This window comes from Dufourea novaeangliae, unplaced genomic scaffold (genome assembly GCF_001272555.1).
Source record: "Dufourea novaeangliae isolate 0120121106 unplaced genomic scaffold, ASM127255v1 scaffold133, whole genome shotgun sequence".
Taxonomy (NCBI): domain Eukaryota; kingdom Metazoa; phylum Arthropoda; class Insecta; order Hymenoptera; family Halictidae; genus Dufourea; species Dufourea novaeangliae.
In genome coordinates, this window is record NW_015374011.1 from 1,605,637 (window position 1) to 1,677,725 (window position 72,089).

Below are 72,089 nucleotides of genomic sequence, written 5' to 3' on the forward strand. Positions count from 1 at the left end.
TTATAACATGTAAAAAGTCTGTAGTATTATCCTTACGAAAAAAATTAGTTTCCTACGGTTGTGGTAACAACATTATTTCTATGTTTTTCGTCATGCAACATAATAGAACATTACTAAAAGCAAAATCATGCGACTCACCGTTCGTTGAATTTGCGTTCTCCTTTGCAGGAATTCTTTCGTGTTGTATCTTCGTATTTTATGGGTCGGTTCCACAAAATCGTGACTGGTTCTTGATCTGTGAACACGAAATCAAATACTTGTTAGATTACACGTTATTTGAACGGATAGAAAAGTGAAAATTATCAGAGAAATTTGTTCAAGGTCATTGGCTTAACGGTCTCGTAAAACTTATATGCCTACAACTTCATATTTAGAACTTAATATGTTAAAAAACTTACCATAATCAGTTCCCATGGGCTAATTACATCTATTATTCAATCACACGGCATCACAGAATGTTAATTCTTGGAATATTTCATTAAATTGTCACAATCGACGAAGGAGAGACGCGCACGTTTAAGACCGTTAGGACGAATGAAGACCTATGGGTCATGTGACTATGTACTCCGTAGGACGTTTGAAAAAGGTTAGTCAAAATGGGGCGCCAAAAATAGAATTATCAATTAAAAAGTGGAAAATACAGAAGAAAGAAGTGGCAAAAAAAAGAAAAATACATCAAAGTAAAATTTATTGCATTCAGGTAATATTCAAATTTCAAACAGAAAGGATTTATGGGTTTATTGTATACCACATTGTCGCCGGAGGTGGCGCGATCTTTTAGACTAACGTAGTATGCGTCATTAGTCGGTATCCGGCAGTGCCAGTGGTTACATGAAGTTGAGACTGATTGAGACAATTCGGATGTTTTGGAAGCAATCGACAGAAAAGGACTTCTACTACTAAATAAGTGAGTTAATTAGAATTCCGTAATGTACACGAATATTCGATGAATAGTTTTTTAAAGAAACAATTGAGATATCAAACAAAAATACAATATATTGGGAACATGATTGTGCGCGCGATCTCGAAGTTGTGTTACGACGCGTCTATAACGGTTTTCTAGTTGAAGTATGGTTTATTCGACAGATATGTGTATCATTAGTGTAATTGAAGTCTCGAAGTATATCTTACAAGTCAAATTATGGTTCATAGCCGTTTAATGTCATCTACGAACGCGTAGTAAACGTTCGTTTGTACGAATTCAGTTTCAATATCATACGAATATTGACTGTTCTTTTCTTTGCTTTCTATACCTTGACGTTGATGGCGTACATTTTCATCTCGTTAAAATCGAGGCAGTCATTTTTATAGAAACGAGTATGAATCAGTAGAAGCTTTCAAAAGATCGCAAACTCAAAGCATAGGTCTATAAAATAGATGAGACTACAAGAAAAATTCGTTCTTATATTTCAATAATTACTTTTATTTGTCAGTTTTCATAATGAGACGAATGAACGAGGGATGTCAATTATACGATGCACACTGTACAATAAGCATTCAAGAATATTTACAAATGCCAGACATATTTCAGAAATGTAGATCGGGTTTTCAGTTATCGATTGTGTCCGCTATTTATTATTTTTCTGTGTTGCTAAAAAGTATAATACGCACATTAATGTAACACGGCATTTCTTTGAAATAATCGACGAAAAAGTTTATACAATAGGCACAAGGTAAAAACTAAAATTTCAGCCGCGAAAGCATTGTTTAACAGACTTCTGCACGTTTAAGCAACTACATTCGTTCTCGAAGATACTTTCAAGATCTCGTTACTCGTAGACTGTGCAATTATAAATATATTCTATTATTTTAGAATTATAGCTTTCTTTTCTGTATTTATACATTATAAATGTTTTTCAACTGATACAAAAGAACTCAATTCTCTCGAAGACATTCATACTTTATTACGACTAGAATAAATAAAACGTTGAAAAATATTGTAATGTAGCACATGATTGGAAATGTTTTATACCTCGGTCAGGAAACGTTTCACAGGGCAGGGGTATTGTTGTTGCGTCGCGAACGCTCTGTTATGAAATTCGATACTCTCTCGAAACGCAAACACTGGAGACCGGTTACGGAGATAACGCACTTTTAGCTTGTTTCACCATGGTATTTTTAAGGACAGTGAAAAAAATAAATCTTTATTTTAAGGCCGTTGCTTTGAAGTCTAGCTAGTACGATTAAAAAATTTGTGATAAAAAATTTAATTAAGTTTAGCTAAGTTTTGTTGTAATTTGGTATATAACTTTGCACCTTGATGTAAACTTATCAACTAGCAATAAGTTCATACAGGGAAAAATGCGATATGTACCTACAAGTACACGTAGATACATGCATTGATGGTTTACGGCATTATCGTATTTAACGCGAGTAACAATCTTTTATTCCCGTTTCGATTCTAAGTTCAGTGTCGAATTAATACACTGATTGTGTGTGACAATTGTATCTGTCTTAAAATTCCTTTCGAGTTTGTTATTTTTGAGCGTACTCGAGTACGCGTCACGAAATAATTGTATTTTGTGCTTATTGACATTCTCTCTGCATACAGTAACATGACGAATTACATTTCCTTTGTAATCGTTCGAAGAGTGTAAAAAGTAGTAGAGTACGTGAATTAGGTTAGACAACGTTACAATATGTTTAGCTTGAACGATAAGGTGAGGAGCATAGAAACAGTATAACAAAATATATGAAATATTTATAAAACAGCTGCTTTCATTGACATTTGTGAAATCACGATGTTACCGTAACTAGAATCATTTTCATTCTCGATCGTCTGAATTGATTTTTCTACGATTACTGTTCTTCGTTTAAATAATAAAATTCATCGAATCTCACAATTGTCTGAAGGAGACTGATTGATATTGACCAAAGTTTTCGCGTTTTTTTTACATCCGCCAACGCGTGTACCCTCGTTACCGGAAGAGATTTTCACAAATGACGATGAAAGGTGAAGAAATACTATTGTTGTGCATGGCCAAAGCCGTGCCTTATCACATATTTTCGATAGAGACATATGTATGTATACTATTTACATTAAATCCGTTGAAGAATTACTTACAATTGGATATACACTCGCCTCATACGTCTTGATATGGTACATTAACTTCTCAACTGATCGGTTAATCTGTATATGTACGACATTATCTTGGTATCTACCTTGAAAGAAACAATGTCGAATGCAACAGCTACTTTACAGTATCTATGTATTATGTATTCTAATTTGGACGTCGGCGTATACATCGAAATTTCTTGTGCACATTATTGCTACGCTAAAGTCGAAAGTTTCTGCCCTTCGGTACTTTTAAAGTCTTCCCATTTTAAAGAAGACTGCGATATGAAACGTTGCACGTTTTTCATTTCTTCCTTTTTATTTGCAAGACCAGTGCGGCACGGTCTCGAACGCACTTAGCGAATTTATTTACATCGAATCTCACGCAAAAGAGCAAGTTTAATTGTAAGTTTGGAAAACACATTGCGACCACTCGAATGAAATACATAGTTTCGCAAACTAGATTAATCAATCACAGCAACACGTACATACATGGAATGGTTGAAGCGAAATTCTTTCGAAGAAAAATAGGTTTCCAATACGTATTTACATTGATACTCGATTTTCGAAGATTCACGTCAGCAGACTCGATTAAAAAATAGGTCTCATATAAAAACTTCTTTTTTCGATCGTTTCAAGTATGTGAAATCAGTTAGTTATGAAAAATGCACGAACAATATATGTATCACGATTACTTTTAAATTCAAATTCATGATTGTACACGTGCTTGAGTATAGAGGTTCAAATGTACACCTTCAAACGGCTAAAATGAGCAGGGGCATTGTTGCCGTTCAAATTAATTAATTTTGAATTTCACGAGTGTTGCGTAAAGTAATGAAAAGGATTTGTAGGTACTATTTTCAATGACTGCTGTCCGAAGAAGTAGTTTCGATCACAACTGTCTCTAATTCGCGCGCCTAGAGAATTTATAGATTTTCAAAATTCCACGAGGTTGGCGTTAATTCTGTTGCTTGTTGCTTCTCCCCAGCCGTTTACATTATCATTTCGTTTTAATTCGCATCTTTCTATGAATGTTATGTTGCTCCGTTAACCCTCTGTTGTGTCTGAAGGTGTTCAATCATCGAACGGATCGAATTTCAATGATCGTGATTCTGGTAGTCGGCGTACAGTACTCAATGCTTGGTATAAAGCCTCGTTGTCAGCATCGCCGGCACTAAACCTGTGAGATTTGTTTTCCGGATCCCACGTAGAATTTGTCGATCTATATAAACGAGGAGGGATGTGTTGTTCTCCATGACCATTTCCGAAGAGGAAGTTATCATTTCCTAGAACAGTAACTCGTTAATGTTATAACACATATGTGTGTCTATGCATGTAGGTTCGATCGTAATTGGAATTTAATATTTCACGATTTGTATAAATCTATTTAACGCTCAGTGGCAATTACCTCGCAATGGGATTGGCGATTGTGGCGGTGTGCCAGCAACAGGCGATAGGGGTTCGTACGGTGGCGGTGGGGGTGAAGATGGGGATGGTGTGGGGGAAGGAGGTTGTCTTCGAAGAACGTCTGGATCGAGTTCGAGAATCCTCAGAACTCGATGAGGATTCGCTCGAACCCAAGATTCAAACACGTCTACGGGCCAGTCGGTTTGCGACGATGCATCGCACATCCCCGTAGGAGGATCCCAACATATAGCATCCGGTGGATGGGACGAACTTCTAGCTAAAGCTCCGCTACCACGGTTCGCGGGTGTTGGCAAGTTTGGATTACTTTGTGGCATAAATGCCAGACTTTGTAAAGCTTGAATCGCGTTTCTCATCTAGACATTTTTATCAGATTGATTATAAAATAAATAATTGAACACCTCGCGACGCTAGTTTCAATAGTCTTTTTTCAACGAACGCACCTCGTAACTGAGCATAGCGACGTCTTGATGCAGAGCAGAATGCTCTTCCATGGATTCTTGAGCCATTATTTGGGCTGCCCTTCCTCTTACCAGAACACCCCTGCCTTGTCTTCTTGCTTCCCTATACTCCTCTCTATCGCAGTATACATGTAGATAGATAGAAAGTAAGTAGCAGTAGGAAAAATCGTGACAAACATACCTGAATTTAGTGTGTCGTGGACTCGACGTGTGCAAGGGCGACTTGTTTGGTGGCGATAAGGGCGAAGTTTCCCCCTCGTCGGGAATATTTTCATCGTCTTCGCTGATCGATGGCAGGGTTAACGATGGTCCGTTCATGTCCGACTCTTGCTAAAAGTTTGTGCAGGGAAATGTTGTCAGAGGAATATCATCCCTCTATGTTTTTCGTTGCGGCATCGACTTACCTCAGCTTCGTAACCCTCTCGTATATTGTACGTAAGATCGTGTTGTATGTCGTGCGCAAATTGGTGTTGGTACTCCGGGTACAGACGAAGAACTTCGACTAGTCCTTGCATGTGTATGCATTTCAGATCGCAATAGGTTAGCGCTTTAACGTCGCAGCTCGATTTCACTACGATGTCTGCAGATCCTGAACCACCTGTACCACCCCCATTACAGCCTTGTTGTAAATGTACGTTTATATCGCATCCCACCATGTCACCTTTCCCTTTAAGTGAAATCATTCGTTGTACAATACGTCGAGTCAGGCCCGACCAACGAAAATATCTGGATCATGTAAATTGTACTACCTAAAATCGCGACGACCATATCGTTTTGTACGACTTCCATGGAACCATTGCATAAATAATAGATGTACGAAAGTGCGTCCCCTTTGTGAGTAAGATATTCGCCGGGAGCACAGAAGTTATTTCGGATTCGTAGGGAAAGTAGTTTGAGACAGCCCTGAGAAGCAGTGTCAAATATCGGTAAACTGAGAATTTCGCGATGTAAATGCATCGAAACATCGCCCCTGAGTTCCTCGGGAAATTGCTCGAGAGTCTGAAAGGATTAATACGATTTCGTCTCATTATTCTGCGCATTAATCAGGCACAGGGACGATTCGAATTACGATTGGCTTAGGATTGTCGCAACGCGTGGCATAATTATTGTACGCGTGTACATATGTATAATGTAGGTAGGTATACCTCGTGTATATCGATACCATGATTCAGGGACCACATGGTCTGGAAATAGTCTTGCATTCGCTGTTTCAGTTCGTCAGGGATCTGATGCAATACGAAAAAATCCTTGAGATCCCGTAATTTAGTCTGATAGAGTGATCTTCTAGAGTAAATTCTTTGAATAATCGCCGTCACGTTACCGAACACCACAGCATGCATCAGAGCTGTAGCATACACGACATGTACAGTGTGGAAATATTCCCTACTGTAAATTTATATCAACTGTATTCCGTACTAATTAACATCGTTCGCTTCTAGTACACGTAAGGTATGCATATGCGAGTTCTTAGCGAGCAAGCAAACAAGCTTATAGCAATCGATGCACGATTATACAATAATCAATTTATAATCCTTGTGGATTAACACGTGTACTATATTGATCGATGATGATTACTAACCGCCAATAAGCATCGCGCAAATGGAGAATAACTTTTCGGCGAATGTGTTTGCCGACACGTTGCCAAATCCTACCGACGTTAAGCTGCTACATGTGAAATACAATGCTGTGATATAACTTTCCGCGTGTGTTACGTTCTGCACGGAGATCTTTAATCTCTCCGCCAGCGTGTGAATCCAACCTGAAAAATTCATTCGATTAGAGTTCAATCCTCCATTAGCATTTGACTGATTGTCGAATATTAAAAGATGGTACTGTCATCGTAGAGTTTCCACTGCGATCGGATTTTTGTGCGGTATGGCACGCTTTAAAATATGATGCGAATGTCGGTCACAAGTGTGCCGAAGCCGATAAAATCTATTCAATCGCGTCGTCGAAGTAGGATGCACGAACGTGCATTTTTAAGGTGGATAACAGATTGAATCTCTGCAGAGCTTGCTGGGAGGTTTGCCGGAGCAACCGTGCTGTATACTTATGTACATAGATGCTTAGATAGAATCAGCGGTATATTCCTTCTTATGTTAGAACTATTCGGCAAGACGTAATTAATTTACACGGGTAGATTTCGCGAGAAATGCTGGTGGATACGTGCCTGCCTCGAGGAAAATGTTCTCGGTGAAATTACGGGATACAATTTCTCTCTAACGTGAGAGAAAAGTTTCGCGGAATGACGCGAATATACGTTTGACTTTTCCGAGCACCAGTTTCCATGTGTCGCCTAAACCTCTCCGAGGAAAAGTTCCTCGAAAGAGTACACGCGAGACCAATCTGTAGGTACATATGTAGATACATACGTATGCACATCTAAGCATGTACGTATTTATACATAGAGGATGGATTTCTGTACACGCTCGAACAATCCCAGAAAACCTGGGAGAGCTACGTTACCTTATAAAAATCATCGACTTACCGAGATCCCAATCACTGTCGTTTTTTAGCCGTTCCTTTTCCGCGATAACGAACCAAACGCAGGCCATCCAATGAGCCAACAGGATAAAAAGTAGCATTAACATTGTCAAAATTACGGCACTATACTGCGCATATCTATCCATCTTTTGAAGTAATCGCGCGAGCCTTAGCAATCTTGTTAACTTTACTAAATGTATGTTACCATGTCCTGATTCCTGTGACAAAAATCTGCTGTTAATTATGTGATTACTTCGTCACATTTATCGTGCCGATTCACACGGTAATTATCGGTTCCAGATAATTCGGAAGGAACGCGACCGATAAGAATTTTCGCGTTGAATACTCGGAATACCTCGGGGTTGTAATTTTGATCGAGGTTAGTTACGAATTTCTTGTGTATCTGGAACTTACGACGACTGGATGATTGTACCATTCATCGTCCAGATACTTATCCATACGGCGCTCGGTACACGTTGCAATGTATTCGTCGTTTAACGTAATAATACATCGTCCTTCGATAAATGAACTCTATTCACAACTCGATTCTTAATATATATCGCGTAGACAGCATTCTGTGCGTATATTTTCTTTCCTTAGATTTTACGATAATATCGAAATTTTGTTAAATTTTTGAAACAAAGTGATTTGTAATCCCGATGAAAATTTCGTAATCGTCAGTTGGAGTAAAATTTGAAAATTCGCGGCTCAAAAATCGATTACCTAGAGTATAAAATTCGAGATTCAAAGGCAACTTTTTCACGGGAATATGGAATTTAGTTTTGCAGCGTATTCAACGCGCAGTCGAAATTTCGAGTGCTTTTCGTGATAATGATTGAATACTTACCTCACCGCTGTAAACGTCCGAGGCGTAAAGGAAATCAAAAGGCAAAGCTGCGACTAGATCGACGACAAACCAGCTCTTTACATAGTTGACGGCAATGCTTTTGCTGTTGCTGACTACCTCGCCCTTTTTGCTCACGTATGTTGTTCGAAAGTTCAGAACAATATCTGCAGAAAAGCGGAAACGCGTTCGATCATTTCTCTGTTTTCGACTGTTCCCGATAATTGCCACGGCGATCGCGCGCCGGTTAGAAATGAAAATGGCCACGATAAATGGGAAACAGTGGGTGTATGATGTTCGACCGACTCGGTCAAAGTGGCAAACTAACTATACTCTTATATGTGCCTATTTAGTTGCTTGTCCTTCGAGTTTCGCGGCACGGAAATGTATCGCGTAAACTGCATTTAATCCCGTTTGCAAACCAGATTTCCCCCACGGAATTCTGACTCACGTTGCATTCACTTACGCAGTGGACAACTCGAGTAGTTTCGTGCTGGAAGTTATGGCGGCGACGACGAGTGCCTGGATGTCGAGTGGAAACGAATTTAGCGACAGACAGGGTTGAGGAAAGGAATCTTGGTACGGTTCTTCTTCCATTTCACCCACGAATCGGATTCCACGATTTTTTTTTTCTCAAAGAGACAGGAACTCGTCGAACACCCGGGAAGAGTCCCTCCACGGAAGATCGTTATTCGATATTCAACGCGATAAGTTAACCAAGTATTTGTAGAACGAATCTATCGGTTGCCGAGGGTGGATTCGAGGGTGATTCGAGGGGTTTGTTTCGTGACGGAAGCTGGGTTAGAATTAATACGATCGACACCGGGATACGTTTGTGTTTTCCCGTCTCGTTTCCACATCGAGAAATAAATAAATGTGTCGACGTTAAAGTAAGCTTGGCTGTGTTCGCGCCTGGGGAAAAGTAGTGTCTCGTCGGCATGGCAGTGGTTCGACGATGGCAACGAGAAGGTGGTGGTTGGCAACCGGGAACGGGAGAATCGTTGCTTTCGGACTTAACGAGCTCCTCGAATCACCAATTGGATAAAAAGAGCACACTTCTAGGTCCTTCTCGGTCCTCGTCGGTCCTTCACGTCTGAATTATTTTAAAAGCGTACCAATCGATATATCGAGAATTCTAGATTTAATTTATTTTCGGTTCGTTTCAATCACTCGAAGGAAACAAATTGGGGATCGTATAACTAAGTTTGGACTATGCATGACTACCCACCGATTATAAAGAGAGCCTCGACGACAACGTCGCTGACCATCGTTGGTCTATCGGTATTAATGAAGCTCGCGTTGAAAGGGACAACGATTGCCACGTAAAACGTCGCAATTAGTATTAACCAGTCCCAGCAAGACTTGAAGCCGCCGTAGTGACTTAAGACGAATTGAGATTTTTTGATTCCCGTTGTTTTATACTCCGGCAGGGGTGCTGCGGTGGAGTGCAGAAGATTCTAGAATAATACATACACGATAGTCTTACGAAACGATCGGGTCACCGATGGAATACTATAAGTTTCCGTCTATGTATTCGTTTTTTTCTATTCAACGGGGAAAAATGTATCGGTGCGTAACAATACGGGATCGAATCACTTACATTGTTCAACTTAATTTTATGCTTATTGTCCTGTTTGTAATGGCCTGATAGTTGATAAAGGACGGCGCGACTCCTTCTCCTCCCACAATTAGCTGGCGGTGCCTCCGGATCGAGACCACCATTTGCATCTGAAATGCAATTGCACCATTGCAGCGCACATTTCTTGCATCGTACACTTTGAAAATTAGTTCGCGTGCTACTAACGAACTTCATTGCAATATAGGTGCCTATATTTTTCTACAATTAATAATTACAAGCAAGCATAGTCGACTCGACACGCCTCGTTCCGTCGTGCGTTGTTCGAATTGCATTTTCGTAGTTGCAAACCGCGTGTCGGAAATATCTTCGAATCGAGTGAAATATTCGCGTGGCTTCTCTAGGCTGATCTTGTAAGAAACGTAACACGTGCAACGACGGCGTAATGTATAAATTCTACAAGAAAAGCAAACTATTCGAAACTGTTGACTGGTTTGATTTGTGCTCTTCGGTGTTTCGCTTTGAAGAATAGCGTTGCATTGCGTATTACGTGTATATGTATCACGTGCAGCGTGTACATTGCGTGAATCGCGGTGTAGAAAGTACGAAACGTTAGGGTACCGTCGAAAAATTATAATATATGTATGTACTTTAGGAACGTTTAATCCCATACTCGATGCACGGGTGTCCGTGATCTCGGATACTTTGGAATGCAATTCATCAGTCACGTCGATCGAACCGCATTCCAGGGAAAATCGTTTCGTCGGGTTGAATTCGGCGGCGAAGCATAGCTAAAACTCACCACTGTCGTGTAACTCACAGAGCTGAGAGTCCTTCGTGTTGGTGATGTCTTTGTGCGATGCCAAAAACAGAACAACGTCGCCCTTCTCGTTTTTGATCGGTACTATGTCGAGCAAGCAATTGAATGGATTCCCTGTGAATTAAAGTCAATCAATAAATCTCGTTACGTTTCACGGTGAAAAAGCAAAAATTAATCGCTCGGCGAACGAACGATGGTGGCTTCATAAATGTCATGTTGCACGGATATGCCCTGCAAGCGGTTATTTTTCCAGAAGATAGGTAACAGTATATTTCGAAAATCTGGAGTGGTGGCCATGCACAAATATTGTAGAACTCGACCGGATCGATTACTTGGATTAAACGTATGTTATTGCATCTGTGCTCTGGGAGCACGTGTTTGCGTGAAACCGCTCAGATTAATTCCACTATAGGTACATACGTGCAATATAAACTCTATCGTTTCCGGTACCGTAAACCCGTAACATTATTTCGTGCGGTAAAACGAACGTCTTTGGGGAAACACGTTTATTAAGACCGCCGTTATACATATTCCGTAGTTTATCTTTACAGACAAACCACACATGACAGCGTTAACGGTCGAACTTGAGGTTGCTAGATGGGAATGAATTAAAGATCGATACGTTCCAATGTCTGTAATTGACTTCCTTCTGGCTCGCAGCGTTGCCTCCAGGATACGAGCCCCCGGTGTGTATCTCTTTTTAATCGAGCGTACTCAGAAATAAGGGAAACTTTTCAGTACGCTTTACTTTTCGCAGTTGAAATACAATGTCGTAGCTTACTGTTCTTCTTATAAAACACCACCTCCATCTTCAGTTCCGTCTTGCTCTCGAGGCTCTTGTCGATCATCGCTCTTTCCTCTTCTTTCGTTTCCGCGCCGTAAAGAAACTTGCAAGCGCAACCCTTCTGCATGATTTGCGCTCGCGCGAATCCTGTCAGCTCGCAGAAACCGTCGGAGCAATAAACGATCGGGTAGAGCGACGGAACCTGCGCATTTCCCAGCACAAAGTTGCTGTCTGCAAACGAAACAAAGGGATATACCATTAAAGGGAAGAACGTGTGCCAACGTGGTTATTGTTTCAGTCGAAAACCATTGGCTCCTAACTAGTTCCCGGTAAAATGTTCTATCTTACTTTTCGATCGTGTTATCGCGTATTTTACAAAATATCTATTTTCCCATGGATTCAATTAGACGCGAATTAAATTCCAACTTGGCTATTTCGAAATGGGGATTCAATCGGACCAACGACATCGTACATAGAGCAACTGAAATAGGAACGAAGCACGATGCTCCGTTTGTAAACTTTTCTGTTTGTCACCGACTGCACAGCAATTTCCACTCGAATCAAAACCGAGACGGATAAATAATATTTTGATAATTACATGCGTGAGGTGCGTGATGCAAGAAGATGTTGCATGATTGCACCGCGTGGTACAGTTCAATGGTTGATAGCTTTGTCAACGTCTCTGACGTCACGCGTAATCAGTTTCAGGGTAACGACGGTACTATTTTTAATCCCACGCTTACCCCTCGCACACTTTCATCTTTTCTCAGCCTTGCGCAATCTCAGCTCCCTACGCTTCCTGTTCTTTGACAGAAACTCGATGATTCCGATTATCAAGGAGACTTCGTTGAACATTAGCTTTTCCGTGGTGTACCTTTCCTTCCATCGGAGTCGGGATTCTGATTGGGTTGAAAGTGTGCCCCCTACCCCCCCCCTTCTCTAACTTTTTCTACGAAACAAATACGCAAAGGACGCTTTGTTTTCGGTGGATGAACATATCTAAACAATGTCGCGTAACTTTTTTGTGTCACGGTGACGTAGTACGAGGTCACCCTTTTGTGCCGCGTGGAAAATAATGAGTTCGGTTGCGAAGGGTCTCAAGATAAAAATATAATTTAAAGGTATCGTTCGAACATTATTTCACGTGTTTTACATAGTAGAAATGGATCGAGGTGATTTCAATGCAAATAGAATTAATTGGCTTTTCAAAAATCGATTATGAAGTTAGTACTGGTAGAATTCGGAGGGATTACAATTAGTCATTTATTACCGAGTTACCGAGATTCAGTTATTGAATTTCATTTGAATACTTTCGAACACAGAAAAATGACGGTCTGCTATAACACCCGAACGATTTCAGATAAAGGGCGCACACAGGAAGTGTAACAACTTGTTCCCTTTTTAATTAAAGCTACTACGCTTTACGTTTCTTTTTTTCGTTTCAGTACATATTTTCGTGGACTTCTATACGTTCCTAGCGACCGTGTGAAATCATCGTTCGTCGAGTCCAAATACCCTCATGCTGATATATGTATGTACACCCACGAGCAAACTCAGCTTCCATTAGGGGAAAAAGTGGCGTAAGAAAAGGGATTTCTATTACTTGATAAAATTTATTTCAAGTACTGAAATAAATGTTAAACCGAGTTTTAATTTTGCATAAATTTCAATAATTCCCGATACCAAGTGGTAAAAGGCACTTCCCCTACGCCAATTTTTCCCTTAGTGAAAGTCTAATTTGCTCCTGGTTGTACATGCACGTATGCATAGTAGCATGTTTAAGCTCGTGGTCACGACAACGACAGCGTTTACGATCATCGCATCAGCCGCTAAAAGCAGTGTAAACGCTACAGTTTCAATCGAGTCTGAGCAAAGACCAGTGAAGCCGATTGTGTCGTACACTCTACGTGTATATCACGAGACGTGTACGCGGTGAACGCAATCTACCACCGGAAAATTTCGTTACCGACAAAGCTGTTGATTCATCCTGCAAGAATTTTCATTCTTGAAAATCAGGAGAGAGAGAGGTGAACCTTAAAGCGTTGGTGGATTTGGTGGGTACGATGCAGGAATACTCGAATAGACTCCGCTTGAAATCTTCTAAATTTATGCGAGGATAACTGGTAATCGGATATGCACGCGAAACATCGTAAATAATTAAACGAACCGTTAAAGATTGATGTAGTTCGCAAAAAGCGAGTTTTAAACAAATACATATACGTTTAATGACGTCGTAGCTGTGCGCTGTAGAAAATACGCGGTGAGAACAAACCAAGAAAAGAAAGCTTGATTTCTTGTTTGAGTAGAGAACCGCGTTTCAGTTCTTTACCTCGTGGATACGGGAACCTTTTTTTCCCTCCAGCAGCTCAACTCTGATTAAAGCTTGAATATAAATTCGACTTGGTATGAAATTGAACAAAACCATCGGTGTATTCTTTGTGGAATATTTCATAAGTTCGTCCGAGCCGCGGCGTTATCTACCGTTCAGTGGTATCGTAAGGATTTAAATAATTCGTTTTACCTATAAATTACTGCTCGCCTCGGTTCTCGAGCGCGTGTAAATCCGGTTTCGAAATTAGTCGATAAAATTCAACGGGCAAGTTGGTCGTATGCAATCGCATCGAATATTTTCGGAACAGAAACCGTATTCAGAACGGGCAAACACGTATTCGCGTTTTCACGTTTTCCGTTGGTTAATTGAAAAGCGATAACTACGTCATAAGTTCCTAGTCATATTTCACTGTAACCGCAAAATAATTAAGTGGATATAACCGTGTGTTGCTCTAGCTATTGTGGTTAACCCGGCCGCATTTATGTCCCGATAGATACGTTGGATAACAATATTTACGAGATACGATCTATATGCTTCCTATGCACCTATAAAAGATGCGGTCCCGAATTTAGTTGCTTTATTTTTCAATTATGAAATAAATGCCTAGTTTTATATATCGTTGTTACAGCGATGTTTCAGAGGATTAACGAAACGTGATACTTGATAATTTACGAACGTGTGGAAAGTGTTGCGAAACGCGTGGTAATGAAAACCATGGGTTTGCATTTAACGATGGTAATATCAATGTAGTTAATACGGATGTAAAGTTGGTATTACCCATACATGTCGACCTTGCGCTTTTCATCACGTATCGTGGACTTCGGTAAAGTCTTTGCAAATAAAGGGAACGTTCGTGCCTTGACAGTATTTCTCTCGTTGCATTCTCTATCGTTCGTTTGCGTGAAAATTTTCTTCTAAACACAGCTCCTTCGACACCACGGCTCTGACCAAACGCTTAATGGATGAACCCGATGCAATTTCTATCGGACTGTAACAATTGTTGGAGATACAGGAAATTGGCTTAATCGTGCTTGAAATTGCCACGAAGATGGGGTAAATTATATCAGCCTGACGTTGATGAGAGTATATTCAATATGCTGCAATATGTATATTTAAATGAATTTACATTATTTATATTTACTGTTCTCTATTTCCATCCAAGGAATTAATAACACTTGGAAATTGTAATCCATTTCTTTTTGCGTATTGTCGTAGACGTAATATTCTTGAAAGGTTTGCGTGTACCCGTAGAGGGTTGACCTCCGTTGCTTCTTTTAACACTCCGTAACCGAAAATATTCTCGTTCCGCGAAGAAACTTTTATCCCGTTCGAGCACTTAGCGAGAATGTTCGTGTCATCGCGTTTCTTTTTCATCCGGGGCCATACCTTTTCATTCCGGATTATTCGAATGTCGGAAATCCTATAATAAGTATCAGTTGTTCTAATATTCCTTATCAAGACCGAAAGTCTGGAAACAAATTGTTGCACGATACCGTTGCGACGAGTAGAAACGATATTTCTTATTTAAAATGTTCGTTCTTCGACACAATTTAAGGAGGAAGACCGAGAGAGACTCATTACCAGCGAAACTTTATCAGTCAGTGATTGAGGTTGGTGACGATTATAACCTAGCAATTTCCACTAGGGTACGTGGTACACCGTTTCTCTTAATCAGATTTCTGGAAAATTTCGAGTACGTGGAATTACGAGGCAAATGGAACAGGTCAGCCTTGCTTTCCGTGCTTTGAATTGGCTCATTTCACGAAAGTCTCTGGAAGTACGCGACTTCTCTCCGTCACTGCGAATATACAAAGCCTCGATATTCCGCAAACTGATCGTTGATAGAACGGCGCAACAAATGAGGCCATTTACCGAATCTTTTCCAATGCTTGTGTCATATGTCTCTCGTAAGAATGACGATTGAACAGGAAACAAGGTACATTTACCTCAAAATTGAGTAAACTGATTTCATTCTATGTTCGATCCTATCGTGCTTTAGATATTCTTCCTCTTATTGTCGCACGGGAACAAGTGCGCCAAAACAAGAAATGTGAATTTTCATTTGAAAAACGTGCCTGAAATAAAAGACTCGCTCCGCTTTGTTCATTCGGATCTTCTTCCTATTTCATCTCATAAGTTGTTGAACCACTTTTCGTTTTAGAATGCCTTTCTCGGGCCGGAATATGAAGAGATTAAGCTTGGCGGTATTACAAGTCCGTTTTCTAAGGGAATCCATACCGATTTCCCTCTTATAATTAGTGCCATATGTATTGCAATGTAACGCAGGTATTCGAGATGTTCAAACATTTTCATCGTCGTTCTATTATTTTATGGAACCAATATGGTCGGATTTTCGTTATTTGAACAACTACGTACAAGCAGGAAAGCTTAACTTGAACCGAGAAAAATTGTCGACTAACTTTTTGTTTCATTTTGCATAATACAAACATTACATTGCAGTAGAAGATAAAAATAGTTTACTACCGCGTATAGTAGTTTATACGACTGTGTGTATTTTCAGGATACGCAAAAGAACAGGAATTTCGAGTTTATGGCTATAAATTGATTATTATATGTATGCATTTTGGATGGGAAGAGAAACTACGTCATTATCTTCCGTTACAATGTCGATTGTCATGATAAGATAAGTGTCATCGATATCCGACAATCATTAGGCTCTGTCCTACCGATCAATAACAAAATCCTCGACAAACTGAATGCATTTTTTGCAGGATCTTGCAATAAATAATTTTCAGTTCTTGATATTGATTAATATCTCCGTTACGTTTTCACGCGATGCTATCCATCTATCTAGTTTGTTTTCGTTGATGAATACATATTGAGATAGGCTGATTGTAATTTATCTCAATCAAAACTTTGGACGTAATTTCTGAACAAAGTTAGGCGTCTGTTTAATTTACCATCGCGAAATTAATGTTGAATCGGTAAAGAAATAACACGAATACCGTCACCCCTTGTGTACATTTCTACTCGAAGTTGCAGTTCTCACGTTGCCCTTGTGGCAACTTTTCATATTGATAATACAGTGTCCAAATAAGACGTTCGAGCGGCGTAATTAAAGGTATTCACGTTTGTAATTGTTGCGACCTAACGCAGGTAGGCGATGGTCGCAGCGGTCCTCGCGTACCGTCAACGAATCGTCATAAATGGGGATTTTTTGACAGATTCAGACAATTTTTTTTATTCTTTTTCGGCGCTGAGTTCCAGGAATCCCAGAAACAATAATAAACCCCAGATGTTCCACCTCATACCACCATTTCTTTCACAATTTACACCAACCAAAATCCTATATTTTCCACCAATCACAAGTCCGATTCATGGCAACAAGCGTCTATACATTCAATCATCCGACAGAACACATTCAACCGTCAACAAGAACACATCTCCCATTCAGAACAAACACAACTCGTACACGCATACACATACAGTATATTGTTATAATTTATGTTTGTGCTACGGTTTAACTGTGTTACAAGATCCTGTCAAATCGTCGTATTAATTTACCAACGAGCAGTGGCAAATAGTGAGTTTATCGTGAGTGTGCTGCATCAGTAGTAGTATTATTGGATTTCTTGCCGTAAATATTGCGGTCAAGACAAAAGCCTGCTGCGGATGTTTCTCGTTGCGACATTTATTTGCAACAAGCGTTTCTATTAGTGGAAGTTTTGAGGCCGTGTGTAGTCTGTGATATATAGCTTTGAATTCGCTGGAAGTGCATCGGGGTTGTATCGCCGTTAAATATACGTGTAAACGTCGTGACAGGTATAGCGATTCAGAGTATACGAACCGAGACACGGCGTTCAAATGGAAGTTTGAAACTGTCAGGGGTATCGAGTTCTGCTTTGCTTCCAATTTCTTCGTATTTTAGTTCGTTCCTCTTTTGAACCATTCGCTTTACCTTACGGAGAACACATTTAGTCTGTTACCCTGATGTATTTTCTGATAGACGAATAGGCGAAGAAATATTTAACCAGTGATGTATCCAGCGCATCGTGCGTTTCGATTTCTCGTCTGACGTTTGCTTGATCGTTACTACTCGAAAGGGAAATCGTGTGTCAGCCGTGTCGAATATTCGTGTTTAAAAAAAAAATTTTCCAAAGAATGCTTTATTCTCTGTTATTTTTTAGAGACAGTTACCTCGGGGTAATCGAGTACCTGCATAACAGCGTTTTTTCCCCCTAAATATTTTGCTTTCTGTCGGCCTGTTCAATTTCGTATGTCACGATAATTATCGATTTTTCCCAGAAATATGAAGTCGAACGAATAGTAGCAGATAACCGTGAAGAATAAATAGGTCATACAACGTGTCTGTATGTGTGTGTGTGTGTGTGTGGGCAAAGAGATTTCTTGACCTCTCTTGTTCTCCACTCTTAGTTGCCACTCAACAGCCACTGTTACATGGTTGCTTTCAATGGACTATATACGTACTATTTTGTGAAATAAAGTACCATCTCCTTAAAAGTTGTGCAAGACTTCACACAAGACCATTGAATACTTTCTAATTGGACGTTCACAAATTTCGAAATACTCCAAGTACTAATTGTTAAAGAAATCTGAACCGTGTGAATGGCTATTCCGATTTTTCGCACCTACAAAACTTCCTCGCATCGTCTTCGCTCAGATGCAAACGAAACCATGCTATCTCCACCGCATTCAATCCCATGGTACGTTCCGACAACAGGAAATCGTGATAAATCTCGGATTACCGAGTTTAATAGAGAGACGAACGGGGAATTAATCATAGACTGCGATAGGACACGATCTATGGTTTAGCAAAATTCTTCGTGACGTGTACAGCTGTAGATACATTCGATCTCTGTATTTACCTTTCTAGATGATATTCAGCAAAACGATATCTATCTACCCTTTGTCATTCGCTAGAATTACGTGTAATCTTCGCTCGAAACAGGGGTGGCGGTGTATGAATACATTCAGGCGTGACGCTGAAGGAGAATAATTACAGAAGAGTGCTTCGATCGATCATTAAGAAGAAATTAATGATCTTCAATTAAGGTCACGAAACAGGACGCATAGTTGTGTGTGTTTCGTTGGTGTTACAACGTCACACCTTTTGCGTGATTTCATTGTGTTCTTTTAATAAATGAACACTCGTCGAACTGGCAGATAAAAAATAAAATGCAAGGAGTATGAAATTTGAATATCGATTGCGAAAATTTGCATAGTTTAATATTCGGTATTTTTTTGTTCATTAATTAAATGCGGATAAACCGAGCTTACTAAATTATTAATATTTCGTGGACATTTTGCATCGAAACACATATACACTAATCTATGAAAAGATATCACGATGGAGCGTATCGTGATCGGTTCGCAAATACATATGCAGTTCGAGTAAGGTCGATTTTCGTGGCGTCGATGTTAGATTAATATTCCATGCTTCGTCTAGGGTCGACGGACTCGATGATAAAACTAGGGGGCATATTACTCAGAATTCATACGCCACAGTCGAGGGGTTCGTGCAGCCCTCTCTTCAGCCATCCCTGTTGAAATACACGTTGTCGCGACAGTTTTTTTTCATGCGGATAAGAAATCCATGTTTCGCATTCGAGCTGTACGATTTAATAAAAAAAAAAATTGCACCACAGGATGCTTTGTTATCTCCGAATAAATAAAAACTACATCTTTACAATGTCAACAAACAAACCGGAATGATGCTGTATAAATTTAACCGTTCCGCAAAAATGTGCCTACGTCGTTGCGTGTTTCGGAATCGATAAAAAAAACCGCAGATAGTCGCGTGAAACTCTGCTAAAACGAATATTCCAATTGGTCCTCCATGAGTCTTGGTCAGCAAAGACAAACGAGTGTTTGAACAGTCGTCAACCATCCTTTAGCCCAGTTGGCGATCCGCCAAACACGCTCGGCGAAAGAAAGAGAGTGCCAAAAATATCCTCGGATAGGCACTTCGGGCATCGTTAACGAGCAATTATTTCCCTTTTCTCCCGCGAAAATCAGGATTTTGCACAATGGTGGGAAGGTCGCGAATCAGCATCCGCGCGCGTATTTGCTTTTCCATTGATACTATAATCATGTCCCGCGACACCACGCTCGAGAATATTTCCGACTGGGGTAAGAATTAATTATGCATTCGCATAAATATACGGATTTTCTTGTTGCGCAAGACCCCGTATCGCCCATCGCTGTGTCAGCAAATACCAATATACCGTGAACTGTTCGTTCCCCTTGCTTATTTCATGACCCGACAGAGAGTAAATGATCTTTATATTTTCCGGAGACCGATGGAGTTTGCAGAGAAACTGCTCGAGAGTATTTGATGGAACACCAGGATCGAACGTAATAGCGTGATTCTAGGGTCGTCGTATCCTCTCGGATCGTTGAGACATCGTAGTATTATAACGACACGATCACCTCGCAAGTGTGGTGAACAGGGCAAGTACTCGATCACTACTCTAAGTTACTTGAACTAACGCAAACACGGGTTTGCATTCGATCAGGCTAATCGAGTTTGGAGGTGTAGTCTGATAAAGCGAGGGATTAGTTCGGGAACGTTGGTAAATTTCGTTGGTTTCGCGACGAACAGCAAAGAAAAAATACGAACCCACCGATCGAAACTAATACTTCCTTCCGTTCACCGTGTATAGATTATATCGAGTTAATATTTTAATCGTCTTAATATCGTGGACCAGATGCTCCAACAGTATTAATTCTTAGATGGATAATAACACAACGTTACGAAACAAGTGTACTTCTTGCGTAACACAAGAGAGGTGTTAAATGCGTACTTGTAAATTAGCTTGTTAAACTTAAATAGTCCCGACTCGAATCTCGCAATTATATCGAAATGTACTGCCCGAGATTATAGTTAAGCCGGCAGTAATGCAATTTTGTCAGCATCTCGAAATAGGGTAAAAAAAAAAAGCAATTCCATTACTTTCCAAGGACGTAACGTTCTTGTAAAATTCTCTTGCGAAAACGATGACGATCATAGCGACCATGACGACGATGACACCGAATCGTAGCCTTTTCCTCGTAATTAGTTTTTCTCATTTTGCGAGCCTAAAGTTTATATTGGTATCGGTGGATTCTTAGCTTTCTTTACGACGCTTAAGTCGTACATACGAAAGAGCTTCCGAAGGATCTAAAAGGATAAGGTTAAGCGTAAAGCTTGTCCGAAAAACGTTGCTCGGTGTCGTTGATCAAATACGAGGACGAGGGTTGAATTGAATCGACGCGAAAAAGTCTCGGTTCGTCAAACGTTCACGTTTTCCGACAATGCCCACGTTTCTATGCAGTCGTTTGATATCCGCAGTTTCATTTCACGTAGCATTTTTATTGCGAATCAACGGCAAGAAGCAACAGTTCAGATTGCTTTTCATCTTTTACTGCTAACCCTGGAAAATACGTTTTCACGAAAGTATAGATATAAACGTTGGGGGTCGTCGTTGATGTTAACGGAAAGATGATACCGTTTAATCGTTCTTTCCATCGTTTCGCAGAAATATCAAGTCGATCTGCATAACTGTATGACCGTAAATTCACTTATACTGTTACAGTCCTGAGACAATTTCAGTTCGTTCATTGTTAACGTTGCGTCCCATAATACTGGTATAGGAATTAGCAAGGCAACGTCAACAGAGGCGGCACAAGTATTGAGAGACGCTTCGGTATTAATTTGCAGCTTGATCGAGCGATTGGTAAATACCGACATGTGCTACGCTGTAAATCGTGTTAGACATTGTGTCCCGGAAGCGGCAAAGCGAAACCGAACGTAGTACATTAAATCAATGAAATTTGATGTGCATATCGATACATGAAGGTCCGTGAGGTTCACAAATCCCCTTTAAAGACAGTAGAATCAGACTGTGCTTCCCCCGTTGCAGGGTTGTTTTGATCCGAACCGCGAAGCGAGCAAGCACAGATCAATAATCGATCGTGAAACCTGTTTTTTTTTTTCGTGAATTACGAGCTTTACCGGAGACTTTTTTGTATATTAATAAATCGCCTCTTTCTAGGCTGACTACGCGCAAACGAGGGTCGTCGTCGAATGTTGGGATTGAGGCTAATCGAAGGACTCAACGCTACGATTCGTTCTTTTACACCCTTGGAAAGTTTACGGGAATAGCTTCACCGTTTCTGTGGCGTGACCAGAATTTTATCGGTCTTACTTTGTTTTATTTATGCCCAGCACACGATTTCATCGAGTAGAAAAAGTTTATTTCTCGATTAGCTTTCGTTCGTACTCTCGATGTGAATTACATGGTTACAAGCTGAATAGCTATGGGTGGAGCGAATTAGTCGACTATTAAATGCCATTTCCGACCCTCTTTTTCAATTTAAAGTACTAATTGAATGGATTTCGTCGATATACTTACGGGTTCCATCGAAGCGAGTGGCGATAGTATCTAAGAAAGTATTTTGTGGGGCGAGGAGGCCCTTCCTGACCGGCATTGGGGCCGCCCCGCCGCGCTGTCAGGCGCTGGAATCTGGAAAAACCGAAAAGAAGCTTCTTTTGAGTAAACCCCGCATGCATTAATTAATATGTTTCATACATAAAGCGAACAACGACGGTGTGCGTGTGATCAGAAACGAAATGTTCGCTTCGCGAAGCATGCTTTAAATCTGCGAATTTATGTACCAAGAAACTGGCTGACAATGAGTTCTCCGATAGGTAGGTCAGTGGTCCAATGAAAATAAAGGATTGCGTGCAGAATACAGTAGTTGCGGTGATAGATGATTGCAGACTAAGCAACACCGTATCTTACTATTTTTAGACAGGAGTTTTAATTTAACATTCCCGTCAAATAATCGAGACGTAAGTTTTCGATACGGTTCTTTCGTGCAATTTTTAGAATAGGCACAGGAATGCATTTACACGCGTGCACAGGAGTCTCGTTGAGAAAACTGCTAGCCGGCGATATTCATAGCTTTTCATTACTGGGCCATTGTTACTCTCGTTGTTCCGTGGTATGTATTCATCATTTATAGAATTAATCGAACCAAACTTATACTTTTCTCTCCTTCGAGGTATCCAAAAAAAAATCGTTGTTGCACATTATAATAAATAGCGTTGATTTAATTTTAAAATATGTTACTTAATTGTAATAATGTTTCGGCAAACGATACCTACGTCGTGTGTTTAAATATTATTAACTGTATTCGACGCAAATTTCATTATGTCATTCAGCTCAAACATTCGACTACTTTTGATAACACAAAATGATACATAAATTGTATAGGTAACTGGTTTGATCGAATAATATAATCATAAATCGTCGGTCTATCTATAAAACGTGTTTGCAGAAGAAATAAAATAGTGAATCAGGAAAAGCTACTTGGAACGTAATAAATCGAGGACCGTGCAATTAAATGTTCATGTCTACTTTTCAGGTTTTTCGCGTTATCCACTTTGAAACTGTTCATTTTGAACCGTGCATCGGTAAACGCAATTAACTCGCGTGGTTTTATGAAAGGCTCATTCCACTACCAACGCGTTATTTCATACTTGTTACTTGATTCTATCAGAAAATTGTGGAATTTATTCCTTCGTTACGAAACGAGAGAATTATTGTGGTGCATTTGTCTTTCTCGATCGTAAGATGAATCTGTATCACTATATAGAGATTGCAGCAATGTAACAGGTGTGAAGAGAGGATACCATATAGGATACGGGCACATTATGTCCTTATCCTTTGCGAAACGTTCTCTTCTTCCGAATTCAAGCCAAGAAAATGAATTGCAATGTTTGAAACGTGTTCTTTATTTTCTGTTTTAAACATTTATTGTCAACAAATTACTTTTTTCTTGATTTTCCATGGTTACTCATAATAATGTGTATCGTTGCAACAAGTGGAATGTTAAAAATAAACTTACGGTCGTTTCAGTGTTTTTTTTAAAAGCAGCCACTAGTCGGATAGAGGATCTATAAAGCAGTCGATCTAGTATGACAGGCAAACTATGCTTCTAGCGGTAGATAACAATCGACGCAATTTTTTATGCAAATGTTCGTACACTAAAAATCAACGGTACACTCAGTCATCGTTACAGACCTTATCGAGAAAAGAGTTGCAGCTCAGAAGCTGAGCATCTTAGGCATAATCGGGAACATTATTCCTGTTTTCGTATCCGTGTGGATTTCGATGGTTCACTATTTTCGCACTGAACACGTCGTGGGAAGGGAAGAAAAATCATGTGTTCGTTCCGGTTCCGATAGAATCGAGGGATTATCGCGACATTACCGAGGGAAACGGGAGACACGCGGAACGCTCGCTGGTACTCGCGTAACTGACCGAGCCGAGGGGAGAGATTCTCTCTATCCTGATGGCCCGGGCTCCTGGCTGACTTGCGCTCCGCGCACCAAGGCGCAACATGTGGTAAACCGTTGAAGGTATACGCTAACACACCCACGCTTTTCTGTACATGCAAGCACATACGCGGGTCGTACGCCGATAAGTACACGAGCGCAAAACTGTGTAACCTGCATACGCACGCGCGCTGATTATTCCCAAACGCGTGTGTACCGCCAGCTATAAAACAGGGTCAAGACTCTGAGCGAGGATCAAACGAGCCGAGACACTAATCAAGTCTTTCGCCGGTGTTTTAAGAAATATATTGTAATTGACAGGAACGTCCGTCCCTCTACCAAAAATCATTAAAGGAATAGGACAGATCGTATTGTATCTGATTATAGGTGATACCAGAAGTCACAGAGCCGTTTGATCGTTTCATCATTTACCGTTTCCGATCCATCGATCAGGAAAGTAAACGATATCCATTGGCTTAGTCTTGCTACTGCTTGCAATGATGTCAATTATAGATTCATATAGATAAATCTTGTTCAATTTTCGGATGCCGAGTTCAAAGACATTCGGGTATTTATAAAGTACAGTGATGTTTCGATGAGTGCGATGTAATCGAGTCTGCTTCGGAGCTTTCGTGGCAAGACGGACAGGTTTTCAGCCCCTCATACATTTGTTTTTTATCCGAAGCTGAGCCTCTGCTTAGCTTCTGTTTACTCTGTTTTGATTGATTCGAGAGGGAGACCTCCCCCCAGTGTGGGAATAACGCAGTTGTTCGTGTCGCATTCATCGAGGGATCACTGTATTTATTCCTATGTTATTGTTTGAATCGTAAAAGAAACATATGTAAAATGTAATATACATGCGTACGTAACGCAAGCTTCTAGAGAGAGAAAGAAGGCTTCCATAAAAGATTATCGTAGACATTAAGTTCATATCGCTTTATGGACACGGGGATAGAAAATCCTCGACGAACCACTTTAGAGGTACTTCAAAGACCCGTAACGCTTTAGAACCGTTTCGTTTATTTCTATGGGATGGATACTATTTTCATCTATACGAGGGGATCAGGATACTCCAGTAGAACTTGTATGGTCGGTAACGAAAGTAAGCAAAATTTCGTTTAGTCTCATTAACGTTCACCGCGATGAAATCAACAATAGGATAATATCCAGCGTGTCATGTATCTCACATTCCAAATGCTATGAATGTGGCGATATGCAAGGATATTTGATATCCACGTTCACGGGGCTGATATGCAAAGGTATACTGTCGTATATTGCTTGTATACGGGAATTCATTGTTCCTTTGGAACGTGCGAGTCGAAAGACTACGTGAATTTGCTTCTATTCCGTGTATACCGAGAAATTTCAACGATTTCCCGCTGTGCAGGGATTCAACTCCGTGTAAGCAGCTTTCGTGCCAAAATCGTATCAGTAAAAACTGGTGGTAAAGCTTTATGAGCAACAAAATAGAGGAATTAATCAATCGGTCCGCGTAAAACGATAAATGGATTGCAAGTGCCGTAATAAGTGGAATACGATTGCGGATAGAAATTGCGCGAAGTTAGCACCGCGGGTCAGTTCGTGTGCCGTTTCATCGACTTTTTTTTTTCATATCTGAATACATAACACATACACGCATGCAGACACACGTACCGTGTGTATATGTATATTGAATGAAACGTTAACTCAGGTCAGTTTCGTAGTATTGTATAATGCGACCGCGCCAAAGGGGGTCGATGACTGTATTCGCGTGTTAGTTCCTCGTGAACAGGGCATGCAATCTGTAGGCGTTCCCGATATAGATCGTTGTAGAAAAATCTTTATAGGCTGTTCGGTTCTAAGGTTGTGTGTTTAACGATACATAGCGAACGGCAAGGGTTAGGTGCAACGTCGCGATGGTCGCGACAAGAATCAAGGGATCCGGGTTAATGAAAATCGATGGTGATGTGTGACTAGTTTTCCTTCGAAAATTGATGTTTATGGTTTGAGACTTTCCGTAGGACGCGTATTACGCCACTGTTTTATTCTATGTGGATATGACTGTCTTCGAAGCCTGATTTGTTACGATTAAAATCATATTTGGGGGAAAAACATCGTGGTATTTTTAGAACTGTGAAGGTGAAAGAAAATATAATTTGAAGCAAATCTCACGATTGAAAATATACAGGCGGAAAATTTGTCTACGTTGTATCTCGCAGAAAAGAAGTATCTTTTTGACGGGGTGAAAAGTTAGCTTCTTTACAGGTGACGCACGTGAAAGCCAGATCCGACACACCGTCCTATTTTTCAAGCACGAATCAAGCGGCCGCGGCAATGTGCTCGGTAGAGCAGATCTGCGCTTAGACGTAATATCCGAAGCTTTTGTCGGTCGTCTCCCATTTTCCAGAAAAGATTCGAAAGCATCGATCGACTGTACGAATATTCTCGTGGTCGTAGGTCCATTTCGATTTCTGCCCTCTTTCTCTTTCATTTCTCGCTTCTTCCCCTCGAGCGACTTGTCCGAAACTCATTTCTTCAAACGACTTTTCCCGCTCAACCATATTCGAGATATGTATGTAGCCTTCAGGCTTGCTGCGAAAACTGACTATGACGGATCCATACGCGACAGTGTATGATGCGAGTTTACGCATCTCTGAATGTTCGAAAACGATATGAATTTGTCATGTCTGTTAACCGTTGACGGAATTGTTTCTAAATTGCGAACGATAGAGCGTCGAGTGGCAGCAGCGAGAAATGTATCTGCAAGAAGCGCGATGTCGACGAGCTGAGGAAAATATAATCGATAACAAAAACCAAAAAAAAAATGTCTGTGTTGCACGAATATTGTCAGTGTCAGTGGGTTATCCGGGCAGCACGGCGTACAGACGGCGCGTGGTCACGAAGCAGGGTCCATATAATCGATACTCCACTACTTCGAGTACCTGACTCCGTAGGGAGGGATGGAGAAAAGGAGACGGATTGAGATAAAAAAGAAGCAGAAAGTCTCGGAGGGTAGGTACCTACCGCTTTTACCCTCCTGTTTCGTTGCCGAGTTTCCATGCTCGGTTCTTCGCTTCTCCTAGAAAAAGGATATGTCACATTTGCAATTTTTTTTGCCAGACACGCATTTTCATCCCGCATAAAGGGTTTACGATGCGTGAAACATAGTTGTCCCGGAAAAACGAACAGAACAGAAAAAGCATAATGAAATTGTAGGTAGAGGCCGGTTTTCTTGGATGTATGCACATATTACACTCTTTTCAAGCTATTATTTCGTCAAAGTCATATAGTCGCGCGAGCTACTGTCTGTTTAATTAAAACATTGAAGCGGCGCTTAAATACTCTGGTTGTCTTAATTATCCGTGTCTCGTCGCGTTTCGTACTTTTCTGCCGGCGTAATAATAACAACGTAGTATTGAAAGTATTAGTAAGTGATTCGTTAGAATTTTTGACAATGTTCGCGACTCAAGACATGTGTTTCATTCGTATTTTTATTCTACCGTGAAATGAAACACGTCTACGTGTGCGCCGATTTATGGTAACCTTATACATTATTCAGGTACATGCAAAGCGCGCGGATTTATGTTTGAAGGAAAAATTGATTCATCATCCCGTAAAATGTAAACGAAATTCTAGATGTATAACGGTCCACTGTCTGTTAAATCGTACACACATCGAATTCAATGGCGTATTGTAACGTCATTAAAACAATTGTATCGTTCGTGACTGAAATGAACGCGGGGAATACGGTAAACATCATTTCGTACTTGCAAACGCTTATTTTTAGCTGGAACATTGAATACGCCACCGTGTCAGCCTTTTGGCTGCACTTCTGGGTCGTCGGTGAAATTACTTTTAGGTTGAAGCTCTTCAGAGACTAAAGAACGTATTACATCTTTGTGCAAACATCCCACGATCTTTCTAGAGAAGAATTTCCTCTTACCGAGATAAGTGGAACATTGAAAAATTTCCAATAATTCCCTTCGAACCGGTAAGCTGTTGCGACCGGTTCGAAATAATATAGAATCGATCGAATGTACCGATCATCGGTTTATCGGTAATATGTGTCCGAGGATTAACCTTAAGTATCTTCGTTAAGAGTTTCAAGGGGATCGAGTTAGCATCGACCGGATGTCTGTATCGTCGGGAAATGTGGGGGTTGAGATCGCCGCTGTGGCAAATGGCCCGTGACATCTAACGTCTATAATTCCGTATTAGATACCGAACGGCCCAGTCACTGTTCCCCAGTGGTGCCAGGTGCGATGGCCGAACGGTAAGGTATAACGACGCGAACGGCTGCCGCATTGCCGATGTCGTGCCAGCCGTAACTACGGTACGTGGGGTACGTGTACCCTCGTGCACCCACGCCGACCTCTGACTCTCTCAAGAGGTGGACGACTTATCGACCTGGTACAAGTCAGGCCTACCACCTTTATCTCATCGGTACTCGAACCGCGAAATCTGCTGCGCGTGTACTCGATCCTCGCCATTTTCCTTCGAGCGTATTACTCCAAGATCGATTTTCCAAGAACGGAATACATATCCAGAGTCTCGTACCACGCGATACCACGATGGCATTGCGTCGATAGAGACATCCTTGAAAATTATAATGAATTTTCCATGCTTTTGCAGTCGCGGTGAATCGCGAGACACACACCATTCGATGTGGGAAACAAGGGAATACCTTGGCAGACCACATTTTCCCGATTATCCAAAAGCTTGAAACGTGTATTCTACTTTTTAGTCTGCCCTCTCTCACTCATCTGAGAACGAGAGAGAGAAAGAGAGAGAGGAAAGTACCTTCGTAGTGTTTCAGGAGAGGCCCTTGTCCCTTCTAGGTCGTCTCTTAGAGTGTTTGCGAATCAGGCCGCGACCCCGTCGTCACCTTCGCGAACCACGGCTATGTGCTCTGGTGGTTGCGCCGGGAAATTAGAACGTTGCATTCGTGAGGGTCGTCGCTGTCTCGCCCCTGTGCTGGGCCATCAATAGGAATAATACGAGCAACTATGCAATGCAGCACGGGCATAGGTAGACGCGAGTGTAACGACCTTACACCCCCGTAGGTAGAGGGATCGATGGGCTCCAACTCCGGGCAACCTCTCATCTACAGTCCCTATCGTGTTGTGGGTCGACTGCCTGCACCCGTGTTGCCTTGTTGGGCTGGCTTGTCCCACTTTTCTATCATGTTTTACCACTACCAAGTACACCCCGGTATATACCCCTTTGGTTTTGCGCCTTGTGACTGCCACTCGCAGATTCGATGACACCAAACTCGAGGTCTTGCATAAATACAATAGCTTTGTTTCTGGATGTTTCGATGCGCTCAACAAATCGCTACGGAATCGCTTTAACGGTAGCAAGTATTTAGAAAATCTTCCGAGGATTAGAAAATTTCATAATTTGAGGATAAGGATTCATCGAATAAACTAACGGAGGACCATTTAAACATGATGTTTTTGTAGTTTATTGTTCTTTTTCTTCGGTATGAAATGCGCTAGTACAGCTTCGCGTGCACATTGATATGACACACACCTCGTTAAAAAACTAAGTGCGCATGTACTTGAAAACAAGGACGTGTCGTTTAACAATCATGAATGAAAATATAACAGGTCCGCTTACTGTAACGATGCGTTTATTAAATGCACTGCATGTATATATGTATATGTGTATAATAACACGACAGTCTAAAAAATGTCTGTAAAAATTCATTTTTAAGAATTTTATTCTTGTATAGAGTAAAACGCATGTTGTCGAATATTTTCCGCGTTTCATTAATCGTGTATTGCGATACGTTGCCGACGATTTCTCTGAGAATGATTATAGTATAATCGATTCTTCTCATTTTCCGATAAGAAGTATCCGACATTCGAAATAGATCATACGCGAAATGTTTAATACGAGGGATTCTGTCGAATCAATTATGTTTCTCGCATAAACTTAGTTGATTACGCACAATATTAATAAATAGAGAAGATAAAATATAATGGAATAATAGGATCGATATCTCTGGATAATCAAACGAAAATATTATCGCTAAATACACTAATCAGAACTCATTTCTCTTCAATCCTACGTCTTTCCTAAAAATTCACGAATGTACAATTTCATTGATTTACGATAATTTCCGTGACTGGAATTGTATCATGCAGACATTTCTCTTTTTAGTGCTCCCACTGCTTAATCGCTAAAAAATTATCACATAATTCTAAACAAGTTCTACGATCTCTTTTCCCCTTTTTAGTAGTTAGCCTTTCGAGTTACGTTGCGACAACAGTTTCTATTTTAACGGATCGTCGATCCTCGCATGGCTTTAAAAGTTATCACATACGTGTGTCTCGATGAATCGTCAAGATTTACATATCGAGATCGAATATTAAATCATTTTTAAATTCCGCCTTGACCGTGTATTTCGTATCACTGATCGGACTATCTGCAGAATTTTCGTTAATCGTTTCTTCCTGGACGCTGGATTCCCGATTAGGCATCGAACGGTTATTACCGTTACCCCCTTTCTTGATTTCGATATTGGCAGTTATCTGTTGCGTCGATTGCTTATCGCGATTAAGGATAGGTTTCACAGTCTCGGAAGAATCCGTGGTTTTTGGACTCGCCTTGTATTTATCCCGTTCCTCCGTTTCGGAGTTTTCGCTCTCGCTCATCCGGCGTTCGTACGCGCGTTTTTTGTTTCGTAGCTTGCGCTGATTTTTCTTTCGTTGACCAAGAATACTAGAATTAGACCTACGGAAATGAAGTAAAATAAAGTATCGTGCAAGCTGGTGGTGTTGTCAATGTTGACGGTTGTGAGCGAAACAATACCTAAATAATTGTCGCGACACCACATCGTTGAATCGTACTGTTTTCTTTAAACTGGAACAATCCGATTCGGAATTGATATCTTGCACCGAATCGTACTGACAATCTATGGACGAGATGGGCATTCCGCTTTCGTCGGCGCTCGATTCGGATACTGAACGTGAAAAATCGTGAGTCCGACGTGACTTTAATATACCTTTCGCGAATGTACCTGCAGTATTTGTTACACTATTATTTGATAATTCATCTCCGCTGCTCTCTGAAACAGATCTAGTTTTTGTCATGGCGTATCGTCGACTCTGTCGGCGTTGTATAGACTTTGTACGTTGTTGACCCTCTTCGTCGTCGGAATCTAATTGTTTCGATCTAATACTTATAACGACACCGTCATCTTCTGCTTGTACATCAATCATCCTGTCTTTTTCCTGTCCACTGTCTTCCATCGTCTGAAATCAATACGGTCGAATGTAGAATGAGCTTTAATAGTTGCAAGTACTCTTAACTTACCGTCAATGCTTTCAATTGACGCCTGAAAGATGCGGCGGTAGGAAGTTCCCTTTCTTCCATGAATTCATCCCGCACACCGAAGTAGTATCGCGCTAAATTTTCAGTATTGTTTAACATTACGCTAAACACGACGTTGTTATCCCACGGTTCGATTGTGAGGGATTCTGGATACACAGAATCCGCGTATAGTTTTAAACAAAGCGAGTAGTGCTGTGGAAAAAATCCTGCGCCTACAGACGTTAACGTAACGTGTATCCCTAAATTATTTTGTAAAATTCTACGACGAATGGAATTCGGATCCACGTTCTTTACATTTATAGTGACGGCTAATTGATTATCGTATATATTACATGTAAACGGTGGCAGTAAATACTTAATGCTAGGATCTAAAAAGGTATCAGTGTTTTCTATAGGACTAGTCCGTAGTGCTGTATCACCACACTCCTCCTCCTCCTCTTCCTCATAATGTTTACTTTTCTTATCTATTTCCGCGACTGCAAGCACTGTTTCGCATTCTTCGACCAATTTCCGCGGGGGATCACTCGAACTACTTTGACCAGGAGCATCCTCTGAGGAATCTTCACGGAACAGTGGCAGTGGACTCCCGTGATCGCTGTCGACACCACTGTCTTCTCTGGTGTCCAACAAAGATACCACTGGTGGAATGACTGGCAAAGTTACCACAAGCTTTTTGTGCTTTGCATCAAATTTCGCGTTGCCGTGGTCTGCGTCCACATTGTAGGGCAGGGGTAACTCCAGCAAATACTTTGCTGGTTTTTCGCTTTTCACGCACAAAAAACGTTCCTGTACATCCAAAGATGCATCATTGGCAGTTTTCAGTAAAGGCAGATCTATAGAAATAATTAATCTTTTAGGTACGGTAGCATTCATTTTTGCATTTCTACTGTTACTAAAGTCCTCCAGCTCCAAATCAGACTGATGTTTAATAAAGAACTTGGGTGTTGCATATTTGTTGTTTGTAAATGGATCCGTAACAGGTTTGTCATTATAGTAGGTGGTAGGTGGAGATACACGCTTTGGCTTCTCTTCTAACCACTTTGTACGCTGTTCTCTTTTCTGATCGTAGTCTGCCATCAGCTTTTGGTAGATCTCTGGCTCTATGTCCAGCTGTTCATTTGGTGGCTCCTTGGAGGGTTTTCTGATCACTGTAGGCTGACATACACCTTTGTAGTTGATTTTTGGAAATTTGAGATTCTTTCTGTCCAGTTTCACCTGATGAAATACATAAGAAATGCAAAGTTATAGAGGTCCAGACAGGGCAAAGAACGAATCTGCTTCGTGGTACTTACCTTGAAGTTACTCTCCACGCCATCCATGGCAGTGTTGTTGACAATGTCACGAAATCGTGCATTCTTTGACGCCAGATAGATCGTGTCGGGGTGAAAGACGATGTCGAAGACCATGCAACGGACATTCTTCTTGTCAAGGTCGTCGCGAGGCGGTACAAGAGTATAGGGGATAGACCATTGCAAACCTCGATGACCTTGTTCGTAAGAAGGTTCACTGCTTGGTCGTGCCACGATGTCGCTCTTGCTGATGTTTAAGAAACATTTCCTGTCTCCATTCACGCTGGTTTTTATGACGTAACCAGCTTCCGGGTTAACGAATGTAACGTCGACGCCCCGTTCTTTTTCCAACTGCGTGATCTCCTTCTCGTACAGCTTCTTATTTTCTGGATCAGTCACCGTCTCCGCGTACTCGATCAGATATTTCCGGAATTCCTCCTTCTTCAAACACTCTGTCAATCTTGTCAGTTCTTCCTTGGTCACCTCCAAATCTTCCCACTCGTTCCTATGTGTTTCGTACGCGTCCATCTTATGAAATGATGTCGCGTGTTTACAAATAAACACGTATTGGTAGAAGGATCGCGAAGCTCCTATACCACGTGGATGGCTGCGCCACTACGCCGGCCGGTCGAACGACGGTCGGACGCGGAACTTCTAAACATGAAATGGCGCGCGCGCCATTTTTCCCTTATCGGATGATTCCTTTTATTTAAAATGTCAGCGAAATTTCGAACGATATCCCCCAAAAATGTTCAGTAATTGTTTCCCTTTGCCTCTCTCTCAGAAAAGAATATACACTTCAGGCCCGAGCAAACACCTGCACATTCATTCCATTGTATTTCAACATCCTCTTCAACAGACATGAATTACTGCCATTCATGCAATACCTATGTATTGAACCAACATCAGCAGAGTCGCGAAGGTCGATAAAGTCCATAGGTTTGCAGAGAGGAATCATCGTTTTTTGCTTAGAGTCGAGCTTCCTTTCACCATACTCGGTTCTGCAATGTATGAATCACGCTTTCGTCTGTCGATAGACCGCTAATAAAGTCGATAAACTTGTAGCGGTAATTAACTAATGAAAGTTGGAGGTGCAGGTAAACTGGTTACGGGTTCGGCGTTGCCTAAAGCAATGACTTTACATTTTAAATATGGACCAGAAATAATTCGCATGACCAGCTGGAAACCATTTCTCATTCATGTCGAGTAAATGTACGGGGAAAAGCTGAGTTTCCCTTTTCGCGAGATCTACAGTTGGTGGGGGAGTCGAGGTGAAGATGTGGGGATCAAGCGGTACGAAGTCTCTGACCCACTGACATTCTCCTCAGTTTCTTAGAAGGCACAAACGCCGGTAATTCGTGACTGGTAACATCGATGTCAGTGATTAGGATTATCGGTAAAATATTTCTGAAGAGTGTCTGAGACAGTCACTGTCGCGTAATCAACCGAGACTCGCATTGTCATGCGTATAAACCGAACATTTCTGTCCAGTGTCGTTGTTTGCTCGACAATTCTGTTCGTTGTTCTCAGGTCAAAATCGACAGTAGAATTCGCAGACAAGTCGAGGAACGACATAGAAAAACGTTACGCGACGGAACAACAAATCAGTAATGGCCAGCAGGTGAATTGTAATCATTTCATTTTTCAATCGTGGTCGAACTCAGGGCATGTTTAAATGTTTAAGAGTCAAAAACAGACAAAGAAGATCGATTAGATATTGTTTGTACTATCTGTGAACATTTCCGAAGGGTATCGTATTTTCCAATGCTCTGAACCAGTGAACTTTAAATAGTTCACTGGCCGAGTTTGGAAGGCATCCGATACAGTGAAAGTATGCACGTCAGCGGAGGATGTAATACTGGAAAGCGATCTTTTCCTTCTGCGATTTGAAAATCAATTTATCGGAAATCGCGCCTAATATCGGACTCAAACTGTCGTTAGGCTGAAGTATTTCCGCATAATTTTAATGATTATCTCTAGTGTTATTTGTTGCGCAGACATACCGATACGTTACGCCTTCTCTTGCGGAACTGGGTGCTCGTAGAAGTTTGCCTAAAATGAACAAACATATCTTGATGTTGACGCGCATACCCAATGCTGGAGGTGAACTCCTGGTCCTGATTTTGCAGCGTTTACAGGGGTACAATGCTTTTAAACATATACGTTTGCCACCTGGTGATCATGGACTTTTGTCATCTTTGCAAGAGGTAAATCTCATCCTCTCGATGCTTACTCAAAATCTTCGAGTGGCATGAAATTTCGTTGATCTGTAATGCAGAATGTAGAACTGTTCAAATTATTGTCCGTCGTGGTAGGGACTTTTTGAACACCACGATATAGTGGCGGCGCCAGTTTATCGTGGCATCGATTGAATGGTGAACGATAACGCGAGAAACGTGAATCAGCAGCTGATTCATTGATCGCATAAATCTGCGGGTAAATTTAATCACATTGTGGTCGTGGCACTTTGCGTTCACGCGTCGGACTCGGTTTTCGGTGTTGCAATCTAGGTTGTACCACTTTGGTCTTAGCGTGAATGCGGCAGACCCAAGAACTCATATTTGGAGCACGACTATAGTGGATGTTGCGAAGTGAGAGTACGGTTCCCGCGAAATGCGACATAAAAGTCAATGAATATTAAAAGATTCAATGTATTTGGAGCACGGTAATCAATCATCCTGACACTTCTTCCTACCCTGTATGGGTATTCTCGGCTGCCTCGTTACATTGCACTTTCATATACCTATCGCGGGAAACACATTTCTGTGCAATCGATAAAATTAATATCGATGCCAATTGTGTACTTGGTACTTTGCTGTCGAACTTTTACCGACAAGTAGACTCCGTTTGAGCATTTTTTTTCTCTTAGGACAACTTTATGCATTATTTCGCAGGAATTGCTAGTGGAGGAAATTACGAATATCATCAGACAAGAAGCGATACCATTAACATTTGACGGAGATGTTAGGTTTTTAAATTTTTCCAAGTTCGGCCGACAGCCACCATCGTTTATTTCTCTAGTGAGAAATCCTCTGCACGTTCAAAATGTACAGAGGTAAAGGATGTCACGATATGATCGATAGCGCCTGATAGTAACGAGCCAAACAGATCATCGCGTATAGATCGGTGTTTGTTCAATTGTGTGCTTTTTGATTTCCAGGTACCATGAAAAACTGAAAACTGATGTCGAAGGTAGAGCCATACCTACATTTTGCGGACAAGATCCACGGTGTACGTGAGTACTTATTAGATCCACCGGGTCATACATTTAAATGGAGTCTTTATCCTTTTATTTCTCTATATCGCGTAATCTGTAATTTATAGAGAGATAAATAATAAATGGGCACTGCAACGGGCTAAAGCAAATATTGTTGAAGAGTATCCTGTTGTGGGTATTCTAGATTGCATGGAGCAATCGATGAACGTGTTGGAACATAAATTCCCATATTTTTTCCGCGGTGCTAGAGACATTTATAAAAAGATTCGTAAGTAAATAGGAAATAGTTCAGTTAGTTTAGAGTATAAGAAAGTTTAGTTTAGTTTAATTTAATTAGTTCGTATTGTTTAGGGCCGAAAAAAGAGTACGTTTCTGATATGTCGCTTGCACTAGAACCACACGATAAAGATATTCTTCTGAAACTCTTTGAAGATGAGGTAGAATTGTATTACTGGCTAAAATCTCGACTTTTCAACGAAACAGTGAACAACCTTACGTAAAACTAACATTTATCAAATATGAAAGCTTGCCATGATGCCCCCTTTGATGTCTAGTTAGAAATTACACCAAAGATAATTTTTTCTACTAACTCTACTGCGTTAAATTTTTTTTATGGAAGAGAAGACGGTTTTACATCGTGTATATTACATCGAATTGAATAAAAGAAATATTTTTCAAGGAGTATAGAATTATCAGAAAATATTGTGACACCTTGCCGCCGTCGTTGCAGCATTTTTAAATGATTGCATCTTACGAGCATGTCTTCTTGCGCGACAGACAGTACGTGGTGCCATCTTTGAGTAAGCGATGGCAGGTAGGTAACACGTTCTTTGGATTTGCTATGCTATGGAATAAATATGGAAAACAGATAGGAATAATATTTGAGAACATCTATACTTAGTAAAAGCCTAAACACTAAGACTAGTAAGTCTCTTTGCGTTTCTCGTTGTTTTCACTGATTGTCCGGAGTTACAAAAACAGAACGATGAGTTATTTTATAAAGCCACTATTATTTATTTACACCTAGTAAGTCTGAAGCGTAACATTTTTCAATCGGGATCGTTGTGTAACATAAAGTAAAGTTGCAATTACTTTAGCAATAGTTACTGGTATAGATACGATAAAAGACTGCAATAAACTATTTTGATCGTGTAGAGAAAGGCCTCTCGCGTTAATTGTGTAGCAAAACATGTAAAAATTTACACGATCGTCGAGGATTTGCTGTAAAACTGTTCTTATCGTGATCAATACAGTGGGAGCTTATCGGTTTGCTGATAATGGAAGGAAACACGTTAAGGGGTATTGGCAAACGACATTAGTCGTTTCACTCGCATGTCGCGTGTGCAGCAAAACATGAGTATCATGTTGACGTATAAATGCACGAGCAACAACACGAGCAACGCGTGCCATCACTTTTTCTTCGCGTCTTTCAATCCAGCACCAGCATTGAACTTGAAGAAAATGATGTCTCCGTCTTCGACGACATAATTGCGTCCCTGCTGTCTATACTTTCCAGCAGCCTGTATCAAAACGGAAGCAAAAATCAAAACAAAGAAAATACGATTAATTATTATCCTCTGGATACCACCCACTATCGTATGATTTCTTACCTTCACAGCAGCTTCTGATCCTTCATTCTTGAAGTCATCGTACTTCATAACTTCAGCCATAATGAATCCCTTTTCGAAGTCTGTGTGAATCCTTCCAGCTGCCTGAGGCGCCTTTGTACCTTTCTAAAATTGTTCAAGATACGATCAGTGAAGAAACGACAGAACCTCGAAAATCACTACAATTTCTCTTTACCTGAATCGTCCATGCCTTGACTTCATCGTGTCCTGCTGTGAAGAAGTATTGCAGCTGCAATGCTTTGTATCCCTGAACGATGATCTTGTCAAGTGCGCTAAAAATGATTTGTGTGGTTAAAAGTGTGCGAAAAAAATACATACACGAGTGCAATGTGAAACTTTAATCGAAGAATTTCGAACTGTATATACGTAGGTGAGACGACGACGAAGATATATAGAATATGCTGTGTCCAATATGAAAATCAACGAATCAGGAATTCTGTGATGCGTTGTATTAAAAAGAAAAACGTGAATTCCTTGTTCATGGAAGGGGTGGTCAAGAGAAACAGGACTGTGGAATATGATTGTCTCGAACCGAATATCGTCTAATGACAGGGTACGGGAAGGGAGGCCATCCTGTTCCGTGGGCCCCTCTCGAACTCCCGAGACTTCACAGAATACACATAAAGCTGAACGACTTAATACCGCAATTTTATCACTCTGACTCTGTCTGAGACCAACTTCGGCGCCTAAGTCATCTGTGGTCTCGAAATAAAATCGCGGTATCCAGAAATCTTCCGTTTGTCCCCTGTGATTATCGAGTGAGACCATCTTATACGATCGTTCCGAGGGATCGACAGAACTCGTTGAAGAATTTCGATTTGTAGTTGGTCATTGAGGAGCACGATTTAATACTTCCTATATTAGCCACGATCACGGCGGACCCCGAAAATACTTTCACGTCCGTGAACAGTGAACACGTGGAGGACGGTGGATGAGATAGTTTTTGTTCGCGAATGACCTACTAGCCCACCGAACCGGTCGATTTTCGTTCCACCTCATCCCCTGGTTATACCGATATGTGCCCGGGAGGGTAGGAGGAGCTTTTTATGCAATTTCACAAGAATTTGAATAGCCCGGTTCGTAAAAATATAATGCGCCACGGCTGCTAAAGATGCCGCAGTTTTTATTAGTCGTCCTACACGAGAGAGGGTCGTGTCTAGACGCTTGGACCGATCCCTACATTATCATTACCGCCAGTAGACAACTCGGTGCATAGTTAAATGTGGGAACCGAACTTTCTACGGGTTACAGTCTTTTCGTTGCAACTTTTTTGTATCCAGTATTCTATAATTAGCAATGTACATGACTCTTCTAACTCTTGGAAGTCTGGTATTTTCTAGTAGAACGCGTTTCACGCTTCCGTGACTCTTTTATGCGAAAGTATAACGAATGATCGCGTGTAACGAAATCGTATTGTTACAAAGGGGAGATAGTTTTACGCACCTAGTAGCTTTTTGTTCCTCCAAATACTTTGCACGCTCTGGCTCCTCCATGTCGACAAGTTTGTTCTCGAAAGCACCGCTGAATGGGATCAAAATAGCTCCGGGATCGTTTTTGTCGACCCATTCCTTTATTTTGATTAACCTGTACATCAAAACGATTATGATTAGATGGGGAGATTTGGGATAAACGATACCGCGACATACGTACCACTTGTTCTTCTTACGGATGTAGTCCTTCTCCGAGAGATTAACTAAATAAATAACCGGTTTCGACGTGAGGAATAAATATTTGTTGAGAACTTCGATCTGCAAAAGAGACGGAACCATTGAAGAAGTTCGAAGTTGAAAAATTTACGACGATTAAAATCAACTTAATCGACTTACTTCGGTAACACTCCAATCGGCGAACCTAATATGCTTTTTTTCGTCCACCATAACACTTTTCACTTTCAACAGCGTATCCTACACAGAAGGATGATTAATTTATTAGAAAACCATTGTGCCTTTTTAGGGTTACGTTCCGTTCTTTTTTCAAACTTTGCTACTATGGAAATTCATTTTACCATGAATCGGAAGAAACGGACGTTCCGTTTAGAGTATTTAGCCGCACGGAGTACGCGCGGTCGCCTGGAATGATTCCGTGATCGAGCTGTGATTAGAGGACCGTAGATTCGCGAATCGTCGCCCCATTAGTTAGACCGAAAAGACGAAGAGCCAGCTTTTAACTCTCGAAAAGTTTTAGCAAATTGCAAAGTCTGGAACGAGGGAGGATCGGAAATTGCCGTGGGTCAATCCACGGAAAGAGGGTAATTCGATTGATTCGTTCTAGGAAGCAGTGTATCTCTCTCTTAATTCCCTCGGTGATTTCGTTCAGGTTTCTCGATATACTTGTGTTTGTAATGGCTTCCTTCGCGCTTCGACGTTCCAGTGTATTCATCCTTCTTCTTTTTTTTTTTTTTTTTTTTTTTTTTTTTTTTTTACGGCGGACGGTATCGTTGATTGAGCCGCAATTACACGTACGCGCGTTTATTCTATGAATTCTGATAGAGGGCAGATTGGAAACGCGGTCGCGCGATAGATTATTATCGCGTTGCGGAAGTTGCAGCGTTCTCGTGTCGTGGCATTCGACCGATCGAACCAAATAGGAGAGAAAGCGATCGTGAAAATTGTAAAACTTTTAGAAAAGATTGATTGTTACTTACATATTCGGGCTTTAGTTTCTTATCGTTTCCTCGGACGACAAGCTTTTCTAATTTCTCGAGGTGAACGTTCAAAAACTCGATATCTTTTAATCGCAATTCCTCGCTAATAATCTCAAGATCTCGCACGGGATTCACATCTCCTTCCACGTGAGTGACGTCGTCGTCGTCGAACGCTCCTGTGTACAAAATGTACAGAATTAACCCCTTTTAGAGATTCGTTTTATCTGATTTTCAACGATTCATCGCGGCTACGTTCCAGGTAGACAATTGAAGTAAAAAGTTGCAAACATACGCGATTAATGCTTGTAAACTACTCATGCGTGTTGCACTCGGTTCGCGTCTAGAATTGCGTGTGCGGTATACCAAAGAAACGAACGTTGATGTCATCGACGACAGATTATCCTCCCCCTTCACAAAATTCGATTTTATCTGTTATCGTTGGTCGTCGTTTATATCGGACGTCACGGAATTGCATGATTCAAAGTGTGTAGATTTGAACAACTCACGGGCCAGATGAAAAATCCCATCGCAAGCATTAATGTGCGAGAGGAAATTGTTTCCCAAGCCCTGTCCTTCGGCGGCACCTTTAACGAGCCCGGCAATGTCCACTACGTTCAAGAAGGCTGGAACTTTGCTGAAAGCACGCGTTAAAAATACATTGTTCGTTAGGACGCTTATTTCACTGGGAGGGGAAAAAAAGACACTGACCGACAATCGCGATTCACAATGTGTCGTGCCACGCGTCTAGGATCGAAACGGGGGGAGGGTGTCGCGGTGACAACGAGCTGTATTTAAATGCTAATGCGAGTAGCCTCATTAAACAATTAGCCTTTGAAGAGAGGCGTCGGTGAAATGAACGAGAAGGGGAATTCCGCGTTAGGCGGCTTTCATTAGGGGTCGTTGAATCATCCGCGACACGTGCCAGTAGTCTGACCATGCGATGTCGTTGGCAAGAGTGTTTCAGCCACTGCACACACGCTGGGAGCTCGGGACGTGGAGACCGTCCTTTGATCTGCCATCGTTTCGCATTTTAATCTCTTTGAATTCGTGGAACTGCAAACGAGCACGTGTCGTAAAACAAACCGTGTAAGTTGCATCGGCCATTTGTTCGATACTTATTCGCTTTTTCCTGCTTTATACGCTCCACTGTCTACGTTTTATCTGTCTGTATGTTTTCCTTTCATTACACGTCGAACGTTTTCACGCAACGACACCGTGGAAAATATTCGTGTCAGTGAACCGAACGCTCGTTTCGCTGGCGAACCCTTCATGAATCTGCTGCTTTGTACATACATTCAATCTCATCGTGTCAACTAGCCAGCCAGCGTGACGATGCACGGAGGCACGGTAAACAGGGTTTTCGTCAATGTACACCGCAGCACGTACAGTGGTTTCCACGTGTTTCAATGAAACGGCCGTTATCACACCTGACCACCTTTGAATACGCGTATACAGGGTTTTCGATCAACTCCCACGGACTAATTTCGTCTTTTTTTTTTTTTTCAATCACCCGATACGGTAAGCTGGAAAGAGAGATGAAATATCCGTCTACATCGTGAAGCAAGTACGGGAAACGACAATGTAAAGTCGGCCGATGTTCAACATGTACTCCGTGTCGCGTAGACGAATTTAGTCGAATCTGCATTGCAGATCACGTACCGTTTTCTCCCGGCCCTGTCCCTTGCTCGTGAAAATAAAAGCAAAGAAGTATGGAAATGTCAATAGTTATTCCAACTGGTTTACCATCGCGAGGGTGCGTTCGCAGATAGAATCCCGTCGCTCTGGTTCGATGGTAACGCGTTCGAAGTAAGTAGGTACGCGTGGTTACGATGACAGAGTTGGGCACAATTTTATTCGAACAATACATATAGTGAATAGGAACAGTATTTACGATCGTCATCCTAATCTTTAAACACTTAACGAAATTAAATAATTCCATGCTAAGTGTCTACTCATTCCAGAAGAAATACTGTTTTATTATAAAAATTGGAAATTCCCCATTTAGTCGTTATCAGTATATTATCAGTATCTTATTCGTTATTCGAGATTTTTTATCTAGATAATGAATTTGCCCAGATCTCTACCATGGAACAGGTATTTGCGCCTTGGTTACTCACCTAGCCGGTTTGAAATACTCGCACAAATAGTCGAACCTTGCGTCGGGTACGGGTACGCGACGTGCTGGAAAATAAGAACAGCCATTAGACATCGTGCAAGGAAACTGACGCGTAGAAAAAAGGAACAGGCTAAAAAGTACATGAATAGTTCGAAACTTCTCGTTTATTCAACAGTTGTTTAATGTATTACCATATAGGTACAACGAACGTTAATGCAGTAAACGGAAAACAGGGGTTCAATCGTCCGATTCTTCGCTCGGATCAACCAAAAGTTGCGTCGGCGATGTACGACGGAACGTGATAAAGTTCGACATTCGCGGAAAGATGTCCGACAGTATCGATATGTCGGTGCTATTTCGATAACAGCCAATACTAGTGTCGTTGATTCCCTCTGGATACACGGGTGCTTTAATGAAAGGATTCCGCTTCTTTTTTATGGAATACGTGGCTCTTTGAAGAATTCTGTGGCGACCGTATATTCTCCTGGCGACTTTGTCATAGATTTTCGTTTCTTTTAACATGCACGAGACATTGCAGGTTTTTAAGTATACACCGATACAAATTGCAGCCGTGGTGGAAGGCGATAAACCTGGTAGCTTTGGCCGAATCACGCAGACCTGATTTACGGCTTCCACGATCACCGTCGCGACAGTTTGCTCCAAGAAGCCTAGGTCTGGTAAATTTTTAACGTCGATCGGTGGTAACGTATGGAAAAATTTTACGTTAACTTCCGCGTATTTATCTGGATATGTCAAAAATTTCTCGCGACATTCGTCCGTACAAAACAGATACACTTGATCTTTGTATAAAGCTCCTATGGTTGACTTTCCTGGTAGCAGTTTACGATGCGGTAGGTTCTCGACGTAAGTAACTGGACAGAAACCTGCAATTCGTAATCGTCTCGCCCAACAGGAGTGTTCCACGTCGATCGTTTCCGTCAAAACTCGAGGACGATCCTCGGGAAGACACGCCGTGTTCACCGGTGGAAGATACTTTTGTGGATTTAGCATGAAATCGTCTGCATGTCGCATACAAACCCAATAGAAGTGTTCTCTAAACTGAATCATCCCCCGTTGATCTGGAACGGATCTGCAAGTGGTCAGAGCGTTCTCGTAAAATAGACAAGCAGGACAATACGACTCAAATTTGCTGTGTCGTTTCTTGAATTCGTATGGGGAAACGCTCATAAACTGCAATCTATGACACTTATCGTAATCGCTCTCGCGGAAGTACGATCTAATGCAAGCGTATCTGAAGCACACTTCTCGATCGGCTCGCGTCCATACGTGCCACATACTTTTATCGGCCTCAAGATCGATCACGTTCTGCGTAAACTTCTTCAGCCACTCCCGAAACTTGACTCGATCGGCGTTCCAATTTGCGTAACGATGTTCCAAGAATTTGCTAGAAAAATTTGCCGGTTTCTTTGTTTCGTCGGCTCCACGAGACAAACAGTTGGTACAAAACGTAAGATTTGCCTTGAGATCCAGTACGATGATCGGTTGAATGCCTAGTAACGACAGACTCTCGAATTCTTTGCGACTCGAAGGGAAACCATCCAACACGAAACCCTGAGATGTCGATCGTGGATCGATGCAGTACATTTCGACGGCACGCGATAGAGATTCTTCAGGGGCGATGCGGCCTGCTCGAAGATGGGATTTCGCGAATTGCGCAGATTCCGTCCAAGGAAAATATTCCACGAGGTGTCGAACAGCCGAGCCTCGAGTTACAATTCTCAAGCCGTATTTTGCCGCGAATCGACGCGCGAGACTAGTTTTTCCGCATTTCGGCGGGCCGATAATGGAAAGTCGAAATGGAATGACGGGCGCGCAAGAATCTTGTTCCAGATATTTCAATGGATTCTTTAAAAATTCGGAACAAGCATCCTTGCCGGTCAGAAAATAGAGGAACTGCCGATGTGTTACCGGATAAATTTCTTGCCGAGCCTCCGATGGTAGAAACATTTGCAGAGGTGTTTGATTTTTGTAAAGTTGCACCGGGCACCATCGGCCGAAGGAACTTTGGAGATAATAACCGCAATCGAGAAGCATTTCGGCTGTCTCGAGGTCAATAGTACGGGGTCGTTCTAGAACAGATACATCTCGATCAATGTAAGGACTGAGAATTCTCATAACTCGCAGCAGAATGTCTTTAAACGTTCCTTCCGTGTTTATTGCTGCATATTGAATCGATTCCTGTTGCACAGCTTCCCGCATTGCTTCTATCTTTCGAGAGTCGTTTGCGTATGTTTCCTCGAATTCTTTCTCTATTCGAAGCTTCGCCGTTTCGTAATCCTCCCAATCGATGAATGGAATAGGTAGAGGATTCTCATTACGCCAAATTTCTTCTAATTCAAACTGCCTACGCAATATTACTTCCGGATAATCGTCGTTGTAGTCGTAGGTGTCATTGTCGTCTAAATTGATGGATACATGCTCGATCCTTGGCGCATTTCCGTATTCATCGAACGATTGCCATGAGAACTCGTCAGCTTCTTGCCCATGTAGCAGATCATCCATTTCTTCCATCAAACTTTTTCTGACCCACGTGTTCTTGTCTTTGTGATAACTCTTCAGTTCCTGCATGTGACGCAATTGCTCCTTACGTTTTTTCTCTAACAACGATTCCTGCCATAATTTCAGTAGTTCGGGTATTATCCTTTGGTGCGCCTTGTCCTTATCGCATCGAAGCTCTATGATTATCTCGGGTACTGTGTAATGGTCAAGCGCCATTTGTACGTCCTGTGGACAACTTGGAAATTGCTCCATCACGAGACCGTGTTTTTTGTACCGTCCTTCGAAAAATTCCAACAAGCATTCGCGAAGAATTTTCTTAGGAAGTTCGCTTCCTTCGTTCCAATAGCGTCGTATCAAAGTTTGTAACGTGGAAGCATCGCGGATATATTTCTCGTCGTCTATGTATTCCGGCAAATCTACTTCCTCTGGATGATCCTGCGGTAAAACCATCTGGCATCTGTGTAAAATAGACGGACGTATCCCTCGTTCTCTCACGAATACAGAGAAAAATTTAAAGTAATCGATGTGCGCTAAACCATACTCTCGGGATATCGCGTCGGCCAACATGCTTTTTCCACTTCCCAGTGGACCAATGATACTGACACGAAGAGGTGGAATCACCGATAACGGTCTTCGAAACGGAATAGACAACTTCTGAGGACTGTGTAGAAATTCCTGAAGAGCGGCATCATTGGAGAGTAGATAAATCTTATTCATAAAAAGTGCGCTGAAATCTTCTTTACCCTTCCAGAAGACATTGTACTTAATTAGTGCCACGGGACAGTATTGATCAGTGTCTCCGAGGCGACGATTATCTTCCCTGTTGTCTACCACAACAGTACCTTCTTCGTCTCTTAAGTCTTCCCCTTCGCCTACGTTCTCGGTATTGTCGGTCATCGCCATATATTCTGCAAGATCCTTTTCCCTTTCCTTTTCAACGTCGCTCATTTCCCTAGCTTTATCCACGTAACGATCTTTAATATTTTCCATCACGAATCCGAATATATCGTCGATTTTGCTAAGATTACAAGTAATCAGATTTCTGCATGAATTCGTTACCTTTTCTCTCGTTGCTTCCCAATCCAATTCGAACTGTCGAATATGCCTCAGATATTCCGCTAATCCTTGTGTCTGTTCTTCGCCATCACTGTCTTCACCGTTCGACCATTCCTCGTGTTCCTCCTCAAATTTTTCACTATCGTGACTGCTGCGCCATTTGGACAACAAATATTCGTACGGATCCTCGTCGTACAATAGAATTGCATCTTCGAAAAGAATATTTGAATCCTCGACAATCATTTTCCAACAATCTATATCAGGATATATACCATCCACGATGTAACTCCCGTCTCTCCACACTCCTACATCTATCTCCTCTTTCGGTACGTCTAATATCTTTTTCACGAGAAAGTCAGTCTTTTCTTGCAGGCCTGCGTAAACCATCGAATCGAAGAAAATATTCGAATCGCTGTCCGATTGGTTTACATTTATTACAGTACCTCCAAACACGTTCGCCAATGTTTTACATAGATCAGATTTTCCGGAGTACTTCGGACCGAATACCGCGATTTTACACGTTGGTCGTGGAGCAAAAGAAAGGACGAAAGTTCTTGGATTCTCGATAAACAAATCAGTCGTTTCAGCTGACGAGAGGAAAAAGATTTTATCCATAAACCTGACAGCAAATTTTGATGTACCTTCTACGGTTCTGCCCCTAGCTAATTCGACCGGGCAAAGAAAGTTCCAAGCGGAGAGGCTCCATGGATACATCGGTGAAACAGTTTCTCTGTTTGCCAAAACCTGAAACGCCTCTTCGTTCGACTTACCCTCGAACTCCTCTATCGGCGCAGACATCGCGGAGGTTTCGCCGTCAAACTTCATCGTCGCAAGATCCAAAAATTTCGTTGGAAGAATTACTCTGGGAACCGGTAGTGTGCGTAAACGTGAGATCACTATCTGAAACATTTGTGACACTGCGCTGCGACCATCCAGACGAATCACGTTCTCTGGTTTGTGTAATAAAATCCATTTATCGATAGCAGCCATTGCAAAATGTTTGTACAATTTGCACTGAGCCTCGACGTTTGATTTTCGGTCGGAAACTCGTTTCAATAAATATTTTCCTTGGTTTTCGTCCAGAATCCTTTCCTCGTTCATCAGCTCGCGATAGAGTTCGAAAGATATGTTGACGTCGTTTTCCGTTCTGTTGTTAGCGAACGTCGTTTCAATATTTCGGTTCATGGCTGCGAGGCTAGTATCTACTATTCGTCCTGTTCCTGCGTCAATGCGAAAATGTTCACGCTTTCTTACGACGTCCTCATCCGGACACATTACGTAGATACTTATGGACGGTTTTATGGGCCATGTGGTGAACATTTCGTCGAGTTGATTGGAAATAAACTCGTATCTAGGTTTCATCGCACAGCTTTTATTCTTGAATTCTTGATCGGCAGAAAGTTTCATAAAATTCTTCGTGAGGTTCTGAATGTCTGATTCTTCGGTCGAAAGATTCGAGTACGAATGATAATCGAGCAATTCGTTTGGAATCAGCGGGAAACCTTCTACAACGTAACCTCTGTGACGCACGTCTCTTTCGTTGATTCTATTTTCTATCAGATACTTAATAATATCAAGGCCCAGACACTCGCCATTTCGTAAAATGGCCGAAATGATTTTACCAGTTTCGGTTCCTTTCTCGATTTCGCGTTTAACAAGTTGCGTCGGAGAGACTAAAATACATTTCCAGGAGTCAGCGATCATGGCTGCCAGTTTTGAGGTATTTAGATCAGGTTTCCCAAGTATAACGAAAGACGTTGGCACAGTTTGCAGGTATTTTGTTCTGGCTTCAGTCTCGCAGTAAGGATCACGTATTGTGTAAGGTTTTTTAGGGGATTCGAAATGGGGTTCGATGTTTCCATATTTTCTGGATTCACAGGTCGCTGTGAATCTGGTAAGTGGATTCGCGTCTTCGTGGAAGGCGTAGTATGAATTAGCTTTTGGATATACACAGTGATTGGGTTCAGACCAGGGAGGATTGAACTCCTCGCGGGGATGTCCTTTAATATAACGAAAGAAACTCTTCTTTATGATATAAGACGCGTTCACGTAAAACTTGTCGCCATTGTCTTTACGTGCACCGCGTTTATCACGATTGGAAGTTGTCTCGCACATCGCCGCAATATATTACTAGGTTTCGCGAATTCTTTTTCAATCAGAAGCTTCATTTTGAGGTTCGCTGTGGCGCTTTAGATTACGGTTAGAAACAAATGACGCGATCGAATCGAATAAATTAATAGTGAATTTAGATACTTATTTTCATTGGGATCGATGGTGCAGAATGGGAAATTCTCCGCTGCAGCCTGGCTTTTGGTTAAGACGTTGAAGAAAGTTGATTATTTTTCGGCGCCATTCTATGAAAATATAAAGAGATCGATTTCAAAACTGCTAACATGCATCGCGACGTGAAATTTAAGCAAGTCCGAATGTTTGCGTTCGCTGTTACGGATGCACTATCCATCTAACTCGTCCCTTGACCGATCCACGAGCATACACTGAGGAACTATCGGTTCCTCTTTGTCTTCGGCTTACAGACTAACGTGCACCATGCAAAAGTGAACACAATATGAATACATTGAAAACGGGGAAGGGGATATATCAGTTTGCACGGCTAGAAATGAAAATGATCCAACGTGAAATGGCCACGCCCTTGTTCCTCCAACCCTTGGAATCACGAGGATTCCGTGGATCGTTCGCGTATACACGTAATGCCTCCGGCCTCGCGATGGTTCGAACAGAATCGAGCCGAAAGAGTCGGCTTCTCGAGCATCGAGTCGCTTTCAAGCGCTCCGGGTGACTAATTATATTAATGCGGACGGCACATCAAGCGATTGCTGTATTTACCACGAGATTGCCCCCCCTTCTTCCTCCCCGTTCTCCAATGTACAACGGACCCGCGCCATATCAAAGGACGAAACAGGTAAGAGAACGCCCGCGGGAGGCGCAGGGGGGCGAACGAAAGCGCGCGGGGAAGGTGAAACTCTCGAGGGAGAGAAGTAGGGACGAGAGGTGGATTCACCGAGCAAAGATGCGAGGGAGGAGAAACACGCCGAGCAAGGGGACCGACGATTACTGGGCAGCAGAGCCGCGAATCACCGGCATCACGCCGGGAATCTGCAACCGCGCCTCAGGCCGCCAATCCGCCACCGACTTCGCGGTTCCTCTTCCTCCCCTGCCTTCTCTTTCAGCTTATTCACCCTCTCCCTGTCCTTCTCCTTTCTTTCCTTAACCATCCACAACCTTCCTCTCTTCTTCGTCGTCTTCTTCTTCTTCTTCTTCTTCTTTCTCCGTCCATTCCCCAAACTATCGAGTCTTCGAAACGGTTTAACCTGAAACCGCGCGCGCGGCACTTCTCGTCGTTCTTCATCACGGTCCCCGAGAAATTTGCAAATTACGATAATGGAAGAGAAGCGAAGACTCGTCCGCGATGCTACTCAAGAATTGCTTTGGCGCCGCTGCAACACCCTCATTCCCCCTCGGACGATCCTGTTCCGCCTGTATCTACTCCACGGTCCTACCATGGACCAATTATTTCCATTCGATTACGGTTAAGGTTAACTTTCGAAAGAAACAACAATGATTTTTTTTTTTTAGATCAAATGTCGACGAGAAACTACGTTTCAAACGACCCGCCTACGTTTAGTACTGGATTCTATCGATTGGAGGAGCTTCAGGAGTTTTAGCTGAATCGTACAGTGCTGCCCTCGCAACACTTGCTTCTTGAACCATGCACGATGCACATCAGAACCTAACCTTACTTTGTCGAAAGAACAAAGCTGTTAAAAGGTTGGAAACGGTAACAATTAGAAATTGTATATTTGCCGATGGCAGCACAACACGAACAAGTGACGTGCCAACATTTGAACGACACGTGTACCTCCCTATCGGCGCAACTAACATCGGACCATTCGTGCAAGCATGTACGTTACCTCGTTTCTCTGAGTCAGAATTCCGTCTATGAAAATGGAATTGTTTTCACTCGTCGAATAAACATACCAGTGATCGAGTTTCGATTAAATACCTTGTATATCGCTGCTATCTTCACAAAATAAATATCACTGCACAACGCGTGGCACAGAAAGGAACACAGCGCACGTTCGGTGTTCGGTGTCGTCAGACGTTCGACCGGCCTCCCTCCGATTCTGAAACAGGCAGCTGCATTATCGTCAGAGAAACAGTTATGCAAGTATGTAAGAAAAATCAGAAAACCGATAAACGAATTAATCTTTGATGGTAATATGAACGAAACAGTATTTATAATTAGTAGACACTCGAGTGTATCGCGAAACTACTTTTTCTTTTAATTACTGGCACTGGCAATTCGGCACTCATTGCTCTGTAATCTTTGTAAAATGAACCTCTGGCTGATTCCAATGATTGCATCCTCTCGAAGCGATCAGTCGCCGACAAATTCATTGTAATTCTCGGAATAGCTTTATAAAATGAAACGTTACCTTTAATTTGTCGTAGAAAAAGGGGTCATCAGAGAGGGCTGATTGTAATGCTTTCGCGGAAACCATAAACACGCACATTCTCGCTAAACAAATTTAAAACCCCTTCAGAAAAAAAATGCATTCCCGTGATGAGATCGTGTCGCAATATTGACAAAAATTGCAGTCCCATTCGAATAGACTTATTGCACACCTCGATAGAAAGTTTAATCGACGACGAACATGTAATAGTAAGCAGAATATTCTGCAGAGTATTCGATGCGTTCATTACAAAATATATTCGTGCACAAAAAACAATTTCATTTTGAAGTTTCTACACGAACGTATAGGTTTACCTTGGATAGTGTTCAGGAATGATGAGAACACACCGGTTGTAGATCACCGCAGGGCCATAATTCGAGACATAATATTAAGATGACCGTAGAACGGAATAAAAAAGCGATTGCACGTCTGTGTTTGAGCGCTTTGATGTCTACCCTGCCATTGCCGTGAGATCGGAGCAGAAAAGAGCGCGATGATCGTTAGCAACTTTGAATGAAGTACGAAAAATTTCAACTCTTTTTCAAAAATTGCCAATTGGCCGATAAATATTGCTCTGACCCCCGTACGAATAACTTTGTAACATTCCGACAATTTCATAAATAGTTGCCGGGTGATGCTTGAACCGCGTTAACTGCGGTTTCGTTCGGTCAATAGATTTCTAACGTGAAGTCGTCCTTGTGGCGTGTGATTATTTCAATTATTTTATTACGAACCGTATCAATCTCAGCCCATATAATGCATATAATCAGGAGGCTATTATTCCACGAGCGCACGGCCGGCGGAAAGGACGTCCCCTCTACCTCACTCTCCGGTCCATAGTTCGTACCAGCTCGTCTCGGTCGTTTTCGTGATATTGTAATTTGGAGACCGCAAACCCACTGACGTCACTGGTGCACTGGAGCATCTTGCTAGCGCAGCGCACGGTCAGTTCTTCCCCTTTGGGGTTTTTTATTGTCCGACAATTTCGATGAAAAGCCTATTAACGACCACGGAATTATAGGAATTTCGGCAGATTAGATGTATGTATGTTGAATCGAGGGATTACGTTACTAATTCCAGCGAAACGCTGGCTGGCTGATCGCCATTCGGAAATTTATTGGCGCACGGTCACGGCTTTATTTTTTCGATCACGTTGAAAAGAATAACGGCGGAAAAAGTTATTCTTCGTCGAACAAAAAAGTAGCCCACCGTTTCGAGTAACGAGTAAGGTAGTCTCGCGAAGAAAGCAGGGCCAACAAAGAAAACGCATTAAGCCTTTGTTCAAATAATACACACCTTCCAGGCTCTCGTTTACTTAGAGGCAATTGCTCACCATAACATTTCGTCAGACCGTTTCGTTGCTACATTTTCGAATCGTCCGAGTGGTTTTATTGCCAAAAAATAGAAGATGATAGATCGTAAATGGAGCACCGAATAACAGGGTTGAAGAGAAATAAGAACAGAGTTTGCATCGGCGGATAATAAATGTAGAAACGATTGTTTAATGAGAAACTTGCGGGGTTCGGCTTTACGAGGAAATAACATCGAAACTATCGAGTGTGGGCCAATTAGACGGCGCAATAAAATTTTTGTTCGTATCTCGCTAGGATGCTCTCACACTGCAATCATCGCGAAAAATGACTTAATCGGCATGAACACTAATTTATATCCCTACTTACATCCCGTTTCGTATTAAAATTAGAAACGTACCGCGTCAGGGTGGTAATTAACTGTTAATTCGATGGTTCCGTTCTTAAGGCTCTTCCTTTTATTAAATTTAAAAGTTCGAGAAAACGGCGACGGTGTTTGTTTTACGATCGATACTGGAAGCAGGGGAAACCTTTAGCGAGGGTACAAACCGTCGGCGAATGTCGAATTTCACAAGTTGGCATTAAATTTACTTTGATTACCATTGGATCGAGTCAAGATGAATCGATAGACTCAAAGCAAGAACAGAAGGCACTGTTGGAACATAACGATGTTGTAATAACTTCCCGACAAGTCCAATGTACCTACCTCCGGCAACGGTCCATAGGCTGTATTACAGACTCGTAAAACGCGATGCAGTTTCTTCGTTGCATCCGCTGTTTTGTGCTTTTACGAGGTAAATGAAGAATTATAGGATCGCCGGTCTCTCTTTTCTCAGCTGTTGGTGCATCGTTTAGGAGCATTATAACTCACCGCTTCCTCTCTTCTTTTGCATATCCATACGCGGGCGAACGTCGAGCACGCGGTCGAAAATTATAGCGGAAATTCTCGGGGTGAGTGGACAGACTTATTCAAAGGGTCGGAAGTTCTTTCGTGTTTTGTAAGAGGAAAGTTAGCACGAAACGGTCACGTCAAAAATTCCTCGCAGATTTTAACGAAGGAGTCGTGTTTTTTCGGTCTTACACGAAACTTTCAAATTATATGCATCCAGGACGGACCAGATTGTAACATCTTGTCGGGATTGACTGCAGGTACGTCTCTAATAACTAATTGCGTAGGGACGTAAAGAAGCCTTGATAATTCCTGGAGCATGTAGCCACGCAATTAAGGTGTAACGTTTCGAAGTTCTGGTCGTAAACAACGCGAGCAAAGTAGCGGAACCTCCGCGGCTCGGTTCCGCCCGTCAATTGTTACCAATTGTTGCCAATCAGAGTAATACGTGTCATTACGGCAAGAAGGTTAACAGCAACGCGCTCCGCTTCACTGTCGATCTGATTACACCACACACACACACACTATATTAATTTGCCGATAATTGTTCGGTACTCGTTCCACACGCGTTCCCCGTCAAATTAATATATTTCATAATTTACCCAGCTGATTTTCATTAATGGCTCGTTGCTGTGGAGCAACTATTTTCCTACAGACACTTCACTCACTCGCTTTAGTTCAGGCGACAGTGCGTGCAGACGTTATCGAAACACGTACAATGTTAATTACACCTCCCAACATCGTGATCAATCGGTGGACTGATCGTGATTTGATAAAATTAATTGTTACAGTTTATTTTAATTACATATGTCCAATTTCTTATCCCGCGTTTAAGCTCATGGACTTTTTTCGGGGTACGCCTTCGTCAACGTCGATGAGTATCGTATACGCGTCTGCTTCGTGCGCTTTTTTGTAGTCCGGCATGCTTCTCGCTGATATTATGCAAAGTACGAGGACGAGGTGCAGATCTTTGATTTCACGTTGCTTCGACGGTTCAGCTTGATTGAAGTATACGTTGCATGGCTTAACTGAAGCGGTGAACAGCAGCGGTTAAAAAACGACTCGAAAGTCGCGATCTATCGTGTTCCTTGCACGGCTATAAAAAGGAGAGGATAGAGAAGTAGTAGTGCTAGTGATAGTAATAGAAGAAGATGCAGAAGAAGAAAAAGAAGAGGTAGGAGGTGGTGGAGGTGAAAAAGAAGAGGGAGGAGAAGAAGAAGAAGAAGAAGAAGAAGAAGACGAAGAAGAAAACCAATGCGTTTCGTGCATCGCGTGGCAGAAACTGAACCCAACCAGTGGCCACGCCTCCTTAGACAGCCGCCAGCCAACAATTAAGATTTGATCGGCAAAAATGGTTGAGGCAAAATGGCGCTGGCCACTGAATACGTAATGCCCATGAACGAGGCTGGCCGACCTGCCGGCGGAACCGCCACAACACGTGCTTCCTCGCATCCGGACTACAGTCAGACTCGCAGTCATGATTAGAGGGTACCTATGCAACTTACATCGACTCTTATGTCTGTGTGCAATCTTTTGCACGAAAAAGAAACATTGTTGCAACAGTTACATAGAGGCTTACCGATTCCAAGCGACGACAATAAGGTGTCCAAATTTTATCGCATTCTATGTTATACAAATATCTTTTGCTTGGCTACGATTATCCAGTATATATAACATCATGGATACGATTCACGTGGCTGGAAAGGGTCGAGTGTAGATACCTTTGGTGGTACCGCGCGCGCCTATTTGCAGGCAACCCAGCGTACGTCGATGCACGAGGATCTACGTAGGAAACTCGATCGACAATCGAAAGTTTCGATTCGAAACACAATTGATTGTTCGCGTTTGGAGCACTGGATCTAGGAATAGAACATGTTGACCAGCCAATTGCTGCGACAGTTAACAGCTAAACACACTCGATAGGACACATTGAGATAGAAATTCTAAGTTGCCCGTCAACATGACGCGACAGCCGACACGTTGCGCGTGTTTTCGAGGTCGGAAAGTACATCGTTACGTCGAGCCCATAAATCATATCGATAGGAAACTCGAACGTTTTCATCGTTCACGCAGGTTGCGTTGCACGAGAACATGGTCTGCCGTTTATACAGTTCGATAGGCCGCGCATACACGAATTCTTCGTCGATATACCTATAGCTGTCGATCGGTGGAAATGGAATCAGGCATGCTTTCTCTTTATACCGCAGCGAGTTACACGAGTCGATCGTTTCTCCGGCATTCCACTGGATTAAAATTGCAGGAGTGATTTCGCGAACTCACGATATCGTCGAAAATACAGCCGAGGCTCTAATCATGGCGGATACACGCCGCGGTAGCTGCTACCACGTTTTACCCCTTAACTCAAGACTCTCATTACACTAATGTCCCACCAATCACGGACCCTCCGCCGTCCGCACCCCCTCCAAACCCTACACTTTTTTCTCAATCACTCCAATCAGAATCATGCAAACCGATGCAAAAATCGAATACGTAACGTCAGTGCAGTCGGGACACGCACTCGATTGTCGGAATCTACATACATGTACAGAAGGTGCTTCCGGTTTTGAAGGGACAAATGTCAAGTTTTCGCGGGTACCACTGGAACAAGACGCCGCGGCAGCGGTTAGTGAGTCTGTTACGTATTAATTTAACGATTTTACGATTCGAGACAGACAAAATGAAGGCGCGTTTCGCGTAGAACGCGGTCTTTAGCGGAGTTCGAACGTTGCAACGGGCCATCGGAGTCTTTAACAGGGTACTTCGTGAAATAGCCGAAGAAATGCTCTTTAGCATACCGGCAGGACCAACCGTTAAGGCGGTCGTTAAGTTTATGGAGGGAGCGCGAGATGCGAGAGGTTGGCAATTAGATGCCTTCTGTGAACACTGTGATCTTCGCCACGCGAAAGAGAACGGCCGAGTGCGAGGCTGGCCGAGAGTCTCTTTAGGAGGTGCACCGTTGCGCGGTCAGACGCGCAAATTGAAATACAAAAATCGCTTTGCTCGTGTTTCCTAAGCATTGTCTTCAACCGATCTCGTTTCTACTACTTCCGTTTGAGCAGTGTCCACGATCGATCGGGGTAGAAAAGCACGCGACGTGGCCTATCTCGACGAAAGTACCACGATTATCAGAATACGTTCGGACATACTATACAGTTATTTTTTTTATTTACATGTTACAGGCAGTGATAATCACGAAAATCACTGGAATTCGACCGGTTCGCCCCGTATCCAGGAATAATTGGTCATGGAGATTCACCGATCTATCGCAACGATTAGAAGAAACCAAAGAAAAGGAGGGAAAGGACGAAGGTAGAAAGAGGTAAAGGCGGTTTCTATCCGCGCGGTGAAAATGGCGCTGGAAGAGACGACCGAAGGTAATACGGCGACTATGGAAGACCCCCGAGAGCAGCCAACCACTTATCATTAGCCGCATCTTCTACCGAGCAGTCAAGGTAATTGTTTCCTCCGGTTTATAGTTTTATTCCGACTCGCCGGCGCGATGATATCTCTCCTCGTTTTATATTCCTCGAGGCTATATCAAACCATCATGGCCGTCTACTTTTCTGCCTTTCTTTCCCTCGATCGTACTGGTGATTTTATCATCTTTCCCTGCACACGGATGTATTCGTCCCTTCTGTTTCCTCTCTGCTTCCAGCGTGTATCCCTTTCGGTTTCGTCTTCTCCATGTAGACGTTTTGGTACTTCTTTCTTCGTTAATTTTGAAAGACAAAGAAATTCCCCCGTCTGTGTCTCGTTCGAAATGATTCATTCGCGAAATTTTTGCTACTACCAAGAGATCATCCGACTAACTTTCGAACGTGGGCTGATAACCGTGTATATTGGAGAGGGATGGTCCTACGAAGCGGAGAACGTTCCGAGGAGGGAGGAAAAAGCGAATCTGTTTAATAGCGCGCCATCTTCGCGAAAGGGGTTGGCTGGGCTCCGATGGTAGCATTAGCCTCGCCTAGTCGCGCGATATGGAAATATCCGAGGCACGTATAATAACATGGCATCGAGCGCGGTTCTTTTGGTAAACGACGACGAAGAACTGGACGCAAAGTATTTTCGTGGAAACCGAGCGACCGGGTGGTGGCTGCGGCATACTCGTTTTGCTTGGAAATTAAGAGTCTCGCGTACGAGGGCGGCGCTGGAAACAGGGCCTATCGTTTAAGCCGGATCTCCATGCGAGATTACTGCCCCCGGGGGTGGCAGCGACGGCAACGGTTGTGGTGGTAGTGACGTTGCCGATGTTGGTAGTTGTAGTAGTTTACTCGAAAGGCGGACCTTTAGGGCTCCCCACCCATTTATAATCTAGCAGAATTGTTTCAGATTTCGTTTCGACAGCTGGAAACATCCCAAACGAAGACAACGATAATACGAGTGCGTGTCTACCAAAAATTCAGTCGATTATTCCGTCGCAAACATAGAAAGTACGCATCTTCTTTTTGGCAGAGTTATGCACTTGCATCGATATTTTCGTCTGCTTCTCCGATCTACATTTGGAATACGCGCGCGTCCACGTAAATAGAAATCGAGGGTGGTGCGACAATGGTGCCACGCGTTCACGCGAATGCCCGGGTACGTGAAAAGTGTGTTACCCCCTGTATCTTTGGGGGTGTGTCGGGGGCGTGAGAGTCGCAGCTGCACTCATGGTCTGCACGCGTCTCTCACAGTGGTCGTCGAATCCCGCGTGAACGCGTGTAAGCGTGCAATTCAGAAGCGGCGACATTGAAATACCTATTAATTTGTTGTTTCGAATCAAGTTTTATACGGAATCGGGGTTACGGCGACATTTTGAGCTTGAAATTATTTTTCTACCCTGCTGTTTTGTATCTTCCTTCTTGCATTCAGCCGGCAAATCGATGTTTCATTGACGCGAGTACGATGACCGGCGGCATCTATTGGAACGGATGGTCGATTTTCTAAATAATAAACGCCGCCATCCGAGCATCGACAGAAGAATAACGAATGCCCAACGACAGAGCCACCCCATTAGCTAAAGAATCACCTATTAGCGAACAGCGAAGGGAGGAGCGGGTTTTTAGGGCGTTTGTGAAAGGGTCTCAAGTAACAGGAAGAACGAAACGAGACGAAAGCGTGTCCTCCGTTTTCAGGAGACTTCCGGCTCCTTGGACGGTCGCTTGGCCGTCTTTGAACTTAGCGCTTTATTCGAGGAATTTGTTCTGAATTTGAGCACGAGCCGTGTGTTGCAGCTTGTCGGAGTATGAGCAGTAGTTTTATATTTCTGCCAACATTCATTCGATGTATTTATACTATTCGAGGCTGTTTTCGAACTGACACGCCACGGTCTGTGTCGAATAATCGATCTGCTACTAGGACAAATTCTAATACGTGAATGGACCACGTAATAACTGGAATCATCGACAGGGATACAATGATATTCGATCGAATCGCGAAATAGGCACGTTGTTTTCGGAACGTGTATTCTCGGCATCCTTCGACAGATGGTGTCCCGAGAAAGCCACGTGTAGACCTAATAATCGCAGAGAGCAATTCGTTCACGTAATTCGGTCGATAACGATGGGGCAGCTGGTCAATCAAAGTACAATCGGAAAACAGTTAAAAATTACCGTGAAATCTTTTCGATAGTAATACCCTTTAAAGTTTCTGACACCGGTAGCCGAACATTCTCTGTACTTTCCGCGGGATAAAAATTGTACACGCCTACGTGGACCGGTTTTCCGACGTCTTACAATTTCATTATGTCCCTCGTTGTGCGTCGATCGGTAAGCAAGACGGGAACCCTGTGTTACGACCCTGTTACGAATCTTTTCAAAACGGAAGCCGGGGAAATCCGGCACAATGACGGAAAGACCGTTGGTTCGTCACGGAAATGTAGCATCACAAAGGAAACCTGCGAGCATACTCGGTGGACGCGATTCAATGCTACTGTTACCATTACCGCTTTCAACCAGAATCTCCGAGACATCGATTTCAAAGCCTCTGACATCCGCTCGTCTCGGTCCGTCCGAAAGAAACGATACCGCGATTCGCTCCCTTGTGTCTCGTCCAGCCAAGACTAGTAGTAATCGCGATTCACCGTACAAAACGTATTTCGAGCTCGATTTGAGGGTATTTTCTGGCGCGTTCGAGCTTCCCAATTAATATGCAAGGTTTACAATTTTGCCGTCAAAGCACATGCAAACGAGCATCCTTTCTGAATAATAAAACCGTCATTTCGCGGCAGTCATTGTTTGCCTGCGCCGCGACGCGGTCGTATAATTAACCGCACAGGAAGGATGTATAATACACGAACAGATATCTATGTCGCTCGTTTACCGGAACATGGCCTATCATAGTCTTATTATGTACAGGCCCGCCCACGATCACGGACGTCTGCATGTATTTTCGCGTATTTCATGTATCGTATATCCACCGATATGCTCGTTTCACGTTTGCATCAGTTGCGCCGCGAGTTCGCGGGTGCTGCGTGTGCAATCCCATAAAATCGTATAGGGGCATCCTCTGTACGCTCGTGCAAAGAATACGTTAATGCTCGGCTCGTTAGGTGTTCTTGCGTGGCGGCAATTATTAACGCGTACGACGGGAGTCCTTTGCTATCGCCCAGTTTTTCCATGGACACGATTCCAAGCGGAGCCCGGGCACACACGAACCCTTTTAAGTCGTGGCTCTGCGTACTACGCTTCATTTGCGTCTTTAATCGCTCGCGACCGGTATAATTACCATTATTCGCCGAAACAAAAATGAAATCCTACGACCCGTAATGAGGATTTTGTATCGAGGTGCGCGGAGGCCTGCTTATATCTGCATCATCGTCCAGACGAACGTCCCCCGTCCCGGTGTGTACAAGGGGAGATTCGACGGAAAAAAACTCGGTCGTTTTCTTGCCGCATCACGTTGCAAAATGTGCTTAAATCTTGCCGCGAAGGGTCTATCGTACACTGTCATTAAAATCAGCGACTCCGCTCTTCTCGCGGAGGTAATTATAGGCGAGCCCTTCGAAATGATAACAAACGGGCCATTGTAAATTTCCATTGAGTTGCGGGAGTGGGCACTAAAAGGCTTAGGTTCGATTAAAGTCTCCTTTACGCGACGAACATCATCCTCGGAAGCATCGGGCGTCACTGTCGCGTTTTTTTAGCATCCGCGAGAATGGATGTCCTTCCGTTTAACCGATATTGTCTTAACCGACGAGACAGAAGCTGAGAAAATTCATTGGCGTTTAAAAGGAAGAAGCTGCTTCAGCATCGCGGTGAATATATACCATTAGATAAACGAGACTCCCACAGGTTACCTCGAACCGATAATTTCTGATCCGACGCGATCGTAGAGAATAGTAGAGCGATATTAATCTCGCGGTAGCATATCGAACAAACGTTCACCGACGAGCAAACACGGCTTCCGCTAGGGGGAAAAAGCGAGGTAGGCGAAGGACCATATTTAGTTTTGGGAGTTATTGAAATTTATGTCAAATTAACATTCGGTTTACCATTTATTTCAGTACTTGAAATAAATTTACCAAGTTGTAGAAGGCCCTTCTTCTATGTCACTTTTTCCCCTAACGGAAGCCGAGCTTGCTCGTGAGGGTACACTCCTGATAGACGGGAATCAGCAGTTAGTAGCCGAACTCGTTACAGGAAAAGTATTATACGTATCAACCAGCAGAAAGGAAGGTTCATCCGTATTACCCTTACCTCTCTGGTGTGATAACGGAGGCATTCGGAGGTCGTAATGACGAGGCAAAGATCGTAAATTACGGTAGCAAGTCGAACGTAGATTCAACGAGAGAGCACGAGCTCCAACTGTCAATGAAGTCGGGAAGTTGGAACCGTAGCTGGAAATGATGATCGCACGGTTCGCGCAGCTTTGGCTAGCCAGGCATTATACTAGCTGGAAACGCAGTTTGTCTTATCGTCCGTCATCTAGCAATGGCGAGAGGAGCATTGCTTTACGACTAATGGACTTGCACCGGTAAATCACCGTGCACAATACGCGTCCAGGCTGCGTAGAATTTACGAGGGTTCAGCGCGCGGCATCGATCCTCTCTGGTGGGTTCTATAAAAGATCGGGACGACCAAGTTAAAAGTGGTTTCCGCCGCGCGCGCGTCTCGTTCGTTCGAGGGGGATAAGAGAAGAACGTGGAACTCTGGAAGACGGTGTTACCCGGTTTCTGCTCACCATCGATACGATCTCTTTTCGAGTCTGCTGTAGTCTCACGTGGTGAATGCAACGATTGTAAATCACGGGGAAACATAAATAGCCACAAGACCAAACGGGGGTATTTTAACACCTCGTCAATGACCAGCAATAGTCGATGACGAGGATTATGGCCGTGGTGCTAACTTTACGATCGGCACGGCGGGGAACCGTTTCCCCGGTTTATAGAATACACCTTTTTTAAACGAAACACAGCGGGTGGAGGGAAGGCAAATAAAAGGAGGAACGAGTTCGCGTGCAATCGCATATGCGTAGGTACCACGGCCGATCAAGAATGTTACAGAGACTTGTAATCTCCGATAACGTTTGTCCGGGGAATAATGATACCAATCACGGGGCCCGAGATTTCATTTGCTAAGTTCGAAAGTTTCAATTACTGTACACGGTGGGGAACGTCCATCAATTTACGGTTGCGGCATTTACCGGATCGGACGATCCCGGATGCAACGGGAGATGCTTCGCGATCCAGGCGCGATCTCATCTTAAAAAGCACTTTCGATACTTCAGAGCGAAAGGCACTTAGGGAACGCCGTCGGGTACGGCGTAATGGTAATAATAACGTTATCGAGGTTTTGTTCAAGGAGACGATAAATGTTTAGCGACGGACGGTTACGAGCACGTAAACAAGGATCCGGGGGCGTGAGCAAATCTATAAAAGCCCGAGAGGATTTCACCTGCGCGTTCAGTCGGTCAACCCGTCGCAATCTTTTTCACCCTTCTGGACCACGATCACTCCGATTCACTCTGTTTCTTTCTTTGTTTATACACGTTTCTTCCTTTTCTCGACGGAAATCTGGAGTTTGAACGTGTACCACGTTTCGCACCTTTCGCCAGGTAGAAGGGAAACCATGTGCCCGTCGAGGATTAGTAGCATCCAGTGGAAAACACTTTTCCACGAGTGGCCGACGATTCTCTCGGTTCCACCGATTGAGATTCGTGTATAATACGGCACCTCGGGCAACGAAGCAGCTACTTAAATTATTCCGTGCATCGATTAAACGGTCCAACTATCGGTCAACAGAATTTCCGTCCAGTCATTGCTAGGTTCGAGGGGCCATTGTATTCATCGACGAATTCTTGTTCTCCTTACGAATTAACGAGGGACTTTGAAAAGGTGAAAAAGAACGGCCGGGAATAAATTAACTATCTTTTTGGTGTTCTTCCATTCGCCGTGTCGGTTGTTACTCCCCTCTACCTTTCCTCATTCTGCTTTTACTTCGCTTTTATCTCGACCAGTAATTGCGGTAAAGGAAAGCAGTCGATTGAAAACAAAAAAACATCTAAAAGACGACTCTTGCCTTACGGGAAGATCCTGAAATAAGTGACTCTTGATTTTGCCCGCAGTGGCTTCTGTCCATTAGGCGGATAAGATCTCTTACCGGTCGATCGGACCTTTACTCTCTCGACCCCAATTTGTATCTTTCCACCATCATCAACGGTACATCCATCGAGCCGGCTTTGTCGGAATGCGAAAAGCGTCGATGCTTAACTTTCCGATAAGATCGCGAAAATGTCGCACCTCTCTAATCACTCGGCGTTTCCGCGTGACGAAGGGAAACGTTTTAGAAGTGAAAAATTCGGGGCGGCCGAACGAAGTTTGCGAACTTGTATCGGTTACGCCGGAGGAGATTCGAGAGCTTCGAATCTAGTCGGTCGAACCTGAACTGCGACCACTGACCCTTGGGCGCCAGAATTCGTTCTCGTCATTAAAATGATCGATGAACTATCACGTTTGTTTATCCTTCGGTTCGTTCCCTTTTCCACGGTTCAGAACCGCCTGGTTTCCTCGACGTGCCCGGAACAAATTAGAAATTCCGTTAGATTTTTCACTTGTTCCATCTCTATCTATGTTGTTTAACCGTCGTGGGTTACAGTTTGTTCAGGGAACGCGTTTCTTCCTCTTACGAAACCCACGAACGTATATTGTATCGAGTGAATTTTGAAACTCACAATCAGTCTCGAAGCCTGACACGGGTTTAGCGAGGAGAATCGAGTAATGAGTTTGAGAAGCCTTGGCGCCACAGTGGTTTCGTCGGAGTCTTATTTCGTCAAAGCCGTTTTTTGTCGTTGCCGGTGTCGCTTTGAAAAACCTGACTGTTAGATATTTGTAATTATGCCGAGGTACAAAAACGTTTCTCCTTTCCGTCGTGAACACATTCCACTACATATGTATATCTGTGGAAGGAAGTAACACTTGCAAGCCGCGTTCTCCTCTGTTTTACGGTGCTGGGTAGACTGACCATGATGTACGAGCTAATCGAATCAATACGGTCGGCAACTTCCATTCCAAGTTCATCACAGGACGGATATTGATAGGCCGAAGGGTTAGGCTCGAATTTCAAGTGTCGTATCTCGTATTACCGATATTCGATTGTGCAGCGAAAAATCGAGGTTTCGTTTCGAACTGGCACGGTCGAAGACGAGGGTCTGACTGCCGCCTCATTGTGTCGGCTTCTGCCTTTTCGCTCCCTTCGATAAAGGATAGCATTAGTAATGGGTTTTAATTACTTTATAATGAGGCCATGATTTGGCTCCCCTGACTGGCGCCGAGATTGGAGGCACAGAAAAACAGAGGCGGCCCTGCGTCTCACGATTTAGGTACCGTCGGCTTGATGACTTTATACTCGATTTCCTAAAGAACAATGACCCGAACCTTGAATGAACCACTTTTTCGCCTGGAAAATAAAGCAACCCCTGTGCGTGTTCTTCTTTCTTCGCGAAGACAACGGTAAGATCGTTTAAGCGAACCGCGACTCCGATGTTCCGAACGATCCTGAAAATAGCTGAAAATTTTTCGGAAAATTACTTGAAATCACGTCGAATTAACGAAAGTATCGTTCGAGGAGGTCGCGGTGGTGGAGAAAAGAAGATCCTTGTCGGCGAGACACGCGTTGTTCGCGGCTGCAGCGCCTATTAACGATTCTGAGCAGCTCATTTAGATACCTGTGCCTTCAGCATCCTCGCCGTTGAAGAGGGACAAGCGAAGAGAACGAGAAGAGTGACTAATGCGTCTGTGGCTACCTGAAAAACCGACCATGCGGCGAGGCATCAAAGGATTTGTTGGCGCCGCCTGCGTTCACCAAAGAACCGCGCGTCGACGGTTTACACCGTCGCTTACGCCGGACTTTACACGTTGTTATTCCTTTGTTTTACACTGAACATATCTTCAGATAAGAAGATAAGAGAACCGAGGAGACAAGAAGCGTGAAAGAGTTGTTTTGCCGCGTATCGACGTGACGATCTCTTTCGCGACAAATTAGTTGTCCGTATAGAATTCCCCTTTCAACACGCGTCGCGGTATTCTCGTAAGTGCACACCTCTCACAGTTCACTTATCCGAGATCTCGGTTAATCGTTCCTTCTCAGACGAAAACGGCCGTCAGCCTAGAACAATGACCAATTATGAGAATCGTTAGGCTCCGTCAGTGTGTACCGGAATTCGTGAAACGATGAATCGTATAGATACATACCTACGTTGATAGTGTAAGGAATTTTCTGGAATTCACCAGATCATTGTAATAGCGGCGAGTATTTCATGTGTAACTCTTTTCATGGTATTACAGCGAATATTTCATGTGTAGCTCTTTTCATGGTATTACAAGATCTGGAAAATTCTCGAACCTTCGATTATGATATTATATAAAAACTCGGACGAACAATCGAGCGAGCATTCTGCAATTATCTGTGTCGATGAACGAATCTGTGAAACAAATATATATCTTTGTGCAAAAAGTCTGTACCAAACTTTATTTCTGCTGCCCTTCTTATTACAATTATCAGAAGTGGGATTAGTTTAAAATATTTACATATTTGAAATCGAATCAGTGCCGTGAAAATTTTTTTTTATGTGAGATGGTAAATAGTGATCATGGCTGAAAGGGCACCGAATAGTTTTACCGTTCCTGTGTTGAAGAATTTACTACAGAATAGGAATTTGTCCGTAAAAGGGAATAAGACTGAGCTTATTAATCGACTCAATAATTATGATTCAAACATTTGGAAGAATCTCACAGAAGAAGAGTGCCGTACAATAGGAAAGGAAACAACCGATTTTTGTGAAGAAATGGTTAATACCGAATCTCTGATTACGCCCGTCAATGAAAATCAACACGGTGTTGAGATCGACCTTCGAGAAATGGAAATGCTCAGAAGAGAACGAGATATACTTGAAAGGGAAATGCGTTTGTTAAGACAAGAACAATTAATCATGCGATCTAGTCCTAGCATTAATACAGGTAATAGCAGTGCATTACCGACTGGCATAAGTATTTCGATGATCAGTGAGATGGTAGGCGAATTCCATGGTCAGGGTGATAATTTTCAAAATTGGGAGAAACAGCTACATTTGCTTCGAGAAACTTATAAGTTGGATGACAACATAATGAGAATATTAATTAGCAGGAAAGTAAAGGCACAAGCACAGAACTGGTTTTTGTCAAAATCCGAGCATGTTGGGTTAGGATTTGAAGAACTTATCACCCATATGAGGTTAATGTTTGAATGACAGAATCTGTGAAACAAATATATATCTTTGTGCAAAATGTCTGTACCAAACTTTATTTCTGCTGCCCTTCTTATTACAATAGTTTAGAATCGATCGTGTAATTCGATTAATTTATTGCACGAAGCGGACTTAATCGTGGCGAATTTCGCAAGTAAATCGACTGTAAATTGCAAAGAAATTGCACCCCTATTCCCGTCGTTGAACAGTGCATGCAGAACTTCAGTGAAACAATTTCCCTCTGGCTTTGCGTCTGCTCTGTTTCTCTCTTGCTTCGCCATCCCCCGTTTCGTTCCTGCTCTCTCTCTCTCTCCCTCTTTCTCTCCTCCCTCGTTCATCAGGGTTCTCGTATCAATCAACTAATTGCTCTGTGAGCCAATTATATCGTTATTTAATTAATTACAAACGCGGATTCGCCACAAACGCCACCATCGACGTCGTTTCACCCTCCGGTTTCTGCTCTATGCCAGCGAAATTATACAATCCGTTCCTCGATTTCTGAATTCCCGTTGCCATTGCGTCGGTCTTTCCGCCAGGACGGCTATTCTTAACGAGCATTCATAATTCATAAGCAAGAAAACCGCATGTGCGTGTTCCAAGACAAAAACTGAATTCATCCATTGACGGTCTCAGAAAATGCAGGTCTAAAACGAAACGATGTTGCATCTTGCCAATTATGTAGGCTGTGTTCGCTCTTCTTAAATTATCCCCGATTTTCTTCGCGTGCTTCGAGCAGTTATCAAACAGACTCGCGGAGTTGGATCTAACAAGCTGCATCGTCGTTATGCAAACGCTGATAACCATCTCTTTTTCACGATGCACTGGTGTTCCGATCAGACGGAAGTTGAAAATGCCAGTTACATTTTTGTTTCTTTTTTTTTTTTTTCTTATTTCCTTGTGTCGGAATTTTTCATGTTCTTGGCAACGCATCGCGAATAGCGAATGGGTAGCATTGTTGCCTGCCGGTACCACCGAGTGCTTTTCGATCGATATAAGTCGAAACATGGCCGCCTTTGGGTGTGCATTCGTTGCAGGCGCATCGTCTTTGTAACGCATCGATTTGGGAATCGTGTAATAACAACTAGGGGAATCGACTGTGGAAAATAGAAACGGAGAATGAAAAGCACGTTACAGTGTTCATGATGGGCGGCTCTTTTACACAGCTGGTACGCGAAAAATGATTTTTCGATCGATTCGCAATTAACCTATTGGCATGCGATGATCCAGATTGGATGACCGTACACGATGTCGATGCTGTTTGGTCTGTCATTATCTTTAGGCGAGGGTTTACGAATCGCATACACAAGAAAATGGCGTAGCATCCCTCGGCGAGGAATTGTAAACGTAAGCGTATCATTATTGCCGCAAAAGTTACGCCCAGACCACATCAGTTTTCCCATCAATCAGTCCTTACGAATTGTAGACTATTGAGAAAACTGAAATTACCTCGGTGTTACAACTTATCGTACTTACGATACCGATATGCAACCTACGATTATTTTAATTTACATCGATATGCAATCCTCACGAACTAACACGTGCACGAATTTACCTTCATCGGACAGTTCTCAGTTATCTATTCACCTCTCTCCGAGTTCGTAAGACAACACTTTTGTATTATTCCGTGGGAAATTGTAAATATCTCGAGAACAGAGATCGCAAATGAGCTTTCCAGGTTAACGAAGGCGGGAAAGAATGATGACGAATCCGTATGCGACACCCGGGCACAGCAATCGTACATGGAATAAAAACTGGAAGAAATTTTGGACCACAGGGTAGGAGGAGGAGGATATTCGTCGGTAATATCTGTAGACTTTATGCCCGGTCGTAAACCGGCATCCTTTCTCCTCCCGGAGGGGGCGGTAGCTTCTGCCACCTTGGACTATAAAAGGCGACCGATCCAGCCCCTCTCTGGCTAATGAGCCGTGTGTGTGTTTATACGATTTGCGATTCGCGATTCGACTACCGGATCTTGGTGGTCCCTGGCCCCAATCGTTAATTGGAATTTATTAAATGCCACCTGATTCAAGTGGATTCCGCGAAACGTTACATCAAAGGGACGCGCATCGGTGCCGTGATGCTGGCCTAACGAATTACAGACGGTATTGCGGTTAATTATCGGAACGTTCCGTTTATATGGACCGAACGATGTTTACGACGATCACGGAGAGAGAACGTGTATCGGCGGAATCGGAAAGCAATTGAGTTCAGACGAAACGAAGGACCCACTGGTCTCAAAATTAAAGCGTGTACCACCCAGTGACGCCCTGGACCACCTAGGGGTCGACAGGGGCGTTGGTTCGAGGCGTCCTTGATACGCCCCTGCGCGTGCTGTAAGAACTTCCCCGGTGCTGCGAGCTCTGCGAGCGTTATTCACTGGTGGATAAAGATTGCGCCATTGCACTGTGAAGCACATGTACCAGTCGGAGTCGGAATTGTACTTTTAGAAGCGGAGGCGTGCCCCTGGACAGCCCCCCTGAAATTCAACGGGTCGGCAATCCCGTGGAGAAAAAGCTTTGCGACGACACGCGTGCTTTCGATCATCCCTTCAGGACGTCTGCTTACAAATGTAACTCAATACGCTCGTAACCCCCGCAGTTTTTAACACTTTTACGCGCACGAATTAATGCCCTTCGTGTTTCTACCGCTCGATCCGTGCATCGATCGTTACACGCGAACGAATGATCGATGTCTCAGAAACGCAGGATGTGGCTTTGCGTTTGCGTCCAACTGACGCTGCTTAGGTTCAGATGACTACGCGCGTCTTCCATTGGAAATGTAACGAGTTGAACGTGTATCTCCGACATCTGGAGGACCGATCCTTTGCGGTCTGTCGCCCCGTCGTGACGCGGGAAATCGAGACACCATGTGGCCGAGCATTTGTGAACCAACCACGTCTCGATTGTTTTCAGTCCAGTTTTTATAACACGTACTGCTGGCCGTTAGAAACGGTAAAGAAAACTGGCGCGTGCGAAACTTTGCATCGCGGGAGGATAATTTTTTACGTCCGTCGATGTTTCGAAATTCCCGGAGTCTTTTGGAAACCTGATTCGAGCGACGAACGCGTTGCAAAAGGAGTCGTAATAAGGGTAGGGTGGGCGGTGTTTCATCGGGCGTGAAATACGAAGGTTTTTCTTTTGTTCTTCCGGCATTCGAAATGTGTTCCGAAAAAGGAACAAGCGTTTCGAATCGCTATATTTCTTCTGTTCGTTAGACGCTATAACGAATCGGTTAATTTCGAATAAATCTCCGATGGTTCCTCTAAAGGTAAAAAGAAAGAAAGAAAAACAAACATCATAGGACTAGCGATCGATAGAGCGACAACGATCGGCTATCGTGGCGCGATTAATAAAGGAGCCGAGTAAGAATGTCCTGAAAAGGATTTGACGCGCGTGTTCAATGAGAAACGGTCACCCAACGTACCGCGTGTCCCTGTAATCGGATCCCCGCGCTCTTACATCTCCTATCGACGGACCATTCAGGGTGCCTCGCCGGTTCAGCTGTTTCCGGTGGGCGTTCACGTGAAAACGGGTTCGCGATTCCTTTGACTACCGGTCGAAATGCAACGAGAACCAACCCTCCGTTGCGTCGTTGCAGACGTCCTACGGTAGCCAAAGAAAAATAAAAAAGTGGTACAAAGAGAATGTGGAAAAGAACGCGAACGGAAAGCGGGCGGAAAGCCTGCGCGCGAGAGAGAGTTAGGGTACGCGCCAAAGACCGGCAAAGGGTGGTCGTGCGTGCGTTCTTGCGCATATCTCAGGGGCGTAACCAGTGACCTCCTGCCGATGAAGCACGCCGGGTACTTTAGGGTGCCCCTACATCGAATTATCGTCCCAGGAGGTGCTGCACCGTGCCCTCCCTTCCATTTTCCTTCGTTCTTTTCTGTTCTCTTACCGGTCGACGCCGCGATGATTGCTGGTGTCTCGAGTTTCCTCTCAGCACGTGCGACTGCCTCTCCAGCGTCCCGCCGAGAGATTTGCCAACTTATTGTCTTCGTTGTTTGCTCGGTTTACGAGCGCCCCGTTCTCACCTAGTCACCTCTATATCGGGCCGTCTCATGAAGTAAGTAACGCGATGTCTTTAGGTACCCACACTTTTCTTCTTTTTTGACCTCTACGATCCTTGCCTGAATTTCCTTTGCAAACTTTAATCGAGTATTTTACTCGTTTTTCGTAACAAAATTCGATGACGATTTTACACGATCGAACGGTCGAGACAGAGGTCCCGAAGTTTAGCCACAAACATACATATTTCGTGTACGTAACGCGCGCAAAGGGCAAGGGTGCCGTCCCATTTGCGCTAATGGCAGCGTTGAAAAACAATTTTACAGGTACGATGAATACCCACGTGCCGAAACTGCAATTGCCCGCAGTTTTCGGGCCGCGATTAATCTCGAGATTAAAGTGAGAAACTTTGACGGGTGTAATTGATGCCGAGAGAGGCCGCGAGGCCCTCGCAGAGAAGGTAAATAAGAATGGTAATTATTGTAATCTCCGCGCAGTGGGAGGACAGCTGGGAGGTCCTGCTACTCTCCACGCTTCAGCCGTATCGGACCGCTACCGCGGAATTATCTTCTCAGGTGGTCCATTCCTTTAATTTGTATTATTATTTAAGTCGCATATAATTGCAATTACGCCGTGAACGTGGAAGACACCGTTTTCACGCCTTGTATGCGTTAAACGAACTCCCCCTGGAAAAGGATCTCCACAGGTGTTGATGTTACATCATCGCAATACAGTTATCGTGGATTCTTTGGAAGCTAAACGGTTCGATTGAAACGATTTTTTTTTTTTTTTTTTTTTTTTTTTTTTGACAGGTCTATCGTTTCGTTCTCGGTAAATTGCACGCGGAAGCTAGTCTACGGGGGAGACTTTGTGCTTGCCTTTGTCAATTTCGTGCGCTATCATTTGGCATATTTGTCGCGAAATTACGTGTTTCCAAGGATATCGTCGAACGGCTGCACATCGACTATACCTTCTTTACCTTGCAATTTTCCCATTACGAGCACTTATTGCAACGATGTACCGTGCTATCATAGGCACAATACGCCGGATGTATTGTTTCTCGATCGAACAATGAGAAATCCCTGATGTCATTTATTCATGTCGTCTGTTTCCGAACGAAAATACATTCCACTTTCTTGTATCGATGAATCTTTGGGAATGCTCGGCTCTCGTAAAAAGATGTTAACCGTTTCGACCGTTAACCGTTGGTTTTACTTGCGCGATAATTGCAGCGGTAGAAACTCGTCGGTAAATTAGCATCTCCGAAATGAATATGATCGGCGGTAAAATCGTCTACGTCGCGATTCAATAGACGGCACCGAGGTGCGCGCGTCTTACGCGAGCTGTCAGGTTGTTCAGGCAGGTATCGTCCTGCCCCGTGAACACCATTGGTCGAGAAAAGACCACGCCTGCTCACCTGCGACTAACGCGTTTCATGGTGGGGCGGGGGGGGGGGGGTTAAGACTTACCTGCGGCTGACGTCACCGAAGTCACGATACTTGTGCCGTCGGTGAACGTTGTCAGAGTCGGTGTCCCGACTCGTGTGACACTTTTTTTTCGCGATGCATCAACCGCTCGAGACGAATCGAGGAAACATGGAACTTCTTTCGAGGATATCTCAAGCATTTCTGACGAGTAGTTTAGCATAGTATCTTAGCGAACTCTCGTGGCTCGAGGTTGGAGGTAAAAAAAGAAACCAAAGGGCTGAGTCCGAATTAAAAGCAATGGCTGTTGATTCAACGGAGATTTCGTGGCAGGGAGGAAGAACGCACACGGGGAGAGAACCCCAGCGCGTATGAAAATTCATGAGCGCCTGAAGTCAAAGGCGGTTGATATCCATATTCAGAAAATGGCGTCGTTAACATTAAATGGGCACCATTATGCGCGGCTACCAATACGCGCTTGAACCGGGGAGTCGCGTGCATGTGCAACAAGCCGGTTACGACTCCCAGGGGTGTCGGTGCAACCAGCAACGTGGCCTGTAACGCTCGGCGTAGCTACGTCGGCGTCTCCTCGGCGCACACGTCTCTCCGCGACATTGCTGCTTGGCATGCGATGATACGAGTCGCAGCGCCGCGCTATCATTTCCAGCCGTTCCATTCGAAAAGGGTGTGACTCGGGGTGTAATTTAAAAAAGGAGACCGAGAGCCGATTACTTTGAGATTACCGCACAATACATCGCCATTAAGTCACTTATCCTTTCACGGTGCGTGTGCCGGACCGCGCGTAAAGGTAATTATTTGCGATCGCCACCGTCGTTTCGCCTAATATCGGTCGTGTAGACGATCGTTTTTTTTTTTCACGGGGCCTGCTTAACGTCCTTTTTACTATTCGATCTTCGAGGTTCAATGGAATATTTCACCGTTCATTACGCTTTCCACGTACCCTTAAGTATTATCAGACACTTTTAGCACGTCTCGTGGTCCGTTGAACCCTATTACAAGATCGAAAGTCTTTTCGAAAGTCGGTGGTTAAACGTGCAATGCGGCGTCAAAGTAAGATACCTGTCCGAGTCAATATCGACGCAGGCAGAATAGAGATGACTGACGACGAGATATTGAATGTTTCTGGTGGATTCGAGAAACGAGAGACTCTGTCTGTTTGCCCCTCGCGACGACCCCCCCCCTTACGATAGATTTGCCTTTATAGTCAGAGCCCCATTGTGGCATGTTCGACGGAGCAAATGCACATCGGGTGCTCTTCGACAGGGCTGCCGCGTCCATACGTAAGCTTCGATACTTGGTCGCGCGTAGCCTGTGTTCACGCGACGCGAATTTATCTGTGTGTAACGGGTGGTTCGCATTCGGAGGCACACACCCTGCGTGATATTTACATATCAAAGTA

The 72,089-nt window shown here is 43.1% G+C and overlaps 4 protein-coding genes across 4 annotated transcripts; 1 reads left to right on the forward strand and 3 right to left on the reverse strand.

Annotated features, from left to right (window-relative positions):
• Positions 1-4,129: 4,129 nt before the first annotated feature.
• On the reverse strand, positions 4,130-22,232 carry LOC107188532 (potassium voltage-gated channel subfamily H member 8). The gene is made up of 15 exons (XM_015576834.1): positions 22,157-22,232; positions 11,447-11,680; positions 10,648-10,779; positions 9,870-9,997; positions 9,498-9,726; positions 8,273-8,436; positions 7,430-7,643; positions 6,521-6,700; positions 6,087-6,286; positions 5,691-5,940; positions 5,346-5,608; positions 5,123-5,271; positions 4,924-5,056; positions 4,464-4,836; positions 4,130-4,341 (listed from the first exon to the last, which is right to left on the reverse strand). Exons 1-15 carry the CDS (start codon positions 22,230-22,232, stop codon positions 4,130-4,132), a joined length of 2,937 nt encoding a protein of 978 aa, XP_015432320.1.
• Positions 22,233-30,234: 8,002 nt separating this feature from the next.
• On the reverse strand, positions 30,235-33,240 carry LOC107188555 (protein kintoun). Its single transcript, XM_015576859.1, has 4 exons — positions 32,694-33,240; positions 31,384-32,616; positions 30,880-31,322; positions 30,235-30,801 (listed from the first exon to the last, which is right to left on the reverse strand). The coding sequence occupies exons 1-4, from the start codon at positions 33,216-33,218 to the stop codon at positions 30,417-30,419; spliced, it is 2,586 nt and encodes an 861-aa protein (XP_015432345.1). The 5' UTR covers positions 33,219-33,240; the 3' UTR covers positions 30,235-30,416.
• A 912-nt stretch (positions 33,241-34,152) lies between these two features.
• On the forward strand, positions 34,153-36,407 carry LOC107188534 (uronyl 2-sulfotransferase-like). The gene is made up of 6 exons (XM_015576835.1): positions 34,153-34,311; positions 34,688-34,897; positions 35,585-35,745; positions 35,851-35,925; positions 36,015-36,175; positions 36,259-36,407. The coding sequence occupies exons 1-6, from the start codon at positions 34,153-34,155 to the stop codon at positions 36,405-36,407; spliced, it is 915 nt and encodes a 304-aa protein (XP_015432321.1).
• Positions 36,408-36,874: 467 nt separating this feature from the next.
• LOC107188588 (obg-like ATPase 1) lies at positions 36,875-48,201 on the reverse strand (the record flags this gene model as incomplete). Its single annotated transcript, XM_015576899.1, has 10 exons — positions 36,875-37,427; positions 37,518-37,640; positions 37,711-37,807; positions 38,979-39,119; positions 39,186-39,283; positions 39,362-39,439; positions 40,180-40,355; positions 40,686-40,813; positions 42,297-42,357; positions 48,129-48,201. Coding segments are annotated over 10 exons (1,086 nt in total), but the record flags the coding sequence as incomplete, so codon positions are not given.
• Positions 48,202-72,089: the final 23,888 nt, after the last annotated feature.

Bases quoted from the DNA above. Each gene is read 5' to 3' on its own strand.
- LOC107188532 (XM_015576834.1), bottom strand. From the start codon at position 22,232: ATGCCGGTCAGGAAGGGCCTCCTCGCCCCACAAAATACTTTCTTAGAT. The intron at 10,780-11,446 runs GTAAGCTACGAC...TTTAATTCACAG, and splicing joins GGTGTTTTATAAGAAGAACA to GGAATCCATTCAATTGCTTG. The intron at 6,287-6,520 runs GTTAGTAATCAT...TGTATGCTACAG, and splicing joins TTGCGCGATGCTTATTGGCG to CTCTGATGCATGCTGTGGTG.
- LOC107188555 (XM_015576859.1), bottom strand. From the start codon at position 33,218: ATGGACGCGTACGAAACACATAGGAACGAGTGGGAAGATTTGGAGGTG. The intron at 32,617-32,693 runs GTAAGTACCACG...GTATTTCATCAG, and splicing joins GCGTGGAGAGTAACTTCAAG to GTGAAACTGGACAGAAAGAA. The intron at 31,323-31,383 runs GTAAGTTAAGAG...TATTGATTTCAG, and splicing joins GTCAATTGAAAGCATTGACG to ACGATGGAAGACAGTGGACA.
- LOC107188534 (XM_015576835.1), top strand. From the start codon at position 34,153: ATGCGTATAAACCGAACATTTCTGTCCAGTGTCGTTGTTTGCTCGACA. The intron at 34,312-34,687 runs GTGAATTGTAAT...TTTGTTGCGCAG, and splicing joins AAATCAGTAATGGCCAGCAG to ACATACCGATACGTTACGCC. The intron at 35,746-35,850 runs GTAAAGGATGTC...TTTGATTTCCAG, and splicing joins CACGTTCAAAATGTACAGAG to GTACCATGAAAAACTGAAAA.